General features: G+C 39.5%; 1 protein-coding gene across 2 annotated transcripts; it reads right to left on the bottom strand.

Moving 5' to 3' along the window:
- Window positions 1-16,146: 16,146 nt before the first annotated feature.
- PKP2 (plakophilin 2) lies at window positions 16,147-53,060 on the bottom strand. Of its 2 annotated transcripts, none has more exons than XM_056482593.1 (13): window positions 52,746-53,060; window positions 45,608-45,720; window positions 42,456-43,147; window positions 37,858-37,996; window positions 35,118-35,325; window positions 30,721-30,898; window positions 24,577-24,694; window positions 22,953-23,114; window positions 22,373-22,546; window positions 21,654-21,807; window positions 20,008-20,197; window positions 18,957-19,044; window positions 16,147-17,394 (listed from the first exon to the last, which is right to left on the bottom strand). In XM_056482593.1, exons 1-13 carry the CDS (start codon window positions 52,951-52,953, stop codon window positions 17,326-17,328), a joined length of 2,493 nt encoding a protein of 830 aa, XP_056338568.1. In that variant the 5' UTR covers window positions 52,954-53,060; the 3' UTR covers window positions 16,147-17,325. The 2 variants fall into 2 exon arrangements, with proteins under 2 accessions (XP_056338568.1, XP_056338567.1); XM_056482592.1 differs by having other exon boundaries at window positions 45,608-45,716; window positions 52,746-53,053.
- Between the last annotated feature and the right edge of the window lie 19,029 nt (window positions 53,061-72,089).

The raw sequence follows: 72,089 nt of genomic DNA, 5'->3' as shown, positions 1-72,089 counted from the left end.
TCCACCGCTGCCTGCCACCCTGGACGGTGGAAATATCCCGGACACGAGCCCCCAAATTGTAAGGAAAATTAATCCACAAACACCAGAGGTCGATGTCCAAAAAGGAGACAGAGGAGTCCTTTTTGCTTTATTTGAATAAAGGGAGAGGCCATGGGGCATTCCCCTGGGATCTCTCAAATTTTTGGAGGACGCAGCCTCCATTTTTATCCAAATTTCCCGCCCGCTTTTCCCTCTCTCTTTCCCCATTGGCTGAGGTACTTGAGAGGCACAGAGTTCCCGCAATGCCTGACACCTAAGATTCCCCTCTAATGTTGTCCTGGTTTAGGGCAAATTTGGGGATAACCTCCGGAAGGAGTCCCCAGAAAACAAACCCCCACGACTCCTCCCCCCACCACCGAGTTTGGGAAGAATTTCCTCAGAGAAAAGTGGAAAAAACTTGTTTATTTAACAAACAAAACACTCCCCAACACAAGAAAAAAAAAAAAAAAAAAAAAGAAAAAACCAGCCCCAGATGACAAAAAATCTCTTTCACCTCTCTGAGAGGATGACAAACTCAGAAAGTCTCTTCTTCGAGTGGTCGGCCAGTTATCGGTCTCCGGCACTGGGGATGACTGCTGCAGATCACAAAATGCAGACTCCTGGTGTTTCCTTGGTGTTTCACAGGACCCAGTCTGGAACAGGTTCAGATGGTATTCAGGAAAGGGAAAGAAAGAAAAAAAAAAAAACAGTCCAGGGAAAGAAATTGGACTGCCTAGCTAAACTAACTAATAAGCAAAAGCAAAAGCAAGCAAGCAAGCAAAGCAAAGCAAGCCTAGCCTCCCCTAAGCACAGACCATGGGGGAGGTGAGCCGGCTGATAACCAGACAAAACAAACCTTCACTTTCAGAGTCAGTCCTGAAAGCACAGAACATAATACCAGGCATAAACAGAACACACGATTGGGGATACAAGCACCATAACGTCAACCCGGGACAAAGGTGTAACCCTCCCTTTTAATTATTAATTCTTATAGAATTCATAGTTTTGCCCCCTGTTACTCCTTTCATCTTCTGGTACTCAATTTCATTTACCAGCAAACCTACAGTTTGTTTGTAAAGGCAAATCTCTTTTCCTATTCATCAATCAGTGGAATGCCTCCCATTGTTTCTTTTATCTCTAGGTGCTAACTTTATCTACCAAGAGATCTACAACTTGTTTGTAAAGACAAATGTAACATTCCTCTCATACCCAAGCAAAATGTGCAGGGGTGTCTGTAGGCAGAGCCTCTGCCTGTCCTTGGCTGTGTGTGCCTGCCCTGGTGAATGCCACACATACCTGATACCCAGGAAAATTGGCTGTAGAGCTATAGGCTCAAAGAAGTCTCAGCAAAGGTGAAAATGCAGAAGTCAAATAAATGCCAGAATTGATGCAAGGGTAGGCCATAGGGAAGGTATGGTCATGACGGTGGAAAAGCAACCATTTAACTTGGTTTAAACTAATACAAAACCACACTCTGGGCCAGCAATGACATCCAGATTGAACAATAGGATTTCTGTGTCCTGTATGATGCAGGCAGCTGTGATGGCTGCCTGCTTTTATGTTCCACAGTAAATATCTTCTAGCAAGATTTGAGTTTCTAAGTGCTCCACATGCTGAATGGTCGTGTGTTGATTAACCTCACTAGGGAAGCATTGCAAGTACTGGCCATTAGCAACAAGTTGAAAAGTAGTCATTTAGGATATCAGACTGGAAGATGTTCTTCACAAAGATATTATAAGTACAATTAGCTGGTGGTTCATAATACCTTGAGACTATCACTCTTTGGTTTCATCAATTTTTTTTCCTTTTTCAGTTCAGTTCAAAGTCAATTAAATCTCAGCTTAAATCACAGCCATCTTTCTGTTTGATGCCAGTCTTTTGTTGAGTTTTGTTTTGTTGTGAGAAGATGCAGTGGTGAGGGCGAACCAGAAAATCTACTCGTGTACCGTTGCTTAATTTCAATGGGAGAAATGTTTTTCAAATCTTGGTGATGCCTGGTAAATCTTTAGCAGGCAATGAATGCGGCACTTTCAGACTGTCCTTATTTATTGTCAGAATGGAGATTAGTATTAGTATCCCAGTGGTCAAGTTGGTTTGACTGATCTCTGATTACTGACCAGCTTTTTACCCTCTCTAATGATAAGTCCTGTGCTTACCATCCTGTGGCCCTTTGAAGCCTCACCACTTCTGCTGGAGATAACTAATTATTTCCAGAGATTATGACAGTTTACACATTCTAGAATGTGTTCTGCCAAATCCTAACAACTGCAAAATATATTTTGTTAGATTAGCAATTAACTTATTTTCCACCAGTCTGTCTTGTTTCATTCATCTCCTTTATCCCAGTGAGAAGATTAATGTAGGATTTTTCATCCTCTTAGAGCACTGAGCCTATGGGAGAAGTTGGAAATGGTCTCATGCTTTTGACTTGGCCAATTCTGATGCTGTACAAGATTAACAAGAAAGCACTTCAGTCACTGAAATTAGCACAGTTCAGACTTCTCTTAATGGTTTCTTAGCTGGACATGCTGCAGGCCTTGCTGGAATAATTTTTTCTGTTGGTCTTTGTAGTTTAGAAATGGAAGAGAATATACAACACAGGTGAAATAATGAGGAATAATTTTATTAGCATAAAAATGAGGTGAGCATTCCCTGTGAAAAGAAGCTTATTAACTTAAGGAGAAATCTGAGCAGATCTCAGCTTCTGCAAGGTAATTTCTGCAGAGCTATAAAGCCTCAGAGCTGAAATACCAAATGTTATGCTCTGTCTGAAAATGTGGTTGTTCTAATTAAGCTATCTTCTTCCATTCCAGCTACTCTAGAAATGTAGGATTTTCTATGCTTAGAAGATGGTTTTAGTAATGGCATTAAAGGAACTACATTTGCACAAGCCTTAATAAATTCTGAGTATGAACTGAGAGTTTACACTCAGGATCTTCAAGCAGTTCTTAAAAAGAGAAGTTGGATCCTGTCCTCCCTGACAGGCAGACCTTCCTGGGCCATGTGTGCATGTAGTTTCTTCTGATTCTGGCAGAAATGTTTTGGAAGACTGTACTTTTATTATTAGCATTATGAGAAGGGTACTCTGAAATACAAAGGGGTTATTCCTAGCAAGGGGTTCCTTGCCTAAACTGGGCTAGAAAAACCAGCTGTTCTAGTTTACCTGAACTATTTGCCCTTCTAACTCTCCTTTGCAATGTAAAGGAGAAACCCTTGCTTTTCTGCATTTTCTGTACTCTTTTAAGAGCAGAGTGAATTTGCAAAGACAGTTGACAGATAAATCACTGCTGCTCCTGTCCATGCAGACTGCATTTAAAATTAATATTGTAAATATGCTGCTTTCTCACTTTTCTATGGTTAGCTTTTGGCATGGGGCCTCACTTTGTGGTCCTAAATGCACTGCAGACGTGCTTTAATGGCAGTAGTCAGAATGTAGCAGAAGCTTCTGTCTAAACTTGGCACCTAAATCCTCCTTCCAGGATTGTGGGGGTGAGTTGCCAAATAAATTCTGCTCAGTGTTATCTCTGCATCTGGCTCTGTCTTGGCATAGGATGAGCCTGTGCAGTGGGAAACAAAACTACAGCTTCAGCAGAATGTTTAAAGGTAATAAATTAAAGCTCCCAGCCAAATGAAACTGGTAAATGATGTGTCACTTTCAAGTGAGAGAATGGCTCAGGCAGGTTTAGCATTCTGCCTGGTTTGCAGAACTGTTGTAATTATCCTGTGTGGTTTTTAATACTTCCGAGAAGAAAAAAAAAAAAAAAAAAAAAAGCTCTAATTTTTAGAACTACACTCTGCCAATGTGCAGCTGGCATCTGAGGGCATCTGAGCATTTCAGCCAGATGAAATCTTTGTGAGCAGTAAGGCTGGGTCAAAAATTGCTGTTGCCAACACAGGCTAAGTTACTTTTGAAATAATGTTACTTCTTCTGGACACAGACATTAGGCTGTCATTGAGACTGTAACTTAATTTCAAAATCAGACTCTTTCTCTCTGTTCCAATACAGACCATCTGCTGGAAACATGAGAGGACAGACTTAAAAATGTGATTTTACTGTTGCTCCTTCTTAATTTTCAATACTTGGCTTTTTTTTTCCCTCCTCATTCTCAAGTACATTCTTATTATAACCCTTGCACACAAATTGTTATAGATACACTCAAACGCACAGGTGTATTGAGAGACACATTGGAATTTGGTGTGCTTGAATAGATTCCACACCTTTCCAGAAACAACCTAGGTGATATGAAAGCTGTCTTGGCAAAAGAATGCCCTTGAGGTATGATATTTGCATGAGGAAGTTCCTAAAATAAATATGTGTGGGAGTTGCTGAATATATTTAATCTACATCTGTCTGTCAGAAACAATAAATTTCAAAAAAAGAAAAAAAATTCCAGATAAGTTGATAGCTAATCTTGAGGGTGAAATAACACTCAACCAATTCCTGAACCTGCAGTGCATATTGCAGTCTGAATCATTGTGAATGCTGCTAGTTCTGCTCAGAGCATTCATGCTTTTTAATATCAAAGTTTTTTCAACAGCTATGAAAAGCAATTTACCAGGAAGCAAGAAAATAAAGCGCTTTATCTAAGGAGGTACTTTCAATTCATGTCACTCTACATATATATGTATATAATCAATGTTTCCAAAAAACAAGCCAGGTTAGTGCTTGGTACATCTGCTGGTGCCACCTTTGAAGGGCAGCACATCATCATTTTACATACTTGTGGGCTCCTGGAAAACACAGAAATTTCCCCTTGGTGCAAAAATGGTCCTTTCAATAAGATTTTTCAAAGCATTAAAAAACAACATCATCAACAACAACACCAAATTCCCACATCAATACTTTGCTAGGAGGTGGCTTGGATTGTCCCTGGAAAATTATCTGAGTTGCTGGAAAATGATCTGAGGTGGGTATTTAAAGGAATGGAGCTATGTCCCTATGTGTTTGAGTTGGAAAAGGTGAGGTTAGCTCAGCCCTTGTAGGTGATGCCAGAGAAAACTTCTTGTTTTGAAGGGCACCCTGTTCATAGATTTCACTGATGCCCAGATGCTTTCATTGTTCTGACAGGTGAGCAACAATAAAAGAATACCTTTGGGTGTGGGAATCCAGTAAACTTCTCAAGAACAGGTAAAACATGTTGTTCTTTTCCTGCAGTACATTCTGAACCATAGCATTTACACAGAGAATGAAGTTTAAGCACAGTGCTCAGGCTGTTATTTCCTCTTACTTTTGGACTTTGTGAGCAGAGGCTTAGATGTGCAATATTAAAGGAGAGTTCTGTAGATAAGTGGCATTATATGCTTTTTTCTTAGAGTGCTTGCATGTTTTAGGAATAAAAATTCCAATTTTTATATGCAACTCATGATGGCAACTAGGCTTCTTAAGGCTTCAAACATTCTAAAATGAAGAATCCAGGCTAAAGTTTTCTCTTATGACAAGGCTTTTGATAGTTTCTTAACCTCTTAATTCAGTTTTCTCAGTGCCTGGTGCCTGGACTCAGTGCCTGGACTGTCAGGTTTGTAAGGACAGGACTAACTCCTCTATTAATAATTACTGCTGATTAGTTTATGTATTTTCAAAGAACTTCAGCTGAGACTGGTCAATACAGCACAGTTTCTGAGACCGTGGCTTTTAGCAGATGCTTCTTAAATTTCACATCAACTAAGGAGGAAGCACAGGATTTATCTTGAGAACAAACCATCTCCAACTTTATTGCTGCTGTTAGAATAGCAGATTGCTGCAGCATTCTGCCTTGGAGGCATCACTAGTAAATTATTTAGTATGAAGTTCTTTCTTTGCAATTTTGGGCTCTTCCTTCCTAAGTTATATGATGTTTTTTCTTTTCTCTTTGTTCAGCATTTACTAAATGACGGGTACTTTCCCCATCCATTAACTGCTATCCACTGGTGTGTCCCAGGTCTTCCTCCATTCTCCTTACTTAAGCAGGAACAAGGTTTAAAAATATGCTCTAAGTAGGTTTAAAAATATGCTCTCAGTCTCCCTGGGCACTTTAACACATTGCTTGTTTTTGTCTAGGTTCCCAGGTGAACTAGGACCTCTAACTCAGGCTGTTAAAAAAAAGTCAGTAGAATTAAACCAATTTCAAAGTTATCATATTCATTACAAAAGAAGTTCCAAAATTTCAAACACTACATTTTTATTCTTCTTCCCTTTACCACTAATTTTAGTCTCTCTTTAAGAAAAAAAAAGAATGTGGACCCATATACCAAAATGAATATCTAATTGGAGAGTTTAATTATAACTTCTAATATTGACTTTTTAAAGTGCTCAATTAAAACTAACATGGTAACTTTAATGAGAAAAAGGAGTTCCACATTATGCAAATATTTGCACAAGAGACCAAGATTTAAATTAATCTGATTATAGCTGGTGGAAACAGCTGAAAAACAAGGTCAGGTTTCCTCCTTGTGTCTGAAATCTTTTTCTCAGCTGACTGGGGTGTTCACTCATCAGCTGGGCAAGACCCAACATCCTTTTTGTTATCTCTTAAGGGATATGTGACTATGTGACTACTGCTTTATGTAGGGCTCACATATAAGCTCCTGATCAGGGAGCTGATTAAAGGAATTTCCAGAGCTGGCCTGGTCTTTCTGATGGTGACTATTGCATCTGTAATGTGAGAGCTCTACTGAAAGGAGAGCATAAAAAGATAAAAAGTATGGTGAAGGAAGCTGTCACCATTATGGAAAATCAAAGCTCAAGCAAAAGTACATTAGATTCTGAAAACAGATATGGGGGAAATCTTTTAGAGTGGTGATTTTAAGACCCACTTCAAGAAAGTCTGTAATGTAAGGAAAATTAATCCACAAACACCAGAGGTTTATGTCCAAAAAGGAGACAGAGGAGTCCTTTTTGCTTTATTTGAATAAAGGGAGAGGCCATGGGGCATTCCCCTGGGATCTCTCAAATTTTTGGAGGACGCAGCCTCCCTTTTTATCTCAATTTCCCGGTCGCTTTTCCCTCTCTCTTTCCCCATTGGCTGAGGTACTTGAGAGGCACAGACTTCCCGGAACGCCTGACACCTGACATTCCCCTCTAATGTATAACCCTCCCTTTTAATTTTTAATTCTTATAGAATTCATAGTTTCCGCACGCTCCCCCCCCCCCGCCTCCACACCATTGCTTCTTTCATCTTCTATTACCCAATTTCATTTACCAGCAAACCTACAGTTTGTTTGTAAAGGCAAATCTCTTTTCCATTCATCAATCAGTGTAATCCCTCCCAGTTTTTCTTTTATCTCTAGGTGCTAACTTTATCTACCAAGAGATCTACAACTTGTTTGTAAAGACAAATGTAACACTCTTCTCAATAAGCAACTGTTTTTTTCTCTCAAACTTATATATTTCCTTTCAGGTATGGGTTATATGAAATTTTTTGGAAGCAGAACTGTTGGCTTGGTTGGAACAACAACAACAACACAGAAGTACAGAAGCATTCAAAACGTGAAAAATCTATCTGCTTTTCTGTGAAACTAAGCTTTGTGCTGGGGAATGAGAAAGGAATCAAGCAAACATCTTGTTCTGGTGTCGCTGGCCACACCTAGTTAATGCTAATGTTAGTTGGAACTAATGTTGCTCTGTCTGCTTTGTGTAGCTAGGCAGGGCCACTTAGAGTTTGAATTCCCAACCAGGGGATGAGTTTGCTTTCAAGGGGAAAATATTTACCAGTCTCCAGTTGAAGTTACCTCAAAGATTTCTTTTTTCTATCCCCATAAGCCTAAACTGGTTTCACTTTATGACAAGAAATTTTAAAATCCTAAAGAAATTGTACTAAAGGGGAGTTGTAACCACTTGCACTGTGCACAGAATAGGAAATACTGAGTTGCCAGTCTGCTTTCATCTAGCCAGGTTTTCTGAAGTGGTAGGAATGGAGCATCTCTGACCTCTCTGGATAGATGTTTCTAGCATGGCATCACTGTGCTGGTGAAGAACTTTTTTCCTGATGCCCAACCTGAATCTCCCACACCTCAGCATTGTGGTATTGCCCTGTTGCCCCTTGCTTTACCCCCTTTCACTACTGGAACAAATTTGATTCTGGGATCTCTGGGGTTTAGTTGCAAGTATTTGTAGGTTGCTTTATATCCCTGCCAAGCACTTAAAAAGTAAAGTCCAATGAACATGAAGAATTTGGAATGCTATGCTGCTTTATTTCTGGGGAAGAATATGAGTTACAGCTTCAGTCCTGGAAATCCTTTAACAGAATTTGAAAATCCAAGGTGTGGTGATTTAATATTTTTTTTCCAACTTGAAATTTTACCACATCATTGTTTATACAAAACTACAAGCTCAGCTTTCACAGAAAATATCTATCTTCCTCATCATCAAATCATCCACCTCATCATTAAAAGCCCTTAGAGTAAAGAGCTGTTTATGGGGACAGATGTCTTGTATCAGCAGACTTTAGGAAGAAATACTCCAAACAGACTTCATAGTGCATGCAGTAACCAGACAAATACAAAGAATCTTGCAGCACAGGTGTGAGAAAATTTATCTGTCTTCTTACCTGGAAATTACAAGGGTCAGAGACACATGGGTTTGAAAAAGTCATAGCAAGAAGGAGCAGATGGCAAATGATGCAGCATGGGAATAGTCTGCTAAATTCAGCCATGGGTGAAAGCCAGTGGCAGGTGAGTGACCTCTTGTCAGGAGGAAATAGGAGCATGCAGGGCTGTCAAATACCAGTTTAGTCAGAAATGCTGGAGCTGGGCTCTTTCCACCAACCATTGGGGTACAGTTTCTGAGAAAAATGTTTGGGCAATTAGATGACTCCAACAACTGGAATAATATTACTGAAGATGCTTCTCATCAAGGCTCTTTAGGGAATAATGAATAATAAATAAGCACAAGACCTTAGCCATGGCTCTCTTGGCCCTTCAGAACTTACCCTCCACTTGAACAAAGTTTCAGAGAGCAAGGCTGAATCTCCTGAAGTATCCCTTCAGGAGACCCACCACTCTAGCAACACAGTGACTGTTGAAATGAAGAAACAGACATATCTCACTTGGTTTTGGCAAGAAGATCATCAAACCACAGGTGAAACATCTTTTGTTTTGAGATCCTCCTTTGCCTCAACCTCATGTCAAGTTTCTGTGTCTGAGGTTTTGGGTTTTATGGAGGTAAGCAATGTGTTACCCTGATTTCACTGCTCAATTTACAGGAGATGGAACTGACTTTGATGTGGGGGCAGAGATGGGACTGCTGGAATATTTCTGGTCTCAACTTTGTCACTTTCAGATTCTCTCCTAAGGCAGAGCAAAACCAGAATGCATGCACATTTCAGCAAGCCTGTTGTACACAGGGCATCCCAAAAAACGAGTAATTGATTTATCTTGGAAGAGGGTGGGGCAGAATCATATTTTTCTTAGTTTAGGAGAAGAGTTATTGTTACAGCCCAGAAAGAGAAAGAATGTTGGCAAGATCTTCACAGAAACTCTCCTTTTCCTCTTACCCTAAAAAAGCAATTGTTAAATGGTAGGCATGTAAAAATTAAACTGTTCCCTTCCAAAAAGGTGCCTCTGTTTAAAGGACAACAGCATAAGCCAGTGTAAACTATGGCCTATTTACTGTCCTTCGGGTGATGCTGCTGCCAGCAGTCAGGAGGGTGTCTTCTTGCCCAAACCACAGGGTCATGAGCATTTAACAAGAATTTAATCTTTTACTAGAATTGTGGTAAAATATTTTTCAGGCTTGAGGTGTCACACTGGTTCTTAATTTTATTTTTATTTTTATTTTATTTTTGCTTTGGATCTACTGAGAAAAAAAATTCTAGCCAAGGTCCTACTGCCTGACTGCAGAGTGGAAACAGTGACATTAAAATATGCATCTACCACAGGCAATTGGTATGAACACGTGAGAGATCAGGGACCACTGACCAGGGCAACACCTTCATTACCTTGGTTTTCTTTTCTGCTGGGAATCAGCTCACTGCTGTTTGCTGACTTTAGTGGCTTTTTTCTCTCTCATTTTTTTGAATGCCTATTTAACAAATCTGTATCTGTAGCTGCTACAGAGGATGTGAAGAACATGATGTTGCTTTGTAAAACAGAGGTCCATGCCTTTCAGGTGCACTAAATAGCTCTTCTATAAAGGTGAGCATATTATAGACTAGAATTCATTGTGACCTATTTATTAACCATAATAACCCTCACAATAAGTTAATTACAACCATGAGGTAATGATGAATTTGTCCACTTCTCTTCAAAAGAGCAAAAAATAACTAATGTGATCAGGAAACCTTGGAGAATGGGTAATTCATGCTGTGTACTCAGGAGGAATTCTTTCAAAGGCCTCTGCTCCAAACTTTCACACCAGAAGACAATCTTTTTTGTGTCATTTACACTGTGCTAAATCTTCTGTAATAACATTTTTGCAAGAATATTACTGCTATGCAAGGCACCACTTTTTAACTTCCAGGTTTTAAGTAATTTCAGGTCAAGTAGTAGTACCACTGAAGCAAAACAAAACAAAACAAAACAAAAACACAAAAACTCCCTACAATGCTGGTACAAATATTGATTTGTAGATTCTCCTTTTATCACCATGTATATATACCATCAGACCTGTGTATCTCATCCCAGCCTCCCTTTTATGTTAAAAACTCTTTCCTTTTATCCATATGCTTTCAATATAACAAATATTATCCTATTATTAAAATAATATTTCAAGGCTATGTGTATAATATGTTTAGAGTACTTATTTTTCCCAGCATCAGGAAAGAAAAAACTCCTTAAGAATCCCTATTTTAATTTTCAGAAAGACATAATACCTCCACTGCTCTCACTGCAGCATCTTTTCTGCTGCTGGGTTGTAATTGCAATGCAAAGGTTGATGAGTGTGTTGGTTTCACGTGCTAGGGGAATGGGGTGGATTCGCCTGAGTGAAGCATCATGAGGCTGCAGAGTAGGAGGGCTGTCCCGTCTCTGGGGGCTTCTCCTGTGAGCTGCTGGAACCAATTAGAGAGCTGATTTAGTGGTGGACAGCTCGGGAAACGAATTAAAAGTTATTTCGCTTTCACAAATCACATTGGATTAAGCTAACTCACTCTCTTTCGGCTTCCGGCTCCCAGGGAGGTGCAGTGCCCTCTGGCTGGGGCACTGGCCCCCCGCTCTGGCTCTGGGCTCGGCGGGGGTCCTGGCCCGGCACCCTGGCCCGGTACTGGCTCTGCGGGGCTCAGCCCTGTGAGGCTCAGCTCTGCTCGGCTTGGCTCGGCTCTCCACGTGGCGTGGCTGAGCGGGGGATCGGAGAGCCACCAAAGGCTCTCCACCAAAGCCTCCCCACACTGTTCTGAGAGAAGAGACCTCCAGCTCCCCACATGACTTCTTCACGATCTGGATACAATTTTAATTCTTTTTATGCCTGGATAAGATTCTCAATCTCCTGAGCTCCCCTGAATGAGGAGAAATAAAGCATGGAGTCACAGAAATCAGCAGAATGAAGATAAAGTTCCTGGTGGGAAGAGATAGAAAAGATGCATCTGATAAGTAGCTGAAAACCTTTTTTTTTGTGGGCTAAGGGGATGGTGACTACACTAAAATTCCTTTAAACTGTGAAATATACTTGGGGAGGTTTGGAGTGCTTGAGAAGAAAACTTTTTGCCTCAGGGAAATGGAGCTCTCTCTGTTTTGGGACTGGAATATGAACAGAGATATTTGATAGAGAAGGAGATGAAGAGAATTTTGTTTTTCAGCAATGTGCCTTTAAAAGTAGTACCCCAAGTGTGTAACATAACCCATAGCACAGCTCTGGAAGGACTGTAGAAACGAGAGGAGAGTCATAATCTGCAATATTTTTCTGGGCGGATGTAGATTGTGCAGGTGAAGACAACCCCTAAGCCTAAACCAAAAAAGGAACTTTTCTCTCTTAAGTAAACTGAAATGATTATTTGGGTGGATAACTGACTGAAGTGTTTTCTATATGATGTTGTTAATAAATATGGAATGAAGGGAGGAGGGAATAATCTAGGAATATTATTCTGAATTCTTTTTGTGTTATTAATAAATTTCTTCTTGTACCCTTTTAAGTTTTGAGCCTGCCTTGTCTGTGCTCCTAAATCCTATCTCTAAAAGAAATTAAATATATTAGAATTGGCAAAACCCAAGTCACACCGTGACAATGAGGTTCTCCAATCTTTAAGAATTGTGCAGGGTTTAAACTTAATACACAGTTTGTAATGGGGCTAAGCCCAGAGTTTTGAGTCAAAATTCAGGCATGCTCATGTATCCTAAGGCACAGTGTGCTTTCCAGGCAGAGTTCGACACTGATACTACAACATTACTGATTTATTTTGTTGTTATTTCAAGCCAAACACAGCTATTCTGGCCGGAACCTATTTTCTTATGGGCTTCAGAAAGTTTCTGAACTTTCTGAAAGATTTTACCTTCCTTGGCTTATCACTATTGTTTTTCTGTAGCTCAGAAATGGCTATTTCCCTCCTCTGGTGAAAATACAGCAAGGATGTATTTTTGAGGGTAAAAAAAGCCTTTACATTTCTCTATAAATGAGGAAGACCTTAAGTCTCCTACTGAAGTTGCAGGAGGACCCAGATGTTTAAGTACAGTTGAGGTAGTAGTGGTGTCCTTCTGAACCCCAGAAAAAAAGAGCAGGGTGGGGATTTTCGGGACCCAGCTCCTTTCAAGGTGAGAGTGGTGATAGTTTGACTCATAATCCTATAGGTGATCACCAATTAGAGCATGCAAAACACAAGCATAGGTAAGAGAGGGCCTTGCGCAGATTTCAAGGGAATATGTGGTCAGCACTGGAAAAAAAATGCCTGATGATGAGCACTGGATTTGCAGTGTGTGTCTGTTTCTGTGTTGCTCTGTGACCAGAGGCTTCTTCAGAAGCCTCTGATACCGTGGGGGTATTTGCAGGATTGGCTCTAAATTGCAGCTGCTAAGGACATGCCTGCTTTCACTTTTTTGTATCTGTGCATATTTAGGCTGTTCTGAGAGAGGACTAAGAATAACAAGATACAAATAAGAGAATGGGAGCTTTGGTTGAGTAATTGGAAAATTGTTAAAGAAATGTCAAGTTCCTAAACTTGAATTATTTTTAGTCACACTGGTTACGGCACTGGAAGATACAGCTGAAGGAAGGATGCAGGCAAATTCTAATTTCTAATCCTAACCCTAGAATGTCTCTAATGCATATTTTAGGATGTTTTAACTCTGAACATGTGAAATAAGACAAAATTAGTTTATTTCCCCTTCATATGCAAACTTATTAATATATCCAAAGTAAGCCTGTAAAGAAATACAAACCCCTGCTCTGTGTACAATGTCTGCACTAAAGCCCTTTTTTCTTTTGTATTTGTATTTGAGCAAATCTCCCTGCTGGGTTTCCAATGGGCTGTGCAACATCTAAACCAATATGCCAGGCATAACTCACATGTTTGCACCAATATCTGATGTTTCAGGGCTTGTCCTTAGTGTGCTGTGATGTTGAGGTCAAATATGCATTTCTTCCAGTCTGATTTCTGTTTCCAGATCTTAGTCTCATTTCAGATGATGCCTTAAGGTTGTGTTATCTTCCCCCTGGGATGGGTCTGGAGTATGAGTCAGGAATGTAAACTGAGGTTTTAATGAGCAGCAGTTTAAGGAAAGGCATGGAAGAGCAGCTGCTGAAGTTGGAATAGCTTGGGAAGCACAGAGTTTTCAACACTTTGCATAGCTTGTGCATGATTCACTGTGTGACTGCTCATCAGGCTAGCTCATGAAGCATCCCTCGAGGGCTGTGAAGTGACACTGTTGGGCTTTTTGGCTCTGAAAACTAAAGACAGGAAAATGTTGATGCTTCTGTCAGGCTGGAAACTAAGGGCTAAGCATGGTAGCATACAAAAAAACCAAATGAACAGACAGCCTGATTGCCCCTCAGCTTCCATAGGCTGCTTTTGCAGCATGGACTGCCAGGTTAAACAGGGGCCAGAGGAGGGCTGGGGTTCTTGTTTGTGGCCTTTGATGGTGCCAGCTCATTTCACCTGAAGTTCTTTATGAGCCCAGAAGGAAAGGTTGAACCTCTCTTAACAGAAAGCATGTTCTTTCTCAAAAGAAAAACCTCACAAAAAAGACAAATAACCCAAACCTCCTTTAGAAAAGGAGGGAGAAGAAAAAGCACTAATGTTTAGGAGCAGTAACAGTAGAAAATAAGGTAGGAAGATGAAATAAGGAAAGGAATTACCCTGGCAACGTCTTTAATCTACTAGAAAATTATCTGTACTTTTTTTAAGAGTTTCTACTAAAACAATTCCATGAAAGATGGTTGTGGTTAAGATACAAGACAATAGGACCTGGGGTAAGTTCCTTGTTCAGCCAAAAGTTCTTTGGGCACTGTTCAGCATGCTTAAATTCAAGGTTTCCAATCTCCTCTCAGGAGCAGAGCAAGTGGGAATGTTCTATCTCCCTAGTCCAAGACTATGGTGAAGATGATTCTAATTATTTTTGAGACCTCCAGTGGCCCATGGTGAAGGTTACTAGCAAATACCAATTAAAGAGAGGTGAAAACAGCAGATTCTGGGTGGTTTGGCAGGTCAGCAAAACCGGACAAAGAAATTATTTGCAGGAGGCTCTGATGCCAACAGGAGCATTTCACAGCTTGCCTTCAGTAACACTATGCTGTTGTAGGAAAGTCCAAGTCTCCATACCCAGATTTAATTTAAAAATTAGTTTGCCCTTCTGAAGGAAAGGCTAAGGCTTAAAAATACATTTGCTGCATCCCAGCCAAGTATGTTCCCTAATAACAAGAAGACCAAAGACAGATTTTTTGCATTAGAAAGAGCACTTTATTATTCTTCTGCTTTCTTTGGAGTCCTACTGAAAAGTTTTTGATTGCATACAAGTAGGAGATCAGTTGTAATAAGGCATATCTCATGTTTCTCATGTTGCTGCCAGGTCTGAGATATTTCTTTGCGACTTTTGAACACTGCTTTGATTTTAAAGGGGCACCATCATAGATTCATTTCGGATGAAACAGACCTTTAAAATCACTGCATCAATGGAGACAATCCAAAAACTCTGCATTTCCATTTAAGGACATCTTACTGAGAGGTACACATGTATTTCAAAGTACCTAGCACTGTTTTTTTTGTTTTGTTTCTTAAATAGCATGTGAGTTTAAGAAAACTAAATGCATGAGTATTTCTAAAAGCTCCCTTCCTGATATTTTAGACTGCAATTCTTCACTCCTATGCTACTCTGTACTCAGGTTTAATCTTTCTATATTAATTTTGCCTACTAGTTCTTTTGGGCAGTAAAAGCAGACTTGTCCAGGTTTCCTGGTATTCATTCTTTCATGGCACAAGCAGAGTAACTTGGGTTAACAAGTTAGAAGAGGAAGTTGGATTTTAATTGTCTGTTTTCTATCATATTTGAAAAAGTTATAAAAACAATTCCCTCAACATGTGGTGCTGTAAGTTCTCTTTCCCCTTGTTGTTTTTGGACCTGCAGTATTTTGAGTAAGACATCTTACAGAAAATAATAATATTTTTAAAACCTCCTCTTGGAGCGCACTTGATTTGAGTTATTCAAAGCAAATGTGGAGGACTTACAGCCCTCTGAAAATAATCAGTGACAGGACAGCAGCGTTGTTTGCTTCCCTCCCTGGGGCATGTTCTGTTCAGTGTGCACGTGTGGGACTTTCTGGGACTCCTTGGAGAACTATTTGCATCTGCCAGCAGAATTTTGCTCCCAGATATCCAGAAATATGTTTGGACATGGTGCAGAGGTACAACCTGCTGGTTCTAAATTTCTGGTAGGAGCCAGACCTTTAGCCAGGAGTGCTGAGATGAAGAGACCTGGGGATGTCCCCTGTGAGGTCTCTACTTCAAGGATTTTGGATCTCCTGGACAAGAACAGCTGTTCAGAAGTGAGGGTACAGGACGGCCTCTGTTGGAGCAGCAGGGCTTGTAAATAAATATGACAAAACATCCATTGCCATAAAGGTAGCTCACCTCCCCTGATTTCAGAAGAGTAATGCCAGACCCAGTATTTATATAAGAATTTCCTACTGGTTTAATGGACTATCTAACCCCTGGGTTTTTTTTTTTTTTTTTTTTTTTTTTTTTTTTTTTTTTTGTTTTGTTTTGTTTTGTTTTGTTGTTGTTGTTGTTGTTGTTGTTGTTTTTTTTTCTCAGAAAAATCTGACTTACTAAATGTAGCAGATGGGATTTTTTTTAACTGCTTCTTTACCATCTTGAGCATCATATCATGAAAACCTGAGCCTTCAGGTACTCTGGATTCTTCTCCCCTTCTGTTACCAATTCCCACATGTGCAGGCATAGTCTGAAAGTTATCACATTGCATGTAATAGCTGTAAGGATGATGATAATTTCAAGTAAGAGAATATGAAGCAGGATCAGATTAATTCCTTAATCAGCACAGAGCCCATCCTCTTGTGTGTATCTGTTACTTCAAAAATAAAGGCAAGAATCCACTCCCTTTATTATATATAGATTATCAACAGAATTATTTTGAAATTGCAATTTTCTTAAAACAGTCACTGAATGACCCACAAATAATTTCTCCACCAATGAATGAAGAATGATGAGCTTAAGTTCAGCCTAAAGTGTCTAAAACATAGTGCCTTAAACCTAGTGGTTCTAGTTAAAATCCTTTCTGGACACCATTATAAAATGCAACATCCACGTGAGGGAGGACGAGAGGAACAAGGGATGATAAGACCTATGTAAAATCAGTTTTGCTGCTGTTGCTGATGAAATCTCAAAGGAAAGAGGCTTAAGAACCAGTGAGCCCATGAAAACAAACAATACAAAAATAGTAATTTTAACTTCATTGGTGCTTTTATAATGCAGGTAGTGAAACAGTTTCTTGTGCATACTCATAGAGTTGGGAGATTCTTATTTAGCTGTGTGAAGAAACAAAAGAGTGAAAAACTACTAAATTTGAGCAGTGCACTTGACGCTTATCCACTTTAGAAAACTTTTGGTATAAAACAGTCTGAAAAAAATTTGCTGCCAACCAGTGTTTCAAACTCCTCTGTATAGAACAAAGGCAGTCATCTGGAGCTCTGACTAGTGGTAAATCTGGATGAAACTTCACCTCAGACATCCTGGAGAATGTGTCTTTGGTTATTCTTGTATTGATATATACAGTGACAACAAGGTGATTAGGATTAAAAACTCAAGAATAGCTACTCTCTGGCCACTTAACTCTTTATAGAAAATCAGCCCCCCTTTTTTCTGAGATACTTTGTGTTTCATGATGGCAACACCAACTGTGTGGAAACATCAGCTGCTGTATGATCTCTTGTCTTCCATGGTGTTGTGCTCTGATTCAATCCTTTAGTGAGTTATAGGCTTTTGTGGTCCGGCTGTTGATGAAATCCGTCTTCTTAAAGTCAGCCTTTGGAATGGGAGAAACAGAACAATTAATTATCTTCAGGCCTGATTCTGCAAGAGAAGAGTGGGTCTAGCTGCCTAAAAGCTAAATAAGGAGCCATGGTAGAGGTCTAGGCAGAGTCCTGGGCAGTCACAGAGACAGAACAGGCAGTGCTTGTTCAGTCCAGGACAGACGGAAGGATATTTGGAATTGCTGAACTCTCTCCGCTGACTGTACCAGGAGCCTGTTCTTCTAGCTCAGCTCTACAGACTTCTAACTTTTAGGTTACTAATAGTTGAGATTAACATAGCTGAGATTAACCTATCTGAGATTAACCCTGTCAGAACAAAGAACACAGGGCAATGCCAAAATGACTCAGGATTTTATCAATTTGATTTCATCAAGTGATTTCTGTGGCTTCACTGACTAAAATTTCAAAAATGTCAAGGCATTAGAAGGTTCTGAAGTTTTCAGTGCCATACCTGGTGTCTCTAAGAGATCTAATTTGCATAGGAAGAGCAACTAATCAGCATTTTCTAAAATCAGGTCTGACAGATATGTCTTGTAGGCTTTCCAAAACTACCAGTAAAATAATAAAATTCATGCCATCAGGGATATTGCTGTATGGGAAAGTCAGGAATGCAGTTGTAAAAAACCAGAGATAACAAAAGCTAGTTAAGAATTTATATGGCACAATAGCCTTATTCTTGAACACAAATTTCTGGTTTGTGGGGAAGTACCTCCTGAGTGTGATGCAACACTGTTAAAGTTTATGCTAAGGAACTTTTTTGGAGCAAATTTCAACCAAAAAAAAATCTACAAAGAGAAACAGCTGAAAAATAAATGCTAACAGCTTGCTTGAGAACTTGGAACAATTTTAGGTTGTAGGGAATTTGGAGTGGCAAATTCTGAACAGCAAACTTACAATGACTGAAAACAGTTTGAAATGCAATGTGAAGGTAGGGAGGTGGAAATTAACTCAGCTGTGTGTTGAAAAAGCAGGCATGGAGCTTCAAAAAAACCAAACTGGTTTGTGGCAGACTCATGCTGGTAATTTTTTGTTTGATCTGACTGTGGCAGTAAGTGTTTGCCAAGACCTTTCCCAGGCCCTAGGTTTTGTCTGACTATAGCTGACACCTGGGCTACCAGGCCGTGCAAACAACACGGAGAACAAAGCTGCTCTGGTTTTAAAGCAGGAAGCTGGCTCGCCCTGCCTTTGTTTTTGCTGGCACCGTAGTTCCTCTGTGCCAGGCTGGTTCAGCCAGTGTGGATGGTCACCTATCTGCATCACTCCTCACCACCTGACACTTCTGGCAGGCAGCAGCAACACTTTTCATAAACTCTACCAGCAAATATAAAACCACAGAGGGAGAGAACATAAACACAGATGAGCAAAAATTAAGGCCATGCATTACTCAGGCAGGCTTACGTAAAGTAAATAGGAAGTAAATTGGAAAACCAAATTCAGGCACCACTTGAATCCTATCATAGATTGATTCTTAAATGTACAGGAATGCTAAGGGCCCCAGAGGACAGATGAAAGGACTCTAGGTCTGAAAGAACAGATTATTTTTCTTTGTGCTTACCTTTTTGTAAGCACTGTGGAGATCAGTGTGTGACCACAGGGAGTAGAGGAGGACTGAAGCAGCCCTGCTGGCTTTGCTGAAGATATTGCTGCCATTTTGAAAAAAGAATGGTAAAACATATTTAAATTCCCACATCATAATCACAGTGCATGTACAGACTTCAGAAAAGGTAACCTCATAGCATTTGTTTTATCTCTCTTTATCCTAAGTGCTGCTTGGCCATCCTTTCAGTATTGTGGCATGTTTCAGGCTATCCTTATTACTGGAATAAATGAAACATGCTTCCCTGCCTCACCCATTCTTCAAATTTAGGGAGATATCAAGTGCTCTGTAGTCTACATCTTAGAGCAGCTATCATATTGTGCATTTTCAGCTGAGGAAAATAACCTCAGCACAACAAACATTTGAAAGAATTTTTCCAGCAGGTAAGATCTCTGGTTAGTTAGACAGGATTTAAACTATTAAGGTCCTCATGAGTCCTCCTTTACTGAGATTGGTTTCCTCTTTCATTTTGCAAAGAGAGAACAAGGCAAACGGAATAATTATTCATATTTATAAAGCATGAATTATCTTTTGAGTAAATACTGATTGTACATGTTTACATATTAAAGAATGATTAAATTTTGAATCTGTTCTCTAAAATGCCAATATATTATTTTTAAGTACAGATCTGTAAGTTCTATAAAATGTTAAACTTCATATAAACTTCAGCACTTTATTGCTAATGTTTATCAGGGCTGTGTTACAATAAACAGGACAGATATTTTGGATACAGATGAGATTTGAGATTAGACATACATATATATCAGAATACAGATAACGTGCAGTTATCTTTCGAAGAGTTATTTAAAATGCTGAAACCTGGTGAATTTATATAGATGGGAGAGCTGTTGTAAGAGATCTTTCTGCATTTCACAATCAGTGCAATTCTATTCACATCACTTGTTTGGGCTGTCCTGTACCTCGAGATAAAGCGTTTTTTCTCCCTGAGTGGCAGAGCCTGCAGTTTATTTTTTGCCTGGGGAAAGATGAGACTTGTGGAGCCCCTTACCTGTCATTCATGCTGATGGCAATGACCTTGGGCAGGCCGTGGGCACCAAGGAGCAGCCGGGCATTGTGTGAGCTGCTCTGGGTCAGGTTGAACAGGGTGTAGCAGATAGATGCTGTGGTTTCACAGGCAACATCACACCCTGGCACACATTCGGGCAGGACTGACACCAAATCAGGCAGAACTTCTCTGGCTGCAAGTTGGAAGAGAGACAAGAATAATGGTGCAGATTTACCTTATTCCTCCCATCCTCCCTCATCAGAGAGCTGAGTGCTCCTATCACACACTCATGGCTTTACATGCCCACAGCTCAGATGAAGCTGCATCCACACTACATTGGACAGCCTGTAATTTGCCTCATGCACAATCCATTAATAGCTCATTTGCTGGACTGAACTCACCAGGCATGTGCCAGCTTCAGGCTGCCACTTCCCTTTTAAGAGATGTTTTATATAAAATTTATCTCCATTTGATATGGAAGTTAATTTTGCTTGATAAATTTAGACCCTTATAATCTAGAAAACAGTGTGCCCTCTCAAATATTTTCCTTTGGCCAAGGTTTTTCTTTTTGGAATTTGACCCAAATTCACATATCCTTTCAATCAATCAGAGAGAACATCTTTTGATAGAGAAAAGGTTCACCTGAAATTCCTCCAGTCCTCTCTATTATGGGTAAAGCAAAGAAATAACTGTGAATGTGCAAGATGAAGTACCTGCCCCCAAAGCTTTGTGCTATTCTGTCTTTCCCACACTCTCATAAATTGTTTTTTCCTGATGAAATCCCAACTTCTTATCAGTTTAATTTCTTCTCTTTCAGGGGGATTCACCACCTGTAATTGTTAACACCATATGGATTATCCCTTTGAAATCACCATACCAACATGTCATAATATTTTCATTAATACAGAATGTTTTCTAAGGATCAAACAAGGCCCAGGAGACTATTCTACAGAATTCTGGAGGTTAATCTGCCCCATGAGCCATCTGTATACCTGGAATTTCCCCTTTCCCCATTGGTGGGAACACAAAAAAGGACAACAAATTATATGCATACATTTTATTCTGTCAGTAGGAAAAAGCCTGAAATACACAATAAATTGAAACGAGAACACTCAGAATAGAAATGATTTTTATTTAGAAATGAGATAATTTAAAAAGAATGAACTATTTTTTCTATAGCATCTTATAGCTTCCAATCTCAAAAAAAAATTTGCAGGAAAACGGTGTGGGCTGCAAACTTCTAAAGCTTTGTGTCTAATAAAAGAGATCTGATCTTTGCTAGAAGAATTAGAGATGTTCTGTGATTTCTTTCAAAGCATTATGCAGCTATGGCAGCACAGAACTTGGCACTCACCTTCCTTTACCCTATTTTAAGCAGAAGAAAAACTCCCTCTCCAAATCTGTGTAGACTTTGCTTCAACTGTGCATTTTTTAAAGTAACACTAAAAAAAGTATCTAGAGAGGAATACCCAATTAAAAACTTTGTTTAGGTGAAACTCTTTATTTTAAGCCCTGTACAGTGACTGCAAGTATCCAGTGAAAACCTATGACCCTCACAGATCAGGGTTTTTTTGCGCATTTCTTTTTTTTCAAAGCAGAAAACTTTAATGTGAAGAGAGCAGAGCAAGCTCTCTTTGGTCTTTGCTCACCTATGTCATTTTGCAGGGAGATGTTTCGAGACAGGTTCCTGAGCAGTGAGACTGCTGTTTTCTTCACTGCTGGGTGGCTGACGTGCAGCATAGCTCGGATGCTTGGGAGACCATTTGCCTTTTGAACAACAGTCCGGGCCACTGCAAATGGCATCTGTGGAAAGGCAGCTCTGTGTCATTACCACGAATGCAGAGCCTCAGAAAAGCCACACACAGCCAGTTCTATGCACCAGTTTAAGCATATTTACAATAGTTTTAAGCCAGAGCTACATATGAGATGCAACAGGAAAATTATATATAAGAAGTTTCAAGCCCTCTTTCTCCCAAGTGCTCTTTGGCTAGTTCCTCAGACAGGTATCATTAATTTCTTCAACACAAAAGTGATCTGCTGTTGTGCCAGAGCCCTCCTCTCTCCACAGGCTATCTTCCACAAATTTTTTAGTGCTTTTAACATCTGCACATCCCTCATTGTGCAATGAATTAGCAAAATCCACATATGGAGATGTACACGGAGAAGAAGCAGACCCCATGGTCTGCCAAGCAAGGAAAAGCTACACTGGTGGTTCTGACTTTCCCTTCAATGCTCTTCATTTTCCTTCACCATGTCACTGAGCCAGTGACTTGTCAGTGGTTATTTGAGCTCAGTTGCATTGCAACCCTGAACTCTATGCATTCACATCAAGAACTAAATGAGAAGAAAAGGAAAAAAGCTGACTTACTGGTCCAGTGCCAGCTGTGAGGTTCTGAAGAGCTCCCAGGGATGCTTCCTGGGTGTAGTTTCTGGTACTCTTTGCTATTAAGGAGAGGTATATCCTAATCAGTGTAGAATGCCAGAGTGATTCAACACCTTTGGGATTGCTCTTTTCCTCAGGTAGAGGGGTGTCCTGCTGCTTCTAAACATGCAAACAGATCAAGCCTTTAGAAACAGTGACCTCTATAGCTAAATGCATCACAAGCTGAACTAGTAATTTTGTAACTATGACCAGATTATTTGGAGACTGTCAAGTTCTGAGTTCAAATAAATATGTGCAAAAATTCAGTATTTAGTGATAGTGGCCAATCCATCCAGTGGAGTATTCCTCAACTAACAAAACATTTGCTATGTCATTGTCATCAGCAGCAGCTGAATGAGAGAATTGGTGTCCAGAAGGACTATCAATAAATTTGCACTTTTGGGGCAAGGAAGTGTCACCCTACCAGATAAATCAATAACAGACTTTTAATGAGTTTTCAGGCTTATTTTCTAGAGGTTGTTACAAGTTTTTAACCAAAAGAGATGTAACTACTCATGTACTTTACCTCTTTCACTTTTCTGCTCCGTGTTCCAAAACAGCCTGGTGTTTTATCATTGTTAGAAATATTTCTTCTTTGCATATATATGCTCTGGGCATAGCTCTCAGGGAGCTCTATCTCTAGCTGGTAAGAAAGATTGTGAAGAATGCACACACAGTTCTCTGTGGCCTAAAATAACAAAAGAATAGAAATTGAAAGCTTTGGCATGTGTTGAAGGGACATGTATAGACACGGGAGGAGATTTCATTTCTGGATCTTCAGTAACTGACTGCAGCCTTTCTAATGCCTCATGGAAGAGCCAGTAATAAATAAATGAAACATGCCCTGGGATGTTCCTGAGCACAGAGGCCAGCTGGCATACGGGGCTGCATTCAGAGGGGGGTGCGTGCTTGCTGGAAACGGTCCTGGGACATTATAATTCCTAAACTGTGCCTGGGAATTGTTTGGGCGAGTGCTACTTGACACAGGCCAGAAGTGTGCCAAGAAATGTTTAAGGCTTAGGAGTAAAGATGATCATGTACACACCTCACCATAGCACCAGTAAGTGGAAAGCTTTTTATCTTCCCAAAGGAGGAAGCATTTTTCTGCAGTATAATGCCTTTTAAAATAAGACATTCCTTCCTGAACATGGCTACGATAAGGTCTACAATTTCAGAGTGATTAGTCTAGTGACAGATAGCTTTGTTACCAGTTCCTCCTTTTCTGAAAGTCAAAAAGGAATGAGTGATTTTAAGACAAAATGCAGCAGGGAGCTACTGGCACATGTGTAATGTGCTGGATTCTCCCTGAAGCTAATGGCACTGTATACAGGAAGATGGGCCAGCTCAAGTAACTAATCCTAGAATAGAACCATAAATGTGCAGCAATTACCACTACACAGCACAAGTTATAGCAGGCCCACCAGAAGTGCCTCACAAGCTGCAGCTAACCTAAGTGACAGCTGCTTTGCTCATCCAGCTTCACCCAGCTGAAAGAAAAGCCTCTACTCCAAGAGTCTGTGTTCAGGGTTTACCTGCACTCAGTGGTGGGAGAAAGAGTGAGAGAAACTGGCATCTGGATGTGTCCATGTCCTTGTAGTTACTAGTTTAGGCTTAGGCAGCAAGGAAAAAAGTGGAGCTAGGAAAATTAGTTCTATCCTAAATGATGCGAGCTCCTTAATCACACTGCCACCCAGAGAGATAGAGGTTCTTCATTTCCTAAGGGGTATGTAGCATTAAATACACAGGAGAGTAACCAGATTAATTTTTTAGGCTGCTAGCTAGCTAGAACCTTGAGACAACCAAAAAGCAACATCTGGCTCTTCTGTGTTTCAGCATTTCTGAACACCATGATTTTATCTTACTTTAAAAAAAAAAAAAAAAAAAAAAGACAGAAGTTTCTACCTTTCTCTCTAGTGATTCTGAAATTGTTTTCCCAGTGCAAAGTTATACTATTCTTTTAGATTGCAAGATAAAAATACTTCAAAAAGCTTCTTACTGGACTTTCACCTTTGGTGGCAGTTTAAAAAGCCCTGGAAATAAATTTTGCAGTTATATCACAGCTGTTTCTTAACACTGGTTTCTAAACAACAACAGAAAAATGTTCACTTGGCAATTTCCCCTAGGAAAACACTTTTCATCTCAAAGAGTACCTTGTCATTGGGCTCATGGTCTGCAATAGCTCCTTGGATATAATACACAAGAGAATCAATCAAGCCCTCACATTCTCTCATCTTCTTCCTTCCTTCTGGGCCGGCAGAGCTCATGTTTCTGTGCAGGAAAGAACGTGTTGGGGAGAAGGGATTTAGTCAAAGGTATAATCTTGTACTCCTCTGACAAACTTTTCCAGCTAAATCTTAAAGATACTGAAGTTCAGATTGACTGCTTCTTTTCTTCAGAGGTGTAACACAGTCTGAGCCTCTTCTCGATAAAACTTTTATTCCCAGACAAAAAGAAATACTCCAGGGAAACAAACTGCTGTGTTTGGACAGATAAGGTGTCCAAATTTTCAAGTACAACTTACAAATTAATTACAAAACTGATTTAAAATTTCTGAAAAACCAAACACACACTTGCTGCTTGAACCTGCGTGACTCTAAACAAGCTACTGATTTCCACGGAAGAAACAACACTTATGATCTTGCGGTATAATTATTTTTACAACTCAACAAAGTCTGAATTATGGAATACTGGAATTAAATCCAGGCCTTACTTTTTTTGACTCCTGCAGCTCTGCTGGACGAAAGACTGTACATCCAAGCTTGTTTGTTTGAAATGACATTAAATATTTACCTAATCTTAGCATCCATCAAAACACAGAGGGACATGTTCCTTTTGATAGTTTCAGGTTGCTTATTTTGCGTGCTTACTTTGCCCACTAAAAATTACAGTTTACAATTTTATTAATAAGAAAGCCAGTAAGGTTTAAAATTTCCTGTGGCTTTTGACTGTAAAATGAATGTAGCATTTTATACACTGTCATTTCACTTCCACTATGTTTTTTTTGCTCTGGGAAGTACATATTCAGGTTAAATACTAAGCACTGTAATTACAATTTTATTTTAGGTCATAATGTTAATGATATCTCTGTTTATGAGTTCATTTATTCTCTCATGGAATTATATATCACAGAATCAATATTCAGATCCAACAACATGGCCTACTATAGAAATCCCTTTGGAATTTAATTTTACCTATATATGTCACATTCAAGGCATGTCACCCTTTCCTATGCTTATGCTGACAGAAGTGTACACATTACAGCCCTCCTGGTGCATAGCAAAAATAGTTTCTGGTGTTCACAGACTAAAAATACTGTCAAAGATAAGTGTGGAATTTCCCTCTCCAAAGGCACTTCAGCTGATGCAGTGTTTCGTTTTGTCCCAGCACATTTTCTAAAATCCCCTCAACTTTTTACAACTGATCCTGCTGAATGCTTGTGCAAGGAGAGTCCATGCCCTGGCTTTGCTGTCAGCATGAACAGAGTTGAGTAAAGAGCTTTTATAGCCCAGGAGGCAGAGAAGAGCCTGAATTAGGGGCACTGTCCTGTTCTGCAAAGGAAATTAATTGCTGGGCTCTGTTTCATTAAGATGTTGATGCTCATCCAGAGACAGATATTAGTGTGTGTCGATGTGCACACATGGTTACTCCTTTCTCCACCTTTCCCTGCTTCCTCTAGTGTGGCAACATGGACTGGGAAGAGCTCCTGCTCTCCTACTCATCCAAACACTGCTGTAACCACCTCACTCAAAACAGGGTCAGAGAAGAGTATTTCAGGCAAAACATCATCTGACTGCTTAAATTTGTTTGCTGATTGAAGCTTAAGAAATTCCAGGAGACAAAAATATTATTAGATAGGTAAAAAAAATATTTCTGAAGAAGCGTCATAGAAATGTAAATGCAAACATATATTTTTTTTAAAACAGTGGAGACATTTTGCTTAGAGAATTTCAAAACTGGCTTTATCTTGGCTTCCTATGATTTGACGTTCCTGACAACTGAAATGCCAGCCTCTGAGCTCAGGAGCTGGACTTTATTATAGTGGAGTCCAGGAGGCCCTGAAATACTCATGGCTTGCAACATGAGAAGAATGCAGCCTTAGGGAGATTGCTGCTGGTGGGGACGGTCTCCTCTAAATGACTCAGAACTTACAATTAGGCAGCACCTACCTATGAAAAATCCCTGGCTTCTGGCATGCTTAGCTGTGGTAATCCTGGTGACATGCTCAAACTGTGCCATTTGCTGATGTGGATGCACTGTATCTATATGTCTCATTTATCTCATCTTGCATTTGCTGCTTCTGTCCCCTCCTGCACACATGCATGGTGCAACTATATCTGTAATCAAAATAGCTCTTTGCCCACAGTCCTGTGGCATGTGGCGAGGATCAGCTAATTTCCTGTTGGGAAATACTATTTTGATCCAGAGTTGTGAAGTAAATACAAAGAAATTCGACACAGTAAAACCAAGTGTGACTCTGAAAGAAACAGAATGATGATAATAAATGTTCAATTAGCTGATAAATGGCACCCAATTAAAGGGATACTCCCTCTAAGCCAACACTGAGTCATGAAGTGACTGTTGGAAAAGGTTCTTGAACTGCTGTGAATGGTCCACGTAACCGATAAGAAGAAGGATTTTGCTCCTGGGACTCATTCTGCTAAAACTGGTAATGTGAATTTAATTCAATTACCAGACAACATTTTGGGAAATTCTCTTCCCTTCATGCCTTGCACAGTTCAAAAATTCACCAAGGAGGGAAAGGTATCTGAAATCTACTTAGTAACTAGATGTGCCAGGCTTCAAGCTGCTTCTTGGAAGTAACAGAACTCCCTTCAGGAATTAGGGGAGCAGATAAATGGAAGCAGAGGCAAAAGGAGATAAGAAGGATGGAAATAAACTTAAAAGAATGGCAATGCTGTGCAAGAGGCCTTGTTTCAAAGACTTATTATCATCAGTCATTTGTTTTACATTCTCTCTTAGAAGCTGCCATTACGAGTCCAACTTTTCCATACACAGGGAGAGCTTTGGCTTCACTTCTCTCCAGAGTAAATGGAAGCAGATGTTTATGCAGCCTCCTGGGCTGAAGTGCAATGATACAGTTTCCTCCAAATACAGCTTTCCCCTGTCCTTGTGGGTCACTGTGTGATTCACAAGAAGCTCAGACAGAAGCTGGGACAGACAAACTGTGAAAAATAATAATGAAAAAGGAAGGGTGATTTTTACTTTACTGAGTGAGAAGAGAGAGGTTAGCTGACTATCCTATCCTAGAAATAGTTGTCTAGAAAGTTTTGAAAAACTTTTTGAAAAACACAGGATGCTTCTTTTTTTGTGATAACTGTGTATAAATTTTGGAAAACCAGCATAGCATTGCAGAAGTTCTAGGAAAAGGTATTTAAAGATAAAAATGGAACCAGTTCATTATCAGCTTTCAAGTTGTGATAGAAACAGCCTTCCACTAAGCCTTCTTTTTCAGAGGAAAAGTCATGCCAGAGGTTCACATATATATAAATAATAGTCAAAACCATGCATTTACATGCTGCTGGGATCTTATCCTTTCAGACTCAGAGGACTATGGGGAAATTATCTCGAAGATTTTTATCCTTTTTATTGGAACTGGAAGCAGAACTTTTCTGTGTATGACTTTACCTTTTAAATCCTATAGGACTTGTCTACAAATATCTGTAACACTCCTCTCATAGTTTAATACACCAATTTCACTTTTTCAGCTATTGTCAGGCAGCCAGTGAAGTCTGTTGATTTGGCTTACTCTATAGGTCCAGGCAGAGTGCTTTTTATCATAATTCACAACTAAATAACACTATTACTTATTTTTTACTTTTTTACTCATTTACTTTTTTACTTATTTTAACTGCCAATTCCATGGTGCACTCAGCTTCTTTCTATTACATGTAGTTTGTGACCTGTGGTTTCTGTAAAGCTTTGCTTCTCACAGAGTTTTAAGACAAATACAGACCTAGAGAATGGGATTAACAAATCCTTGTAATGTCAGACTTCCTTATCAGTGACTGCATACACCAACACAGGCACTGAGATTCAGGACCCCACAATACTTCTGGAAATAACTGGGGACTGGTCTGGTCATGCACTCATTCCAGTGCTTGAAAGTACCTGCAATATTATCTGCTAGATGTGGATTCACTTCTCCTGCTGCTGTTTTCTCAAAGAGGATGAAGGAAGCTTTAATTTATAATTTGGTAATGGTGTGGTGCAGTGCATATGCTCTCATCAGATGTTAGTGTTGGATTTGGGGTGTGGTTGTCCCTTTCAGTCAACAGTTGTATGGAAATTTTTGAAAAGAAGTTCTGGCATTCTCCTGTAACTAAGTACAGTACTATGCATAATGTATTGCATTTCAAAGTACTATTTTTACCCTCTAATAGAGGCTGCAGGCTATAGATTTTATCAACTTGCCCAACAAACACGTTAGCATTACAAAAGGGAAGACTAATTACAGGTTTATATTCTGGCAAATAAGCAGACTCTTTAAACACATTCAAAAGTAACATCATTCCCTCAGTGCACGCTTTTATTGCTCCGTGGTATGCTCTTCTTTTTATTGATGCTGAGATTTTTTGACATTAATACATAAGGAAGGAATACTCCTAGTGACCTAATCTGGGAGGGGAGTCAATTTCCAGAGAAGAGATGTGAACTGATTTATCTTAAAAATCTCAGCTGTTTAGCCTGTACAAATAGGTAAGCCTCATTAAAATTTATTCTGTACTAGAAAGTATATGTCAATCCTACAGATCATCTGTACCTGGGAATTCTGAAGCCCTTCTTTTCCTATTTCTAATTTTTAGTGTTGAAGGTCTTAAAATTGAGAAGGACTAGAATATGGACTGAAAATATGGAATTATATTTTTAAAATAGGTAAAATATCCTTAAGCATCCACACAGGGCAGTTTTAGAGACTTTTAAGTAAGGGTGGAGAACTCACAGCAACTTGGGAACAGTCCCAAGCACTGCCTTTGTGTCGAAAGTAAGGTTAACCCAGGAATCTACTTCCATTTAAAAGAACTCAGGTACTGTTATACCTTATTTGTCACATTAAAAATTGTGTCAATCTGCTGAAACGAGCTCAGGAAAAGCAACACCAAGCTAAACCCAAGAATGATCTGTGCTCCCATTGGCTGCCTCATAGGGAAGAGACAATTCCACAGTCCAAACACCAAGACAGGAGCAGCCAAACTATTTTCTGTACAAATGCAGCTTGGGCTAATTAATATGAAAAAAGACAACCTCCTTCATTTCCTAGACAACAGCACTAAGTGTTAGCTAGACAGGTTTTTTTATGGGTAGTTAATGTTTCTTTGTATTTGTTTTTGAGTCATCAGAGTAAATAAAAGTTAATTATTACTTTGAGATGAAGTTAATTAGTAGCTAGTGGGCTGACAGGAGTTCCTGCAGAAAAAGGTGTATAATTGTTGAGTATTTTGTATAGCTTACAATTTATTTGTCTTCTGAAACCACACGAGTCAGATACAGAGCTGTCTGCACAGGAAATATCAATGCCATACACATACAACTACTCTGCTATAGGACATGTCAGCATAGCAGGTATGTGTGAGGCAAAATGGGCAGCTTTCCCAAAGACTCCAAATTCCAAACTCAATTCCTTCAACTCTACTAGAAAGAGTTTAAACCTCATGTTATGCCTTTGCAGTTGTACATTACTCCTCAGTAAGTTCAAACTATGTCCTTTTGTGCATTTTTAAATGTGTAAACTTACTTAATGTGCAATGACTTTGAACTCTCAAAGGGCCCACATTTTATAGACTGTTAAAGGCGTTTTTATTGAAGATGTGATTTTTATACTTCAGCCATTTAGGGGTGTGTTCACTGAGGCCTTTGGTGTTTGTCTATAACAACTACTACTGCGTCCATGAGTCAATTAGCAGACTGCAGTACTAAATACACAACTATACATCTATTCCTCCACCCCATGGCTGCAACTTGCTTGAACAGGTGCAAAAGCCTGGACAGGGCTTACTCTGGTTCAAAAAATGGGTTCTCCCTAATTTAAGTTGAATGACTTTCTAATCAGTTTAGGCACAGATTACTGTATGTTCAAATAAGCATCTTTGGTAGCAGCTGGAAACAGAACACTTTTCTGTGCTTGTAGGTACCATGTCCCCTTTCTAAGTCATCTATTGATAACTTAGAGAAGTGACTGCGGCTTGAGATGAACTCTGAGTATTTATCCAGAAATAACTGTGCAGACCTGTTTTGTCACCACTATTGCTTTGGGTATTTGTAAACGGAGTGCTCACCTCAGGCATCCTGTGGCATTGTAGAAGATATCAGGGTCGGGCAGAACACTTGATTTTGGGTAATCTCTGTCTGGCCAGCCTGAATAGGGGATGAGGACAGCTTCAGTCAGGGTCTGCAGGGCTTCTCTAACCAACAGGTGCTTCAGCTGGTCATTGGAGGACAGATTCCACAACAAACCTGTAATATCCACAATAAAATCAGAGAGGCAGAAAGACTCCTCTGTGCTTTGAAAGACTTTATCTCATAGCCCTTGATGTTAATGAGGTTAATGAAGAGCCTGCCTGGCACTGATAATCTGAAGAGAAGCAGAAGGGATTGGTAAGTGTTTGCCAGCCCTGATCTAGGGACATGGAAACAGGGCAGAAAGGGGGGCACAATTATCCATGTGAATAAAGTCAAATCTCTACATAGTCAGTCTAATGCCCAGCCAAGAAGTGCAATTTTCCATGGCTCTGCATCATCCATCTGCTACAAACACCTTCTCCATTACCAAAGCAGCACAAGCTAGGGGAAAACAAACTCACAAAAGGGATAGATGAGAGGTGCAGAGACTTTACAGGAAACCTGCTAGAAGACAGAAGATGCCCACGACCAAGTTTCTCTAACACCTCATAGCAAAATTTCTCATAAGAGGGAAAGCTGTTGGCTTCTACTGTCCAGACATTAATCGCTAAACAAATCATAAAGTAATGCGACAAACCTCATCTATTCACAATCTCCAAAACAAATTTCAAATAAAATCTTGTAGAACTTATCAGGTTTCATAATGTTCTATTCAAACAGACAACAATTCTTTTTAAAGTACCCTTCCCTTGGAAAACTATAAGTATTTCTGCTCTTCACTACAAAGACTTTCATTGTTCCTCCAGCTTGCTGCTCTAAGCCTCACAGAACTCCTCCTCTACACACTGGCAGAGTATTAGTGAATGTTCCTTTCATCAGCTCACAACAACAAAATGTTTCTTTTGTATCTGCTTACACTTTGAATTTAATTTCAGGTATTGTGAGAACAGTAAAACCAAAACAAAAGTCAGCCAGAAGCAGCCCATTCCTTCTTCTGGGATCAGCTCTTCAGCCTCTGAATCAGGGAATAAAAGGAAGAATGTACTCTTCTGAAGGAAAGGTAAGGCTTACAGGAAATGAGACAAGCAGTCCAAAGGGCATTGGTAAGCGAAGCAGGTTAAGACAGAAGGGCACAAATGCAAGAAATGGCACAAGGACAGAATATACTCTTAAAAAGAACAAATACATTCAGAATTACAGGCAGATACTTAGAATTGTCAGAAGAGAATTTGAGATATTGCTCTCACTGCAAATTTTCCAACAAAAACCCTACCTTTACCCCCCAGGCACTTTCTCTGGGCTCAGAATGATTCTCTCAGTGGTATTCTGGGTGTGGGTGAATTTGTGCACACTAGAAAATGTCTTTAGAAGTGGATTGTTTCCTTGCACATATGCTATATTCTTAGGAGCATAGTTTTCCCTTAGATGGTTATTTGGAAAAATGGGTGGGGTCTGCTTTTGAATTTACATTTCTTTTAATGACAGTTCTGCTTATGCTGTAATCTTCCCCGCAGGAAAAACTGTCTTTCATTTCTTATATTTATGCTGCATGATAAGAAGATCAGAAGGTTAGCTACTCCCTGGAGGCTCTTCTGGCTTACCTTCAAAAGCAAAAATCTTTTGGTTCTTTCATGCCACAGCCATTTTACTTTGTGTTCCTCGGTATGCTCTCCAAAACCTAAGGAACTCCAACCCTGTCTTAGGTCCTGCGCTGTCTCCAAATGACATCCTCTCCTACAATTTAGGAGAAACCTCACTCCTTTCCTAAGGGATTTCTTAGTAGCTTGTATGCCAAAGAAAGGACAAAGCTTCTGTTTACTTTATCTGTATCAATGCTTTTGTGAAACTAGCAAATTCAGTGAAATTCAGTGATCTTGGGGAGGCCTGATTCCCCCTGTGAAGAGATCATATGAGCACAGAAATTGCAGAGAAACGGAGCAGCTCTTTTCTGCGCAGGGGCATTAGGCAGCTTCCAAACCCCTGTATCAGCACAAAGCTGCTTTGCTGGGGGCAGTGGTTTGGTGTTTTTTGTGTGTTCACAGACTGTGAGGCAGTCATAGCATGTTCTGTAATCAGTATTTATCTCCACATACTTTGGCTGCTCTCAGTCTTTTCACAGCACAATACAAGCCACTGTGCATGACTGGGCTCAGTCTGTATTCCTAAGCCTGGGTCTTGAAGAAAATACAGGCCATCAAAGTATTCTTTGAGAACATAAGATAAAATATGGATTAATGTTAAGCAAGTGTTTGTCTGTATTAACATTGATGGTCCTAATAAACCAGTGACCTTTAAAGATAAGCTTCTAAGGCTGAGATTTACTTATCTCATGTGCACAAGTACTATATTTCAGACAGGTAATGAATTATCAGAAGATTTCTGACTCAGAGTTTTAACTTCCTTCTCTCCTAAAACTTTCTTATCGCCATATACTTTTGTCAGGTGGAGTGCTTTGGTGCCATGCTTCCCACACAGCAGTAGAAACAAAAAACTTCCCTCTGCTGAGCTTAGACATCTTTATGAATTAATATTGCAGGTTTTTAATCCTTGGCCAAGAATCTTTCACTTCAGTTCAATGAGGTATTATCAGGTACCAAGATGATTTACGAATCTCTTGTGGGGAAAGACATTTAGCTGAATATGATGCCATACATTTGGAAGTCTCTAATTTACAGTCAAAGTAGGCAAGTGATATGTACGATGTGGAAAGACAAATGGACTTCTGGTGCTGACTTCTGGTGTAATGGTGCTGATTTGGTGTAAGACCAAATCTTTCACATATAACCTTTTCCTGGAAGTGCACACTTCAGAGATTGCTTGCATGGATATGATATTCTACTAGTCCTGTATGAAGTTAAAGGCAATTCAAGAAGTGAAATTAATTTATCCAGACTGCCCTTTGCTCTTGTAGGCTCCTTGTAGCTTGCTAAGGAGCTGGAAGAATTGTTCAAGCGATCGCAAAAAGTATGCCCCAGTGGCATTTTCACTAAGGTACCCCGTGCATTTTCTCCTGGCTGCACATTTGGTATTGAACAAAGCAAGAAATACTTCTCTCTTGGTGTATTTTTAAAGCTATCCTTTGATAGGCATGAAAGCACATAATAATATTTTCCTTTACACAAACTACACCATCCTGCTTGGCATAAATATTTTTTGGTGTCTTCTTTGTTTTGTGAATTAATATTGATGCTCAGTGAGAGCAGTAATTGCTGAAAGATGTCCCTTTATCCATTTCCACATTGGTGACAGGGAAAACAGTAATATTCACAATATACATGTGAGTTATGAGGCACAGTCAACATCTTTGTCAGAAATCATGAAACTGCTAGCAAGGAAAGAGCATTGGCTTTCTGGCCACTCTAGCACCATTTTTAATGCTTCCCTCACTGGTCTGTAACAGCACTGACAATTAAGGCACTATACAGTAAATTACTTTGTGACCCAATTCTGCAACCGACGAGTGTGAAAAACTCTAAAATATTTTAATGTTGTAGAGCTGCAGAACTGAGTTAAAAAAGAGCCAACAATACAAAGCTTTGTTCTCCAGCTCAGGGAGCAGAGTATTTCAAATACTTTAAAGAATGCAAAATTACAGAAGGTCTCAACATCTCTTTGCTATAGGACAGGGCTGCTTGACAACTTTAGTATGTTTTCACACACTATTGTCTTCATAGATCTTGTTCCTGGTGTTGTTAAAGGACACGTGAAATAAATCCCCATAAATTTTTTCATGTTTTCCAGTTATAAAATATAAGCCTGCTCTTCCTTTGCATGTTAATTAGAAAGAATGTGGGTCACAAGCAGTGGAATTCAAAGAGACACACCATGGACACATGGGACTGCAGGAATGAAGTAGGAATCTGTGGCAGTGGAGTTTGTGGGGAATAGAACCACTTTCTGTCCAGGGCACATGACAGTTCTGGGTGACAGTCTTCACCAAGGAACTTCCAGTAGCCACTCTCAGCACAGAGTAAAAAAATGAAAGCTGAGCTTCTGTGTATGTAGCAGGCATTAACTATGGTCCCAGGCACCCCTAGGGAGCCTGACTTTCTCTTCTGGAATATCAAGGCCTTCAGGCTTCCTGCAAGCAGACTCACTTAAATTCTGAAGAAGCTTTAAGAGGAGAAGTTGCAGGTCCTAATTTCTTGTTATTGACTGAAAGACTGGTCTTGAGTAAGGACCTTGGAATTTTACCCTACTGGAACTGCTTGGATTTGGTGACAATGTTTTTGTATTTAGTCACTAAACACGGGCTTAAGTAAACATGAACCTCTCCCTGAAAGCTTTTGCACTACTTAAAGCACTTCATGCTTGACTGCAGAGAAAATGCTACCTGTGATTTGCTTCTTAGTCTCTATGTCCCTGGTGTGCCGCAGCAGGCGGAGCAGGAGTGGGATCCCTTTCTGCTCTGACACTTCCAGTTTGTTGTCATTGTCCTCAAACACCAAGTTTCTCAGAGCACCACATGCTGCCCGCTGAATGTCTTCATTCTGAACCTCAAGGAGCTGTAAAAGTCTGGGGATACCACCAAGTGAGAAAACCTGTGAGGAAAACAAAACACAGCAGAGAACTGTCAGATGCTGTAAATGACAAACTCCACTCTCCCCCTGCCCCAGCAAACATTTAAATAGTTATAGGAACTCCTTTCATCTGCTGCTATTTGAGAGACTTGAAGCACAAATCGTTAATCATTTGGACATGACTATTAACTTCTGGGCTTTTGTATGACTAATACTTAAAATCCACAACTAGAAAAACTATGTTTTCATAATTAATATGAGAGAACGATACTAAATCTCTTCCAGCTTTGCCACGGATTTGTACTCTCTGACAAGACATTTAATCACTCTGATTTTTAGCTTGCATGTTGGTGAAATGAATATTTGAGACTTAATTCTGGAACATTTATAATTTTTTTTTTTCCTCTGCAACCAGCCTGATGAAAAGACAGTGTTCTTCCCAATGCAGTGTATTAAAACCCAATACATTATACTTAATCCTTCTTAACTGTGCCACACAGAGGAAACAGTAAAAGTGAACATCATAATATAGAGCATTAACCATTGTTAGCCAGCTATCTTCCAAACTACTCACATTTAGCAAAGACCACTTTTCAGTGTTTAAATCTTCAGAAAATGAGTTGAAATGAATGAAGGATTTAAAAGACGTTATTTTACATTAGCTGCATGGAAACAAATAGTTTGTTGTGGTGAAAGAGGAATCCCACATCATGAAGTGGGATATGACACAGGCAAGCCTGAACTGACTCAGGAATAAATTTACTATGGAAAGTACCTTATGTTAATGTATGATTGTCAATGGTTTCCTCCAGCACCTCAAAATGCCATATGGTTTTGTGGACAAACTCACCCTTGTGCAGAACCAACAGCACAAGAAAGACTCAGAAATCTTATACAAGTGTCTTAAACAGTCTTGAGTTGAATGATAAAAAGAATTCAATACAACTGGCAGGTGTTGGCAGTACGAAGAAATGGAATGTTAACAAAGCCTTTTGTCCTTCATGGAGTAAACTACACAGCCTGGCAGCCTCTCCTCTGATCCACCTGCACAAAAGGCACAGTTTCTTTATCCTGCTTTGCTGACCTGATTCCACCTGAAATCACTCAGCAATCTCCTGAATGCAAGCAGAATGGAATACAGGAATATGTATCATTAGGGCAGTGGTGCATAGAGCATGCTGAAGGCACATCAACCTGTTTTACTGCACTAGATCAACCCTTTTGACACCAGTGTAGTTGTTTGGTTTTTAAAAAAAATATACACAAACTTTCTGGCAGTAATTTTAAGGCATTTATAGCTCTTGTAAAAGGAGTGCTATTTCAACATAATTTTTCAAGAATTTGCAGCAGCTATTCACTGGTCATTCTAAATTTTCATTAGTAGACAAAAGTCACCAAAATATGGAGAAGTTCACAGAAACAGAAAAACCACTAGACCCACAAACTCTCAAATATCAGGGAACAATAGACAAAGAATGTAGGCTGAAAGGCTAAAAAGGGGACACAAGACCATGCCGACACGAACAAGTCTGGCAGGCACCAAGCAGAAAAGCTCATTATAGGATACGCGGGATAGATGGGAAAAGAGAAGGTCGCTTCAGGCTGACTGCTCCAATATGAACACTATTCAGCCACTTGTTTTTCTGGGAAGCTGCCTGAGAGAGGTCTGGATAATAACCCACTTTCAAACATTCAATTCTGAAGCTCTGTCCTCAGTTTGAAGTTAAGGTCGCCACCCATAATGTTATTTTCTCCCAAAACTGACTCTGACATACACTAAAGCAAGTCAAAAGAACTGAGACATGTTTGGCTGTCACTGAACTGGACTGCATGCATATGATTATGGAGGTGAGACTGGGATTACTGAGCATATTACAAACCAAAGCAGGTGTAATAATGTTTTTTAATTGTTAAAATAAACAATCACCTTACACATTAATGTACAGAACTGTTCAGCAGGAGAGACATATTTGTGTTCAGTAGTGACATTTAAAGAAAAGGAAAAAAATATTTTTAATACATCATTTTGAAAAACTTGTAATAGACTTTAGAACTTTCTTGTAAGAGACCTGAAAATTTGGCTAATCTAAACAATGTACTAATGCATTTGCATCGTTCCAGCCAGCCCTTAACATTTTTGCTAATCCATGTACTTTTTAAAACATTTTTGCAGTTCTAACAAACCCTGAAGCTTAGATAAGTTTGCCCTGTACTCAGAGTTTTCTTTTTTGGGATATTTCTGCATGCAAGTAAAAAATGAGAGATAGAAGCATCTATATTGACAAAAAGTTCAGACTCCATGATTTATAAAGGCTGAAAGAATTTAAATTTGTTTGGTTTGAAAAAGAGCAAATGGAGTGGGTATACACTGAGTGGGTTCAAAAGAATCTACAACAAAACATATAAGTGCATTTTAGGGAAAATATCTAACATAAGTATCCTATAAGGTTACTTGGACTGCCTTCTTTCTTTTCAGGTTGGCATACAGTGCCATGAAGTATGGAATCTTATTTTCTCTACCTGATTGTAACTGGCAAGAAAATAATTACTTACTTTTCTCCTGGCATCTGCTTTTTGGAAGCACTCATGCTGTATGAAAGTCACTGCAGCAAGGACCCTGGGGGTGGACTGATTATTTTCACTCTTCAGTATGTTCACTGCACGCTCCAGTGTCATCTCTACTTCTGGGCTCCTTAAAAGTATAGACAGAGAGATCTAGTGAAGAGAGACTGCAGAAAAATTATGAGTCTTGTAAAACTAGGATTTTTGTGTTTTTCATGTAACTCTAGCTTTTCTTAGAGGTATGTTTTTTCCCTTTCCAATATCAGAAAATATCATAATGGCTTTAAGAGATACTGATATTTATGGAGAAGAGAAAGTCATAATAAGAAGTGTGGTTTTGGAGAAAGTAAGTCATGCTTTAAGTTATAACAACAAAATGGAAATATCAGTAGATGTTTCTATCAATGTTTCCATCCAGTGGATGAACGAAGAATGTGAAAGGAAGGATGAATACCATGAGGATGGGTGAGGATGATGAGGATGAAAAGGTCATAACCATGTCAGAGTGACTATTACTGACTGTGAAGATAACTTGGTGTTTACCTCAATAATGTGATGATTGATTTTTTGTATTTTATGCCTTTCATCATATCTTAGTTCCCACACTACATCTATGCAGGACTCAGAACCTCCTATTTTCAAAAAATGAAGTTGTTCTGGTTCAAAATAGATGGGCAAAGCCCTTTTTCATGTGGGAAAAATAAAAATTAAACTGAGTATATAGAGATCCTGTGGTAGAGAGCTAATGTAGAGAGTATCAGAAATATGTGCCACTGCTTCCCTTCCAACTTCCAGTATGTTTGCTTAAATGATGATTGTGTTAGACAACCATATAAAAAAATGGAAAGAGAGGTCACCAAACACATTTTTTTCCCCTAGTACATGGAATATAAAACATTTACTGGCACAATCAGGTGCATTAGCTCTGGGACAGGTGGTTATGCTCCCCAGACTTTTTATTTACTTTTGGTTTCAAATATGCAACACCCAGATAAAAAAAAAAAAAATGGAGAGAGGAAAACTGACAAGAATGTCAGTTGAATGAGCATTCGAATTATTTTTTAATCTTAAATCCAGATAGTTTTGTAGTAGCAGATGTGCCACTGGCCTGAAAGGGATGAGAGGGCAGTCTGTGACCCACAGTGAAACAAGCAGTAATTGGCAATAACTCCCTACTGCACAGCTACTGCACTCAGAATGATTTACTTGATAATTATCTCAGTAAATGAAAATGCAGTTAGATTGCAGATTAACTGAAATTAACTGAAATTAAAATGAGTACCTGGGAAATACATTAACTAAAGTTGAAACTTTAATTTTCTTCTTTAAGCAGAAATATGAAACAATAACAATTCACAGAAAAGTGGAATATGGAAAATTAGCCGGATCATATTTCTTCTTTTTACTCTGCAGAGGTACTGAAAACCAGGCTTTCCAAACTTTGGTCGTAATTACATTTCTTAAATCAGCAAAGGTTTTGAGACCATGTTATAAACGTGCACAGGTAACTATGTCTACCCGTTGGACATAGCAATAATTTTGGAGCATTTTGGCCAAATTCAGTCACCTTCTGTGAGCAGCAGACATCTCTGATGTATTAAATTGTGGCATTTCACTGACCAGCAGCTGAAGAGGGCTATAACCACGGGCTTCCTGAGGTCAAGGCTGATGCATGAGCTGATCCCTCAGGACACACCACAGAATTTATGTGGGAACTCAACCTCAGGATGCCAAGGGTATCCCAGAGGAGTTAAAGTCCATCAGGAGCCACTGCCAGGCTGAGATGGACACACTGACAGGCAGACAGTGCATTTCTAGGTGTTGGGGCATAGCTGTTCCCTGAGACTGACAGCAGTTCCCCAGTCACTGTTATCCCTCCATGCAGAAGGCAGAGGATTTCCCTCCTGGTGCGCACTGCCATACTTTGATTGCTCTCTATTGGATAAAAACAACATTGCCTAATGTTTTATCTGGCTCCAATAAGGGATGCAATATCATCTGTGACCCTCAATGGCATTCATAAAGCTGCAGCACACTAACTGTTGTCAAAATAGAATTTGATGCAAAGATTCCATTCCCACCTTCAAAGTATTTACAGGCAAGCTTAATTATCTCTGAGGCTGACTGGAACATGAGGTGACACCAAACAAATGGCCAGCTAGGCAAAGGTTGATAAACAGAACAATGACTTGACAGATTCTGACATCATCTTAACTGCCAAAATATACCAGTTTTGAGACAAATACATACATAATAATTTTGTGGCAGCTCTCAGCACATTCAGAGGTCAGATTCTGCAAGCAGCTATTTCTCACACAGCTTCAGGTTGAGTCTCTCTCTTTTCTAAGCTCTTAATCATAAGGATGCTCTTAACTGTTTCACTTTGCCAAAAGATACAGCATCTCTGTACTCTGATTTTTTTCTACTTTGCTTTCACAGCATGAGCTAATTCTTTTACAGGAAGTTGGAAAATGCTTTTAGATGCATTTCGAATTCTGTACACAGCTGGTCCACTGGTCCACTTCTTCTTTTTGACCTTACACAACTATTTTACATTCTCTTAATTCACTTGGAAAGACAAATTGTGACCTGCATTTAAAAAAAAAAACCAACAAAAAAAAAACTGCACAGATTTCTGGAAAAATTAAATTACTCCAAAAACAAGCTTATCTTTCTTTTTTCCCCTTTACTAAGGGAGCAACAAGCAAGGTAGCAATATGTCAGATAAATGCAACCCTAAATGAAGAGAATGAGAAATAACAAGACAACTGAGACTGTCTACAAACTCCTTAAACTGAGAAAACTTTCAGCATTGAAAACACTGAACTTAAAACCTGGCACTTAAAAAATTATGCCATCCACAAAGATTTCCAATTGATCACAAATCTTCCATCTGAGTTAACATGGTCACAATCAAGGCACTTGCACAATGATTCAAGACTGATTTTTACATCTGCAGGTATTAAAATACTTAGGCTGATGCCTGTACAGACAGACAACCAGACTTCAGCATCTGCACCTGCAAAAGAAAAGCTAAAATTGCTCCTACATGTAATTCAAGATAAAAATTGTTGGTTGGGGCTCAGAAATGCAATCAAGAATGTGTCAAAACTTAAGCAGATTATTAAATCAATGGGATAGATGTTTGTAAATTGTCTTACTGAAAAACAAAGTCCTCCCTACTGAAAAACAAAACCAGGTACCAATTTTCAGTATTAATACTCCACAGTCTTTAGCTGTTGTGAACTTTCAGCTGGTCGTTTTGGATTACCAGCTGCAAAGGCTGAATACTTAAAAGCCAACATAATTAATATCAGATCTCTTAAGTCCTGCCTCACCCAGAGATGAACATTTCAAAGCACACCAGAAGTGAGCATAATACCATATATATTTGCAAATATAATCATAATACACAACATGTAGTTGACAACAAAAAATACCTAATCTGTACATAGCAGTGATATCAGGCAATGCCTTTTCTCACACAGTAAGAACCTCTGAAAAAGAAGAAAGATAGGTCTTTGGAAAAATGAACTTAACAGCTACACAGTTATGGGGGAAAAAAGCCATTTCTTAATAACACTGTTGTAAATTACACTATGATTAACTTAAACAGAAATTTTAGGATCCTAATTGAATTATGAAACAACAAAAACCAGAATAAACATGCAAGTAACTACCTCCTGGATACAAAGTGGCTGGAAACCTAATAACTCTGGAAACATTCAGAATTGTCCTAAAATGAAAAGATATTCACTCCTGAGGGGGAATTCAGAAATAATAAAATTTCTCATTTGAAAATGGAACAGATTTTAAACATTCTGAAATCTTCTCTGGGAAGGAATTTTTGGTGGGGGAAGTAATTTTGGGAAAAATCCCAAACAACCTTTTCCAGTACTTTAAACAATTTTCATGAAGTTGGGGGGCAGATTTGAGAATTTTTGGCATGGAGCTAGCAGAGTTTCAAATTAAAATAACTCCCTCAGAGCATGTAGGACCTCATGGTAGTGAGAAGCTCTGGGGCTTGGGATTCAGAGCAGTTAGTATTTGTTCCAGGGATTGATGGTGCTACAGAACTAAGAGAAATTTCTGCCTTTTACCTGAACTTTATAAAAACTAAGAGTTGTCCTTGAAACCATGAAGGATTTTTTAATTGGAAATTGTCAATCTGCCAAAAGCTATTCTGCTGGTACATTTCTGGCCTGTTCTTGTGAGAACCAGTGCTGGTATCGTATGGGCTCTTGTGGGCACAAAATTTGCCAGTACAGTTTTGTGTATTATGACTTAGGTTGCAAATTACTCAGTGACTACATGTCTCCTGATAAAATTAACTCTTGGCAAAAGGGGGTGCCAAATTTCAGCAGGAGATGTAGACCCTGCACTGTACGTACATACACATTTTTTCTTCCCTCTCCTCTGTTGCACTGGATGTGGATTTTTGAAAGCCAATCTACTTTCTACCTCCTCCGCACTGATATTTCATACTTGGTGCTGGCTAATGAACCACAAGCCATTAGTTTATTTCTAACAAATATGTTCCTGTCAGCTGAGACAGCCCAGAAACAAAGCAGGTCCTGCACTGTGCTTACCCGAGCTGAGATCCATTGAGGGTCACTTGCTCGCTCTGCAGGAAACCATTTCTCCCTGCTGCGGCCACAGCAGCTGTCACTGGCATCCTCTTCCCATCCATTTCTGCAGTGACACTGGCTGTGGAAGCTGGCTGGGAAACTTCCCTCCTGCTCTGTGTGTTTCTGAAGGTGGTTTGGTAGAAGCTGGACCTCATGGATTGCCTATTCTGAGACAAATGGGATGCAGTCGGAGACCTCACTTGTCCCATCGCGCTCTCCGACGCCAGGTAGTTTTCCTTCTCCAGAAGGTTGGTCATGCTGCGGCTGTTGCCAGGCTGGTGGTACAGAGGGACGGTGGGGCTGGGGTAGGCACCATCAAAGACAGCATCACTGACAGTCCCCACACGGGATTGTCTCTTGAAGGAGCGTCCCCTGTGCACCGAGTCGCGAAGGCTGTAACCAACAATCTCGGAGCGAGCGTATCTCGGTGGCACAGTCCCACTGGATCGCAGGCTATCTCCGTGCCTCATGGAGAAGCCAGCGGAAATCCCTCCGCCATAGTGAAAGTCGTTGGAAACGTACGCCAATCTTTCCGGATTTCGTTGGGGCGAAACCTCCAGTCTCTTCAGAGGCTGCCTTTGAGCTCTCTCTTCCATCGTCCTGTAAGCAATCCTTGTCCCCCAGCCATTTGTGTAAGAAGATGGGGAGGCAACCTGCTCCAGGGGGCACGAAACAACAGGAGCCACAGTAAGGTCACAGCACTTAAGATTAGCAGCAAAGGAACCAAACCAAACAAAGTAAAGACAAAAATTCTACAGTCTGCTCTCAGAATTCCAAAAAAACCTATGAACATCATCAAAGTTGTGCAAGTGGGACTCTGCCACACTTCTTTGTACTTCCCTCATGAAGGCAGGAAGAACAACAGTCTAAATATCAGGAGAAAAAGTCTAAGCATCCAGTCTTCTGTCATGAACTCAAAATAGTTGCATAAGTCAATTATGCCAGGTAATGAACAGATTGATTATTAATGGGGATTTTTTGGTTGAAACTCCTTGGGGATTTACACCAACATCTGCTACTAAAACCAAATTCAAGGCTGTTTAATAGACATAAGAAAATTAATCAATCAGACATAAAAAATATTGTACTGAAGTGTCTACATATTGATAAAAACCTTATTAATATAAAGTTATTTAGCATTATATTTAGCATAGCGCTCATTTGTGGTAGGAGCTAGTAAAAAGAGATAGTCCCTGTTTGTCTAGCCTCTTAAAAATTAAGGAGATTATATAACATTCCAAGAAAATTAAAATGACCATTTCTCCATCTCAATGACTCCCCTAATTTTACAGTTGCAATTTTAGATTATTTGTTCTTCCTTTACCTAATGGTGACTGCACTGGATCACCATCATGCTTTACAATTTTCTCTTTCCTAAACAAAACAAATCCACTGCTGTCAACCTTTCTTTGTAGAATGTACCTTCAAGAGTCTTACTTTTAGGTACCATTGAGTTCTCTTGATTCTCATACTTTTTTCTTGTACTCTGTATTGGACTGCATATTCCATTCAAAGCCTTCCAGAACTAAATCAGCTTGGGACACTATCAAGGACACTGGCCTTGAAATAGAGGAGTCATGGACCAATTTTTAAAAAAATCAGTAAGCACAGGGGCATACAACCATAAACAAAAGCTCTGTATTTTCCATTTCCACATTGTGTTAAAATTTAGAAATATTAAAGGCATTTTTTAAGGTAAATTGAGACGTTTACACAAGCTTTTAATTGAAGAAACAGGGCTTAGCAGATGGATGCCAGACTGAATTCCCTTAATTTCACTGTTGAGGAAATCCTGAGTGTGACAGTTGACTCACAAAGGGAGTAAAGGTTATAGAAACTAGCAGGCTCAGGCAAAGATCACTGGATATATCTCTTTGCTCTACAGAAGTTATGCAAGGATATCTTTATCTGTTGTTTGGGAATAATTAATGTTTTCTTGAAGTACTAGACCTTGTGGCTTTTCCCAGGTTTAACACTTTTTTCACTTTTCTCCCCACCACCTGCCAGTAAACTGTTTTAAATGTTTTCTTGTGATTCCTATGTCACCTCCAATTTTCCTCTTGCTGCTCTCTTCTGGAAGGAACAAATTCAGGTCAAATATTATGCACTGCAGGACAGGTGAGAATAGAGGATGGGAGGACAGAGAAAGAAATGTGGTTAGGTAAATGTTTTGTCTGTCCCTATACAGAGTCAGAGCTGCTTCACTGACTGTTTAAAAGCTGGCCTGTTACTTTCAAGACAAAAAGCCATTCTTGAGTAATCTAAAATTAGGAAGGAATTGCCCCCTTCATACACAGTCATTTAGTAAATAAATGTTTCTGTTCTCAAGCCAAAATGCTTTCAGTGTAACTAAATTGATCATGCAGGAGCATTGCTATCGAACTGTGTTGATTTCCCAGTCACTCCTTCAAATAGGTTCAAAACCAGTTATGAGCTGTGTCAAAAACCCTGCAGAAAACCAATTATTTATCTCAGCATTCAGGCCATGACCCCAAGAAAAGCTGGTCAAAATAACAAGACAATTTATGATTAGATGGTTTAGAAACATCATTGTACTGCAAGGACTGTACTGCTGGAATTCTTGTTATGATAAAACAGGTTACAACAGGAGTATTTTAAATGACAAGGAACCATTCTACCTTGTGTAAATGAGAGTATTTGTGAAACTAAAGCAATCTGTTTTTCTTTGGTTTTGGATGCTTAATTCTGTTTGCCTGGGCAGCATGGCCTCTGGCCACCCTGAGGTACAGATGTGCTGACTGAGCTGCTATCTGGTGGGAGGGATGAAGATGTGATTTGTCACAGCCTTTGCATTAGTGGAGTGTAATATGATTTTTCATTTTCTACCCTGATGCCAATTCTCACAAACCCTTTTAGGACTGCAAACAGCCCATCTGTACGACTGACTAGAATTTGGCTACTGGGCCCTGAAGTCATTGCAAGGGAGAACATCAAGAGATTTCATTGTAAAACCCTCACTTTCTAAAAATCAGGTTTTAAGAGGAAAACAAACAAGTAAACACCATCTAAATGCTATTATTTGTAGCAACAAAATGAATAAACTATGTGTGTGATACTATATTTATTTCTACTCATTGTCTTCCTTTCCTCACCTGGTTTGCCTGGTAATATGAGAAACTGTAGGGAGACCTTGGTGCAAAATCATTCTCAGTGATCCCCATATTATAGACACGCTCTGGTACACTGGATGCACGGTGCAGGCTGCCTGGAACCAAAGACTGATATTAGTAAGATCTTAACAAAACATGGCATTGTTATAGAGGATGATACACAGTACTAGTGAAAGGCAGCAATCAGCACTGACATTTTTATAAGCTGAAAATTGAACAGGAAAATGATGGAGGAAATATTTGCATCTTCCTGAGGATACAAGCTATTTTTTTTCGGTTCCCGAAATACTTTTCTTAAGAGTTATTTTAGGAGTCCAGTGACTCATGCAGCTATGAAAAATGTTTTAGCAAAGAAAGTTGATATTTTAAATATGCCAGATAATGAGCTGATTAAGTGCTGAGAAACAGTATCACTGAACTAAGAACACTGTAATCACTGAATGTACATGCAAATATATAAATGCATGGTTTACACCGGCTGACTATGACATGCAAAGTACACAAGAGATAAAAATATTGCAGCTGTAGACTGGAGCTGAGTTGATGTCTGTATCTGATGCTGTGCACCCCAGAGATGAAGATTTCACCATGTGTAGCTGTAAACAAACAGCACACACAGAGTGTAGACTCTTCATTTCACAGCTGTCTACCTCAACTGCTGCTGTTTCTTCTCCCTCAGGTGCTAATTTAATGACAATGTACTGGAACAAAAAATACTTCAGTAATCTCAATGGTCCACCCAAACAGCCCAAAGAGTCTGTGAACAAACTCTAGGGCTCATGGTGCTGCAAAGTTGAGTTGTCCAGTGACACTTCAAATCTGCACACCTGAAAGGTTCACTAAGCCTACCAATAATGTCAAAGATCCACAGTTTATCTGCTCTGGTTCTTTTTTTCCATGACCCAGCTCTGAAAATAGAATGGCATTGTGATTATTTCTTCCATTAAATGCCCAAACAGGCCAACAAAACCTTCAGGCTCTTCCTTTTTTGCACTGACAGAATGCATCTTCAAAGTGAGTGCTTCTATTAATGAAACTTTTAAAAGCAACAGATATTAATGAAATAATTATTTATGAGACTCCCATGTCACTATGAGAATCTGCACATTGGAATATAATTAACACAGGTTTAAAGAGGTGAAATAGAAGTTGAAAGCAAGACTTCAAATCAGTCATAAATGGGCCTACTAGGCTGAACAGAAAAGAGTGGTCAATAAAGAAGTTAACTAGCCATCAATTTTCAAAATAGCAAATATTACCTGAGATACTAAAGAAAAGAAATCTAGAGAACCCATCACTGACTTGCCCAAACTACTGGAGGCCAGATTTGTGTATCTGATAATACAGTAAAATACAAAACAATATAATGGCAGACTGTGATAATTTGAGGCCTAATTCAACAATAAAATGCAATTATTTTGCTTGTATAATCATACTTTCAATTCTCTCATTTTGGCAGACTTAAACATGTATGAGGTGATTTGTCAGGACACATTTACAGTAACTTCATGTCATGAGAGTGGAATGGTGCAGCTTGGTCAAACTCATGATTTGGATTGTAATAATTCTTTCCTGACATTACAAGGTTACTACAGCCCAAGAGTTACCTGAGTGCATGAGAACAAGGGGCAAGAGGAAATTGTTCTCTTAATCTGCAAAAAATTCCTGGAAATGTGCACCAACATCCCAAATCGACAAATTTATATGGATGTCTCATTTTTGTCATGTAATTCACATAGCAACATACTATTTCAGGTTCCCAGTAAGAGTCCATCTCAGCTAAGTACTGGCTTTTTAAATATTCACTTTCTTCATTGTTGCATATTAAAGGACTATAATACAATAAATCTTGAAATGTAAATACCCATAAATTTCTGTTTCTTTACAGTTTATAATTTTTTCCTGTTTAGTTAGAAAGTGAGAAAGTGGAAAGTATTCTCAGTTATCTACTTAGGGCATAAAGGCCTTTTCAGCAAGTAATTTTTGTATATTTTAGGTAATTCTAAGGTTGCTTTTATTAAAAATAAAAATACAAAAAAGAAGATAAGTTAAAAATAACAAGGCCATCCATTAACTGGTTGAGGATAAAATATATGTCTAACAGTTCTCTCCTTGCAAAAAGAAAATATAATCAAAAATTGTACCATGAAGTTATCTTTCAAGCAGTTCCCTATTTTCACCTTCAGTCTCCCTGTGAAATTATCCATTAATAAATTTTTTTCCCTTTCAGAGACAAACACAGTATATGCCAACCTATGGAATTCCACTTTGCAGTTATCTCTTCCTTGCTCTTATCACATCGGTAAATTATTTTGCTGGCCTTTTACCTGTAGATTTATTGGGCAGACATAAAAGGCATGCCTTTTTACTGTGTGCTGGTTACTTGTGCCAAAAGTCAGTGTAGTAAAGGAAAAAGTGGGAACTGAAATGCTGTGCCTTTCCAGCAGTTATGAGATGCAGGATAGGTGACCTGATCAGAACATGCCTATGCCAGTGAGGCTTCCTTCAGTTTATTTTCACTGTACTACAAAAACCTTACACACCCACTGCACTGTTTTGTTGTTTGATTTTAAAAAGTCATGAATTATAATTTTTAAAATTTATATTGCGTTCTCCTTTATTGCTAGGATTAATGCTGTTAGGACTAATATTTACTGTTGGACTAATATTAATTGTTAGGACTAATACTATTAGGGGAATCACACTGTGATTCTCAGTGTTTAAAGTCTCACAAAAACTCTTCGGGCAACAAGCATGATTCAGTTACTCATCCACAGGGGACAAACACCATTTGAGAGGCCATAGGACACCACACTTGATTTTCAGCAGCCAGTCAGGAAAAAATGGGTTTGCTGCAGGCCCTGCATCATGTCTGTCATCCCATAAGGGTATTCTGGACAACTCAGGCATCTCAGACAGCACCAGACACCCATGTGTGGGCAATTGAGTGGAGCTGCTTATCAGTTGCCTCTCCCCTGTCAATATGAACTAAACCAGCTGAGGAACACTTTGGATGTGGTCACTGGAGGAGGCAAACCGAACCCCTCCGCTCTTCTCCATGCCTAAAATAAAAGCTGTGCACAAGTCACTTAATACTGCAACAGTTACAAGAAAATTCTGAGACCAGAAAAAATAATTACAGTATCAGGAGGCAGCAGGCTGTATAGATGACTGAGCGGAAATCCCATCGGTCTCCACAGATGCTCTTCTCAGAGCCCCTTTGTTCTCTGGAGGTGACAAGCCCATCCCCTCCCAAGGCTTGGAAATTTCTCCCAGCAATCACTGCTTATGGCTGCAGACAGACCAACCTAATGTTTGCTTTGCTTTCAAAAACAACAATGACAAGAGGCATCTCCAAGATATCTGGTAGATGAAAAAGACTATTATCTCCACTAGGAAGCTGAGTGTATCAAATCCCCCTTCAATAACATGTACAGTTGTAACTCTCCATTCTGAGTCTTCTTCAGCACTTTTGTATTTGAATAGATACCATGAAAGCCAAATTTTGGCTTTGAACCTCTCAGCGCAGTCGTCAGTGCAGCTGTACCTGCACACACCAGTGTAACAGGAACTGAGGGACTGTCACACACTCGGAGTGCCCCCCTGCCTAGTGCTCACTGTCCACTCCTGCTCAGGGCACCTGGGTGGTCACCGCCCCACGGGACTCCTCAGCACTCCTGAGGCACCCTTTCATCTTTTTCTGTACTTGAGATGGACTGAGATGATGACATTTAATAGTGGCACATCAAAACCATCACTGAATCCCTTCATCTTGACATTAAAGAGCCTTCCTTTTGACTGTGCTCCTTCATCACTCTGCCAGCACATGCCTGGTCCCAGAGGAGCTTTTCTAACATTTTGTGTTGGTTAGGACATTTACACAAGGGTTCAAATTTAAGAAAAAGATTTCTTCTGGCTCAGGAAGTAAAGGCAAGGAAAGTAACAAAACCAACATAAATTGAAAGTCAACAAGGATATTTTTTCTACTTCCTTATCCCAGAAAGATAGAAACAGAAAATTACTATGTAAGAGTTAACATGCCAGCATTCCGCAAAATAGAAAGCTAAGGACAGAAAAGTGCCCTGAGTCCCTAAAAGCAATTGTAAAAAAAAAAAAATACTAAGAATTTTAGAAATTAATAAATATGATTTCCACCCTCTTATATCTGATGCTGTTTATTTGGAAATCACGTAAGATTGAATTCTGCTTTTGTTTTTTTGTTGTTTGTTTGTTTGGTTTTTTTTGTTAAACACACTGTGTTTACATAACTTATTAGAAAAAGAATCAGTACACAGCCAGAAGTTCACTTTACTCAATTCTGTCCCTGATTTTACAGTGAGGATCTGATAAGGATGCCTTGACAAGCCAATCAAAATCCAAAAGGAACAAGATCAGAGGCAAGTGGACTTATACACAGAATTAAGTTTAAAAGATTCCTAAAATGTACATAAAATTAAAACAGCATGTGTGACAAAACACCAGTAATTAAAGTCTGTGATTCCAAATGCCACTTTTACTTTGATAAGGTGGAACTATTTACCATTGTATTTCCATCCTTAAATAGCATTCAGAAATTTAATATGACTGCTTTGGTTGTTCAAAACTTTCAGAGGGAAGCCCAGTCTTTAATTTATAAAGGCTCAGCAATGAATAAACTGGACAAGTTGTAGCTGTTGTTGAACTTCTTGAAAAGCTATTAACAATGCTTACCAACATCTTGAGAAGAGCTGAGGATATATGTAACTTCAATCTTTTGGCAGCAGGTGGAATCCTCAAATCTGAAGATTACTGTATTTCTATTATCTATTATCTACCTTCCAAAACGGGGAAAAGGGCATGAAACAAGAAACAGTATGGAGGTAGGAGGAAAAAAATAAGTTTTTCCATATGAAAGTAGTGCTGAAGGCTAAGTAGACACCTCTAATTTGAAACTCTAAGGAGAAATTATGCTGGCTGACAAACTGCTTCTTGTGGCTTCAAAGTTTCCAGCAGCCAGTAGAAAATGGGTGTGCATCGATGACACTGGGCAAGACCTTTCCTAGCACTGATTTTTCATACCCAGTGGTTATGTGCTTGACTAATTTTAGGCATGCATGTGAACACTGTGGTTAGGTATGCACTAAGTACCTTGCTGAGCAGAGTCTGAAATACTCCTATAGACAAGACAATTATATCACAGGGACTGCTCCTGCTCCCCCTAAATCTTGTAATCCTCCCCTGCTACTGCAAACAATACCTTGATGAACATAGTCAGAAAAAGGCTATACTACACAGAAAGGGCTGCTTTTGCATGTAAAAGAGGGCATATTTTTTAAAAGTTCCCTACACATCAGAATTCAAATGTTTCTTAAAGCATGGTCCAGTTTTGAGCAAGTCTATATAGAAAGCACATTGGGACACACATGCAGATATGTGTATAGTTTTCCGGAAAGTGAACATGGTAAGTGCAAGATTGGTATGATTCACATTATATATATTTAAGATACAGACAGATATACACGTATTATAATTATGTATAAATTCAGGGAATGCATTTCAGGTTTAATTATTTTTTTCTGAGTTTTGCAGTGGGACTAAAAATTGTACAGCAACTTAGCCATAAAAAATATGTTTGACAGAAGAAAAGTTCATTTTTTGCATGAACAAGATGTTATAGACATGTCATTTTCTACCCCTCATCCTGAAGTTTAGAAGTTTTGGTGTCTCAGAAATGCAAGGGCATCAAATACCTGACCTTTAGAAAAACAAAGCAAACCAAGATAACTCTCCCCAAATACATGGGATCAGTTAATGTATCCCAGAGAAGCCAGGACATCTTGACAGCATGGGAACTGAGTTTTCATAGTGTTTTATGCATGGTTTAGAGACATGAGCTCAGGTTCATAATACCATATCATTTATAAGGCACTGCTTAAAAAGCTTTTTGCAGGCTCCCTGCTGAGAGAAGAAGAAATTACACTAATCTAAAGGAGTTTAGAAACCGTATTTAAATGACAGCAGCCAAACTAAGGATTTGCATGTTTTTCTGCACGTTGTACACCCATTTATGTGATTTGTACAAGCAGAATATGTCCATTTTTGCCACGAGCTGTTTTTTTTTAAATAGAGGCCAGACAAAGAACAAGAAAATATTCGTTGCCTGATTGTTAAGATAGATAAGTGAAGCATGGTTATAAAGACTTGTCTCACAGCTTTTAGCAAATGAAAGGTGACAGCTTCAAGGACAAAGGAGCAACAGGGCATGTAGCCTGAAAGTCAGTCCTATCTTCCCATTAAAAAACAAAATTAAAGTTTATGGTATATAAAGTTTTCATGAATAGTTAAGACTAAACCCCTCGAGCATCTTGCCTTTAACCCTCAGCACCTGGCAGTCACCCTGTGAGTGCCTGATGTGGCTGGGCTCTGCCTGAGGCACAAGGTGTGGCTGCAGATTTCCTGACGGGTCTGCCCTCCTGGCTACAAGATCTTACAAGCGAAGGATGATAGACGTCAATTTGTATCACTAATTTAAAAGAACTGGTTAATAATACCTGATAGCATTATTCTGTGTTTCCCATTCATGCCTGTCTTAGAGTTACTTTTCCAAACGTTCAGTTTGTTTTTTTGTTGGTTTTTTTTTTTTTTTTTTTTTTGGGGGGGGTGGGGGGGTTGGGTTTTTTTGTTTGTTTGGGTTTTTCTGGGTTTTTAAATTTTATTTTTTTTATTTTTTTATTTCACGGTTAACCAAGGCAAAACTTTTCCTACGAATCTTCCCATTTCATTTCGCAAACAGAAGAAGTGGGTAAAGTTAAAGGCATTAAAATAAGCACACGAAGCAGTTGCTGGATTAGGAGAATTTCGGCTCGGTTCCCCTCTCGGGCAGCGGAGAGCCCGGAGCAGCCCCGCCACACACCGAGCTACGGCGGAGGCTGCAAGGGAGAAACTTCTGACTCGCGGCGGTGGGAAAAGAGTAAAAGCAGAGGCGACAGAGGCACGATTTTCTGCCCGAGCAGTCCGCACGGCGCAGGGCCGGGAAGCCGCGGACACGGGGCCAGCTGCGCTTCCACCCCGGAGCCGTGTCCCGGCTCCCTTCCCGTGCTCCCGGCACCGCAGAACATCGCGGGGCGGGGCGGGCACTCACCATTGTACAGCGAGCCTCGGTTCTTCCTGGCCAGCGTCTGCTGGACCTGCCGGTGGATCCGCAGCGCCTTCTCCTCCCCTGCGCGATCTCCCGAGAGCTTGAGCCGGTCCTCGGAGGGCAGCGCTAGGCTGGAGCTGTCCAGCTCGCCCAGGATCTGCTGGCCCAGCACGGTGCGGATGTAGCCCTGCTCGGGCCCGCGGACGGCCATGGGCACAACCGGGCTGAGCTCGGCTCCGCAGACCTGTTGCGCCTCCGCCGCTTCCCCAGCGCCGGGGCCGCGCCCCGCCCGCCGCACAGGTGCCAGGCACGGCCCCGTCCCCGCCCCGGCACGGCCCACGGACCGGCCCTGCCCTCCCCTGCTCGGGCCCTCGCCGCTACTCCGCTCCCCTGCCCTGCCCGCCAGGGGGAAGGGTCCGGCTGGGCTGCCCGGCCCGGCCCGGCCCGGCCCAGCCCAGCACGGCGCAGCCTAGCCCGGCCCAGCCCAGCCCAGCCCAGCACGGCGCAGCCCAGCCCAGCCCGGCCCTCTCCAGCGGGGAGCGGTCGCCGCCTCCGGGAGCCGCCGCCTGTCCCCGTCCTCCGGCGGTGCAGTCCCGGAGCGGCCGGGGCTGGGCTCCCGGGGCCGCGATAGTGCGTTTGTGTTTGTGTTTCTGTTTGTGTGTGTTTGTGTGTGTGGGGGTTTGTGTCGCACCCGCCGGGACACCGGGTTCCCCTGGTACGCCTACTCCCCCGTGAGCAAACACACGGACCCATTTTAAACATACGAATATGGCCTGTCCTCATGTGCCGTCCCTCATAGGTGCTTTGCATCACGGTAGATACAAGATAATTCTGTATTCTTACACGTTTACACATTTTGTATGTAAGTTTCAGCCTGAAAATAGAAGATGCTCTAAGCGCGGTGGTCCGTGCTGTGAAGACCAACCTTTCAGGCGGGAGTGGTTATAGGGCTGCTGGTTTAGGAGGTTTCCCTGCTGTTTTTTTTTTTTCTCAGGCTGCCCTAAGAGATTGCAGAGAGATGAGGTGCAGCCGCCTTCTCTCCGTTTAGTTGTAAAGAGATGATGAGGGAATTGCGCAACTAAAGATTGGAAAATCCCCGACTGGCTCTGCCCCTGCCGTCGTGAGCGGGTTTTGCCCCTGAAGTACAGCTGGGAGAAGGCTGAAGATCTCACACGATCTCAGGACACAGCTTGGAGTCAAACACTCGGCTCACGGTGGGTTGAAAGGAGGAGGAACAAGGGAACATACAGTGTGTTGGGGAAAGGAAAATGCAGGCTTTAGAAAAGGAACTAGGCGATCAAGTGTTCCACAATTAAAAAAAAAAAGACCCAAATTTCACCAAACTACACGTAGGTATTTAAACAGAAAACCCGCTGATACTTAAATGCAAATGAAAATTAATGTGGCTTTCGATTTTACATATTGCTATTTCAGAGATATGCTGGGACTCAAAATGAGCCATTGAAACTTTTTTTAAAGCCAAATTTCAGACAGCAGTGAGGGTACAGATGGCTGGGGAGGAACTGGGTTGATACTTTTGACTTAGGGTGCACTGAAACATAAGAAACTGGGCACCTTCTCACAAAACTCCGGGTGGGGAGGAAGAACTGGCTCCACATGAGTTCAGAATCCTCCTACCCGTGATTTTTTTACTCTTTGCCTCTCCCCCGTTTTTTCACTAAAAGGGGGAGGGAGCTCTGCCCTTCTCATCACTTAGACCAAAGTCTCTCCCCTTTGTTCTAATGTGGCAACCACGAGAGAGTGATACATGAGAATAGTTTCGCTGGTTGAGGGAAAATGAGTGGCACACTTCTTCTGTCCTTATAAATGGGAAAAAGTTATATATTGGAGCAGAAAGATTGGAGATTGTGGGGCGGAGGGGGGAACCAGCTGGGAAAGAGGAGCAGGAATTTGTGGAGAGGAGGAAATTGAAAGTATGTGGCAGAACTGTAGATAACAGTGGTTCCTCAGGCATACAGCTTTTTTTTTTGTTGTTGTTGTTGTGCAGTAGGACAGGATTAATTTGCACCCTGATCTGTTAATAAAGCTGTGTTCATGTCATCAGCCAATCACATGCTCTTGATGAATACTGGCAGAATTGGGAAGGGCAGAAAATTATTGTAACAGAAAAGTACAAGGGTAAAAAAAAAGAATTGACAGGATAGGGTAGGAAAAACAATGGGGAATACACATCACAGCTCGAAAGGAATGTAAACTATGTCAGAAGCTATGTTAGACCCTTTTGCTGACATGCAGACAGTCTCAAAAGCATTTCCAGTAAACAATAGATACTTCATTCTCAAGCAGTATGAGTGAGGAGATTAGAAATAGTCTAAAAAATGTGAAATATTTCCTCCCCGCCTCCTTTTCCCTGCCCTCTTCTCCATTTCCTAACTCCAGCACAAACACAAATTCTGGATAGTTTTTATAGTCAAAACAAATTTGATTTAACACAACAAATGCACCTGAAATGGATTTAATATTTAGAAAATGCTTTTGTATAGGGTGTTCTTCGATGCCACAGACACCACATAGAGGTTTACAAGTTCTTGGCACATTGGCATTGCCTCTGTTGGAAGAACTGTTGAATTGTTATTAACTTTTTTTAGCAAGCATGTACACTTACTTGTGCTTGTGAGATATGTGGCAAAAAAAATAGCAGTTTTCTCTGAGCTTTAAAAATTTAATTGGATTTCTGAGATGGATTTCTCTGCTTGTAACTAGGAGTGCTGACTGGAAAGTTGGGGTTGGGGGGAGAGAGGAGAAAGAAAGAATTTTGCCTGCACAGCAATTCAGAAAATGCTTAGCCAAGATCTGGAATAGAAATGAATGAAAGTTTTTTCTTAGCTGAAGAAAATAAACAAGTATCATGTAACTGATTGCCCCATCAACAGCAATTCCTTGAAGATGATTTATTTTGGATTAATATCCCATCTCAACTGAATTAAAAAAAAATGCCCAAAGTCTTTTGAGAGTGAAATACTTTAGCAGTGTCATTTGCAGATGGAAAGCAACGTAGCTGGGGTTATCTGTAAAAGACTGCAACTTGTGATGAATGTTTGCTCATTAGGTTTTTGAAAAAGAGAATTAATTATGAAGCATATACTGATTAAGAGATGTGGAATCATGTATGAAAACATTTGCTTTCAGCCCAGTGTCTGATGCAGTCAGGCAGACCAGGAAACCAAATTTTTTTTTAAATAATGTGTATTTCTTATTCTTACCAGATGTGCTTGGCCTAAACCACAAAGCCTTTCTCCATCAGAAGTCTCCCACAAATGATATGAAAGTTGTGGTGATTTGTTCTTTCACTCTTTTTTTCCTTCCCAGTCCCCCTCCCTCTCTGTTAGGACTTTCGGAACCAGCTGGGTTTGTACCCTGGAAACAGATGATTTTCAGCTGCAGGAGGAACTGGTGTAAATATGAACACTGATGTGTTCAGTTTAAACGTGAAGCAGCATCTTAAATACACCCAGAAATAATGTGTGTAAATCTCTAGGAACCCCACAGAAAACTAAGTGTCATTCACTCAGGGTTTGGTTTCTCTCCCTTTTTGTTTTGGATCCCCTGGCTGAAGGTGTTATATGCAGAGCTTTTTTCTCCTCCACGTGCCCTCTTCGGGATCCCTTTCCCGTGAGTAAAGGGAAGCAGCTCCTCCCCGGCAGGAAAAGCCCTTGCGGAGCGAGAGACCGCACTGCCACCGCGTGTCGCCTTGCTGGAGCGGCACGGCCGAGCCGACCGCCAAAGCACACTTGGAGGGTGCAGTTAACTGCGTGCTTTAAAATCTGAGATCCGTTTTGGTGGTGTTTTTTTTTTTTTTTTTTTTTTTTTTTTGTTTTGTTTTGTTTTCACTCTAGCATCATTATTTTTGGAAACAGAAAAGCATAAGATTCTCTATTTGGTCCTGTAGGATGATTTAAAATAAGTACTTTTTTTCTGAGACAGCTAAAGGAATAGTGCTGTTTTTACATTGGTAAAATGAGTGGGATATCAGGTCTCTGCCCATAAGAGATATTGCAATAAAAAAAGTAAGGGCTGTGGTTGAGACTCTCTCCCTTACCTAGACAGAGTTCAAGGGAGCAGCAAATTGCCTGAGGAAAGGAAAGCCACAGTTACACACACACATACATACACACTATGAAAATTATTCTCATTGAGACATCAAACCTTCACTCACTTTGATGAGGTGGGTGTGGAACGGCTGGTTTTGAAAATTCAGGCCATAGCCTAGAGCTGACTAGATGACTTGAGCAATGTCATAGCAAAACTGCTGTATGGCCATGAGCTTGGCTTCATGTCCCGAGAGAGTCAAGGTCTGCAGATAATGCTGGCTCCTCAGGCTTTTTATTGTATTGCTTAGTAGGACAAGACTTGCCTGCATCCTGACCTTGTTACCAAAGCCCTGTTTATTTAATTAGTTTGTTTCTCCCTGCAGCTGGAGGTGTTGGTGTCTATCCCACCTAGAGCAGGGTGGCAGCTATTGCTGGGCACTGTTGTAGCCCTCAGGTAAAATCTCTGCCTGAGCCACAGTCTGAGGAGCAGTTTTGCATGGTGTCACTACCACATAGTGCTTGATATGATGGGAATGGGGTGATCCTGCCAGAGATCTGTTAGACACCTTTGCTGGGGTGCATTCAGCCAAGGGATAGTCTTGAGAGCTATACAGCAACACAAGCTGTGGGGTTAGATTTTACTCTGCTGCAATAGAGCAGTGTCCAAGAGAAAGGGGGATGTGTTGGTGTGGCTGCTGTCATATGCAATGATATCTGTCTTCTGTGATGCTGTAAAAGGATTTTGTCACAGTGAAGGAGACAGCAGAAACAGAGGGAACTGAGATAAAATTTTTAACACACCTAACTGTGAGTAATTTCTGTGGAGGATCCCCAGATAGATCCTGAGCAATGTTTTACTTGGTAGTAGGCTCCTCTACACTGTGAGTAGGGGACAGTCTGGTTGCACAGCCCCATTGGGAAAATATTTTTCAGAGATTAAGAATGGAGGGAGACAGAATTAATTTTAATTTTCCATCTCCCAGCTGATCCTTTGTGTTTGGCAGGACCACCTGCACGCTGTGAACTGGAGATGGGGTGGTCAGCAAGTTCTGGGGGAAGGTGGCAAAGCCCCTTCTGTCCCAGCCACTCAATATCTTGTGGATAACATTCCCCTGACTGCGCTCTTCCTACCCAGTTTATCACAGCGGGCTCAAGGCTTGCTAGCAAAGCAGACAAAACTGAGCAGCAGGGAAATATGGACAAAGCTGGTAATGCTGCAGTTAAGCATCAATAAAGTAACAGCATAGCCCTGTCCATGTGTTGGACTGTTTTTCTGCTGACTCAAACAATCGCCTGAGCCTGACTTCTTTTCTTGTTCTCATTTCTTTTCTTTTCAAATCTCTGTGCTCTGCTTTATCCTATAATTTTTAGACTCTCACTTTGACAATCAAGTGTAATACTTTAAAAGTGTGTGTTTTCTTTTTCTTTCTCCTTTTCTAGTCTCAGAGATGCACAAAAGCACTTTTTGGAACAAAGGTTATGCTCTGCATGTGACAGTTCTTGAGTCATCTGGGTGCAGGGAAGACAGCCAGGAAAGATCTAGGAAGACATATACAAATGCTCTTACCAGATACAGTGCTATAAAGAGCAGCAATGTCATGTGACTTGTCTGCAAGGTTTGGAATGAAAGGAATGAAGTGGGGCTAATTTCAGGAAGCTGCAATCATTGCTTTGGGTAACACACTTATTCTGTTGTCTCATGTGTGGATGCTTTGCCAGGCATTAACATTTTGGTCACTATAGTAAAAGAGTGTGCTGTATATGTAGGTGGAGATACTAATATTCTGAAAGTGAGGACATTGGAGTTTATTTGTGTTTATTTGAGCTGTTATTCCATGCACTAGCACCTAGAGGCTCTGAATTTTATTAAGGCCCTCTTTCATTGGGGGCTGCATGTGTAAAAGTTTTTTGACTTCACCTTGTGCTACAAGGAAACAATACCATCCAAATGACTGTTGTACCATCTTTATATACAAGTCAGGGATGGAGAAACAAAATGTTTTTCCTGAAGAAATGTGGTATCCCAGCAATTGAAAACCATCTCTTATTTTTTGGATCCTAATTTTGAAATGTATGAGATATGGTTATTGAGGAAAATATTAGAGCAACATTTTAAAACACTTTTTTCCCCTAGTGTTATCAGAAGAGTTTCTATTGGTCGTATTTCCCCCATCAATAAGATGATAAAACTTTGAGATAAAACTATATTTTTGTGTTTTGTGGTTTTTTTTTTAATAAAAACTGTCAGCACCTGTCTTTCAGACAAAATGAAAATTCCTATCTTCATTAAAATATCCTAATTCATTTTCCTATTATATTTAGTGAAGTTGTAGAAATCAGTGATAAGGAAGCTTGAGGAGTATACCTACCAATTTTCTGCTGTAAAACAGGATTAACTGTATCTAAAACAACACAGATATCTTCCTAATCTGCTTTTAATATATTTAATGCATGACGGGCGACTATTTCTGTATCAATCTGTTTATCCACAACCTGAGGATGCGTACATGGAAGATCTGTTAGACATTCATCTGTATAATGCCAGTAATGCATCCTACCCAGTCACCATAAGAGAATGACAGAATGCACTAAAACTTACAGGAGATGAAGCTAGAAGGAAACTGGAGTGTACATGCATGTTCATTTTGGAATTTTTAGCTGCACAAAGCAGTCACAAAGCTGGCTGGCCTCTTTCCATGGGGAAGGAAAATCTCAGTTAGACTCCACTTGCCAGAAGAGTTTATGAGCAATGTGTGTAAGCCCAGCAGGTCAGCTGGCCAGCTAGGACTGCTGTTGAGGGCTGCTCTATGAGCCCTATGATTTCCCAATAGTTTAGGGAGTTTTTTGGAGGATGGGTTTTTCTTTTGGGTCAATCAGGTTGATTCCCATTTTATGGGTACATTTTTTGTTGAGGTCAGGAAAAGTACAGTCCAGTCTGATCCTGGCTGAAAATAAATGCAAACAGGTTTGCAGTGTTAAAAGCTGCCTGGTTTCCTCAACTATTTTAAGGTTTATAACTCTTTTTAGGTTTTGCTGTTAGCACAAAGAGTGGTGGGTATGTATAATACAATGAAAAAGTTAATATCCTAGCATTTCCAGTACAGTTTAGGGATTGCACAAGAAACATGGCTACCCTAAGGTAGCCTACCATGACTGTAATGGTGGCCAGCAGTGGATGTCTGGTATAAAAACAGTGCCAAGGTGAACTGTAATCCCTGAGCATCCTTCTGCAGTTTACAGCAATGTGCAGCTCAGGGATATCTCCAGCCAGAGGCAGAACCTTTGTGTTTAATTGTCTTTAATGATTTTCCCCCTTTCGTTTGAATGATGCCTTTTTACATGATTATTGCCCCTCTGTCATAGGTTCTACAGCTTAATTACAGGGTATGAGAAGATACATTCACTTTTGTGTTGTTCCAAAATGCTGGGAGATAATTTCATTTGATGCAATCTATTTTTGGTATTATGAAGAAAAATAAAAATGAATAAGAGTTTCTTATTCATCCTCTCTGTGCTACTGATTATACATTTCACTATTATGTTTCTCTGAAATTGGTTTTCCAGGCTGAAAAGTCCCAACCTTTTCATCTCCCTTTCTATGCAAATTGGTTCAGACTGTAGGTCACCTTTATTAGCTTTCATTTTGCTTGCTCAATGCTGCAGTTTTTAAGATGGGATGCCAGAAATGCACATGGTATTTAAGGTGCCGAGGCACCTTGGACTTCCACAGTGGTACAGTCATAATTTTCTTTCTTTTCTTGTCTATTCTGCACTTAATAATTCCTTTTTGTTCAGTTAGCATTTTTGGCTGCTTCTAAACTGACATCTGAAGTCAAACACTAGTGCAGAGGATTTTTTTTTTTTTTTATCTTCACATTCCTTGAAGAATGTTGAATAAAAACACATTTTAGTGGTTATTACAGAGGTAGTCCTTGATAGTAACTTTGTGACACAAGCCAAAAATGCCACTGGAAAGAGAGTCAAAACCAGATGCTCCCCATTGAGTTGCCTGACTAGCTTATCCATGAAACTATCCTGTAGAGGTTCTAAAAATACCACAATGACATTTGAATCTACATAGCAGTAATTAAATTCTACTGTTATTATGGTATTTCCAGTCCTGGCAGACTCTGAAAGGGATTTTTCCCCTGGTTTGATGTTGTGGTTAACTGTCCTGATCTTGACCTGGATTAGTGCTAATGTAGACTTTGCATTGAGATTGCTTTTAAATATTTTGCCTGACACATCTGTATGAGATTTGAGATTTGCAGTTGGACATCAAACCACTGCTGTAGTTTTGGTGGTCTTGCAAGATGTCCATGGGGTTTTAGAATATGCATCAGCTTTAATGATGAAGGTCAGGTGTGTAAACACACAGTTTAAAATTGTGAAGATCTAAAGGAGTAAACCAATATATTTGTTAGAAACACATTTCTAACCTGTAGAGAGTAAGCAATGGACAAAATCCAAGTTTAAATTGCTTTCTTTGTTCCAAAGACTGCAAAATGTTTCTCGTGTATTCATGAACCAAACTTGACAGCATCTCCCGAACAGTTTGGCACCTAGGGTTCTCCAGCCATCTGCAAAATGAGATAAAACCTTGGAGGGGTTCTTACAAACATTCCCTAGCTGTGGCTTGATCAATATACTCACTCTCATGCCTACCCTTTTCTCTCTTGTTGCATAATGAATTTATGTATACTTATCCATATCACAGCACCTGCCATCTGTTAATCCAGATGTTAAATCTGGACAATGGATGCTCTCTGTGCCAGTCTATTGTTCCTTGCTATGTGCTACGTCTCCTGAAGTCAACTGTCATTTTAACATTAGCAGGAGATTTGGATGCTGCTGCTGCTATTTTTGCCAGTTTATGGAGTCTTTTAGATAAATTATTGAGATATGTGCAGACACTTGTGGTCTCTGTAGTATCTTGTTTCATTTTTAGATTTATGAAGACTGTAACTAGGAATTTCCTTCTCTGTGCCAGCAGAAACTGTGTTTCACTCCTCTTCGACAACTCCAGACAATAATTCCAAATGGGAGAACAGGAAAAAGTGCTTCCGGAAAATCTGAAATAATGCTTCTAAATACATCCCTGATGTAAAGCCACTGTCAGTAATGCAGATACAGCATGGACTAATATTGTCTTGGCCTCCACTGAATCTGTTTCATTTGGTTTTGGCAACTCACTTGAGATTTTTTTAGATTAATCTGTCAGTCTCTCCACAATCTGAATCCAGTCTGGCTGATCTTGTTCTAGTTATACTTTTTTTGATATTGATGAAAATTTATTGATCCCTAGACATGCTATTGATGTTAATTTATTTTTCGAAGCTGCAAAAACCTCAAGTCTCAACAGGTAATTTAAACTGGAGTATTCAACCCAAAAGCAGTCTAAGCTGACCAGAACATTTCTGTTTTGTCTAGATCTTATTTGGAAGAAGGGACTACACAATGTGCAGTGGCTAGTAATTTAACTGGAAAATCACTGTGGACATCTTCATTACTGACAGGCTCCTTTCCAGCCTCTCTGAAAGCCTGCTGAAAGTTTTCCCCATTAGATCTATAATTATGTGCAGAGAAAGATTGGAATTTCTTCCCCAAACTCTGTTTTTTAACCATGGAAAGAACACCAAAGGCTTTCAGTTGTTAAATCACTGTTTCATTTAAAATATAAATCAGTCAATTAGGGCATCACAGTTTTTAAAGACATTTTTACAGTTAAAATGGATTAACTATAATAGATCTCCTTCCTCACCGCCTGATCCTTGCAGGTCTGTTTGTTTCTCCTAGCCCATCAAGAGGACATTGCAGAAACCATTCCAGCCTCTTCTGGTTTGCTAAGGTGCCAACTTTCACATAGTTTGCTGCCAAAATGATAGGTTTCACTTCTTCCTTTGCACTTTCAATTAAGTGCTTTTGTTCTTTCCTTTGTGGTGTGTGTAGCAGCAGCTTGGCCACAGGGTAAGGTTCCACACTTGCCTTGCTGCAGCTGCTGAAAAATTAGAAATTTCTGTTTTATTGGGTTGGCTTTCTGTGAGATTGGCAGGTGAAGGAGCAGCACCAAATCTTCTGGCAGCAGCTGGCAGGTGAGTCGAGTTGAGCAGGTCTGTTCTCTCTTTCAGGCTGCCCCTTGCTTCTCCTGAGGGTCTCTCCTGTCACTGCTTTATGCCTTTTTCTCCTTTCTCCCTCTCTCTGAAGAGTTCAGTATAATTCAGAGTGCAGTGGCCCAGATGAGACAGACTTTGCTCTCTTGCAAGAGGCCAATTATAAAAAATCCACTGTATGGAAAGGAAATTAAGTGGTTTCATCAAAGATATAAAGGCAACATACATGTAAAATGCATAACATCCAATTTTATGCATTTTAGATGGAAAAGAAGATAAAAATTTGTGTGTAGGAATTGCAGTCAGTTGGAAAACGTGCATGAGCTACTTTCCATTAGCTTTCCTCTCAATATCAGGATCCATCAGTAACAGTTTGCTTATTCCCTCCTGGGCTGAGTAATTTAGTTCCTTTTTTCTCAATCATAGGCACGTGGTTGAAAAAAGGCTCTGTCTTGTATGCTTCCACAGCTCTGAAACAACATCTTGGCAGTATTTCAAATCAAGAAAATTGAATACTGTCAGTATAGATCTCCTCGTGTTGTATCAGCTTTCTAGGATTGTTTTTTTCCTCAGCTCCCTCTCCTACCCCATTGTGAAAGCTGCTCTGAGCTTTTTGAACTCCTATTCAGTGCTGGGCTGTGTTCTGCTCTGAGGTTTGGCAGTCTATTAGTAACGGGTGATGTGGCTCTTCATTTTTTGTGTATGAGCACACAGAGGAATGCACAGACAAGCACAGACTAATGCTCTCATATCCAGGGGAGTTCACTGGAGAGGAAGAAACTCTGGATTTCTTGTCAACTCATAGCTATGAAATAGGACTGCAAATTGTTTTCTGGGGATGTCAAGGTTTTAATCAGTTATAATTCCACATGGGCAAAACCCCAAAGAACAAATAACATGAAGAGCATAGATCTGTGCATTCAGTGGTTGTATGTGGGACCAAGGAATGCATGTTTCATCCAAACCAGAGTAGAAATTTGACCCTTTTTCATCAGCATATTCCTCAAGCTGTATCAGTACAGAGCTCATTGTATCTTTTCATGGGTTGCTGTCTGCAATAGAAGTGGGAGACAACAATGCCTTGGGCTTCTGCCTTGTGTCCTGATCATATTCATGGGAATTTTGCCATAGAATAACATGTCAGCACTATATAATGTTTGGCTTGGTGTAGCCACACTTCTTTCCTTTGAAAGCCAAAGTGTGACAAGGGAGAGTAAAAAGGTGAGGTTATTGTGCCTTGCATCCTTGTATGAGCTGGGATTTGTCTGTGGCACAGCCTGTGCCCACTTCAAGAACACTCTGAATCTATCTTTTAAAAATGACAGTAAGTCAGGCTAACAGACAGGGCAGCAAAAAGCTGCATGACAATTCCGAGCTTGCCAGCTGGGAAATGGAGACAATAGAAAACTCCAGGAGATCTCCTACTTCACTTTGCCTAAAGTCATATAGGTCTTGAATCCTGAGATCCAGTCCAGGACTTTGACCCTTCTGCTGACAATTTGTTTGTTCTAATTATGAATTTAATGGTTCTTTGAGCCATTTCTCTTGAATTAATCATCAGATGATAATAATGCTATTCAGGTAGTTAAGAGTCTTCTATCCCTGTTTTTAACTCTTCCAGAAGGAAAAGTACTAAAAAAGACAAATTTTATATTTGTATTTCATTTTAAGAAGGATTATATTATTATGGGCTTCAGTGTGAAATAAAAGTGATTAAGAAAAAATCTGTGTAGCAAACATAGGCTGTTTTGCTTAAACTAAACTATATCTGTCAAATTGAAGGTCTTGTCTGTGTTCTTTTTCAAAAGCTGGTTTTTAATTGCTGATATTGTTTCTTGGTTATTGTACATAGAAGAAGAGTGTGACTGCACTTGTCTGCCACTTTTCCTACACAGTGTTATTCCTTTTCAGAAATTATATAATCTTGTAGCCTACTGATAAATAAATTACAAAGAACAGAGATTAGTCCTCGAATTAAATCTCCAATTAAAGTTGCGATTGCTCAAAATGTTGTTTATTTTTCTCTTTCAAACTAAGTAAAATGTTACTTAGAATATAGCTAAAGACAATTTTGATGGAGTTATAAGAAAATGTGCTTATATAATACTTGACTTCAAAGTCATGTAAAAACATTGCAATTAAGTTCTGTGAGACTCACTGAACTCTTTGGTTTCTTTATGTGCAGATTAAGGACTTTGCAGGAAGTGTTTGCCAGGCAGGAGCAAAGATGGGGAGGTAAAGACAGGATCTATGGCTTACCTTGAGCAAGGTGAAATCTGCTTCCAGCACAGAAATGGGAGAATAGCAACATTTTCTGTTTTCATCAAGAGCAAAGAAGTAGGAAATGATGAAAAAAGAATAATAAAAAGAGATGGGAAATGTGTTAGATTTATTCACACTGAAAATAGAGCCTTCATGAATTGAGTAATAGCAAGAAAATATTTGAACTTGGGGTTGAATCAATCTGCTCTAAACTTTAATGAACTTTGAATTGTGACTCTGTATTGTTAGTGTCTGTTTAATAGAAAATAATAAAAGATTGGAAATATAGGCGAGTTACATGTTACAATAAGCATAGTAATGAGACTATAAAGATACTAAATTGTTGTAATAAACATAAATCTAAAAATGTAAAATTATTTTCTGAAAGCAGAATATGTTGGAATATCATAAAATGTCTCATTAAAAATTTGGGTAATTTATTTTCTAATTTATACTTCTAAACTTTTTACTGAGAAAAATGATAAAGAAAAATTACTGTTTCTATTTGGCCACAGGCCAGTAAAAGTTTTAAGAAAGTTACTTTATGTAAGAGAGAAGGAAAAGGATTGAATTTATTACACTGTAAACCGAAATGGGAATTCATAAAGTACTAATGAGCATACCCATCATATTACATTCTGTAGAAAGTGAAGATTCCATTGTGGGACATTCTCTCCTGCTGGGACCAAACTGACATGATGTCCATAGGGAATTGCAAGTTTACCTGTTGATACACTATGGCTTGAGGCCTGAAGAGTAGATGGAATGTAGTATCCTTTTGAAATGACATGGAAGTACAAAAAGACAATTACACTCAAGGATATTATAATCCATCCAGAACCTCAGAGCTCTAGAAAGTGATAATTGCACAAGCACAACACTTTAGGAAAAACAATGATAAAGTATGATGGCTGGTAGTACAACCTAGAGGCCACTGAAGTTGGAAAGACTTATTTTGAGAAACAGTATAATTTTTGTTGTTTTATTTTGGTGGTTTTTTTTTTATTTTTAATTTTACATTGAAATAGCGGTGATAAGCCATGCCTGAAATAAAGATATTTCTTGCATGTCAAACAAAATGATATATTGAAAGATATGAACTTTAACTGTGACCATCAGGAGAGCTTTTAGCTTTAAATTTAGCCTTCATGAGATGGATTCAAGATGTGATAATCATTGACAGTTAAAAAATCTCCTACAGAGAAAAATGAAAGGATCACTTTGGGCATTCATCTGTCAGAGATGCTTCAGTTCACATAAATAACCTATTCTGTGCCACAGGCAACCTAAATTAAGCTAAGTCAGTGATATCTTTCAAGTTTGGAAGGTACTGCCTTTTGTGAGATATTGATGGGAAATATGGAAGACCCCATTTCAGATAATTGAATGAATCCTGAAAAATAATTATAGAATAATTTATGCTGGAAATGACCTTTAAAGACCACCTAGTCCAACCTCCCTGCAATGAACTGCCATGAACTGAGCATCTTCACCTTGATCTGGCTGCTCAGAGTCCTGCCTTGGAAACCAGAGGAACTACTGCATTATTGTCAGGCACATTTAAGAAGAAACAGGCGAAACCATCATGCAAAAATTTAAAATCTGGGATAGTAGTGTTGTATACACAGATGTCCCCCAGGACTTTCTGCTCTGCTGCGCTTTGTTCTTCCTGTGCTGCTGCACAGTGCCTGAGCGATTTTCTCCACTCTCTTGGATCTTCATGAAAAACGAAATTTCTTCCCTGAGAGTTGTTGACCAGCTATCTTTTGTCAGATTTTACCCTTCCCCAGTCAACAGGAGGATGACATTCCCCTGAACTTCCCAGAAAAGCAATGCAGGAAAGCAAGTTCTTACAGGCTATTTAATATTTTCTTCTTTGTGTGTTCAGTGCATTTCAAAAGAATATTGCATAGCTTGCATGCAACTCTTCTATCTTTGAAGGTCTGTATCAAACCACAAGGCCAGGATGCAGTGATTTCAGTGGCTTTATTTTGTTGGAGGAAGACTAGCAAGGATGAGAAGCCTCAGAGCAAGTAGCAGAGTGATGGGGACTGTGAGGAATGGCTGGTTAGGTACATGTGTCAGTGTTTATTAGCCATGTACATACCATCTGCTGAAGGTAAAGAAGCAACAAAAGAATAATCACATTGAAGGGATTTTGCTTCTCCCTCTGTAGAGACTTCCTCGGAAATAAGTAACTGGCATAAAAGTTCTCAAACCACTGACACACAATATAAATTAAAGATTGTAGCTTTAATTAACAGAACTTCAAGAAGAGAACACCAAAGTGATGAATTCAAGGATTTTGAGTTCAGGAAATGTGAGAATTAAGATACACTTAGAATATGTACAGTTCTAGCCTGGCCAACACAAATCTGGCAATAAATAACTTACCGTAAATTTTGCAGTGGAAAGGGTCAGAGTAAACAAATGGAAAATGAGTCATCTGTTATTTAAATGCCTTTTGATATGATAAGAACATTAGATTTTGATCAGTAAATGCACTGAAGGAACTTTATATGAACCTGGCTGCATTAAACTGAATTTTCAATATGACTCAAATAAAGGATTGGCCAATTTTAGCAATAAACTCCAGCTTCTTTTGGAAATAAGATTTTAATGCTCTGAATTAATCTTGCATGCTTATTTTTATTCCCCAAATAAAACTAGAAAGAAGGAAAAGAAAATGCAATATGAAAAAATTGAAATTGAAGAATTAAATGACTTTGCCAAAAAATGCTGAGAATGAACATTCTGTGTATATTTTCCATGTCATCTGGAGATAACAGTCTGCTCAAGGGACTTTCTCAGTATCTGCCTTGGCCATCAACTAGAAAGAATAAAACACAAAATTATTCCTATGGGTAAAAACTGACCTGTAGTGGTTCTTTGTAATCTCACAGCACTGTTTTGGGAATTAAATATAAAATGGAGACACAATTCTGTATTCCCACATGTGTGAAATCTTAAAGAAGCCTTTTCTATAGTGTGTGCACAAAAATTTCAATACTGCATGTAACATTTACTAGGAGCAGTGTTAAAAGGAGGTCATTTCACTATATTCTTTCTTTCTCAATACCTGCAAGCAGCATTCTTAGTACAACTCTTTCATTTTTCTGTTTGGTTGAATAGTAATATTAGCTGAAATAAGACTTCTCATCTCCAGTCACTCTTCTATTGTCAGCTATGCCTTTATATTCTGATTTGCATCAGAAAAACATTCAGGTTTATTTAATTTCAGAGATTCATAGTGTTTAAAACATTGATAATTTAGGGCATTATTTTGATATCCAACAAATTATTGTTCTCTCCTTCTTCCAGTAGTATGCTCCATAGTTTTGAAGGATATTGAATCCTTTGGTCTTTTAAAGCAAGGGAAATACATTATCTCTCTTTCAGATTAATTTTGATAAGAATCATTGTGGGGATGAATTATAAAATTAAGCGACTGCTGCAGCCATATATTTTTTCTCTTTTTCCTTTTTTTTCCCCTCTTTTTCTTTCCTTCTCCTTCCTTCCTTCCTTCCTTCCTTCCTTCCTTCCTTCCTTCCTTCCTTCCTTCCTTCCTTCCTTCCTTCCTTCCTTCCTTCCTTCCTTCCTTCCTTCCTTCCTTCCTTCCTTCCTTCCTTCCTTCCTTCCTTCCTTCCTTCCTTCCTTCCTTCCTTCCTTCCTTCCTTCCTTCCTCCCTCCCTCCCTCCCTCCCTCCCTCCCTCCTTCTCTCCCTCCCTCCTTCTCTCCTTATTCCTTTTCATTTCCCTTTTCCTTTTCCACAACTGCCCTGAATATGAGCAGTGGTGTGTACTCTGCCAAAGCTTTTATTATTGTAAAGCTGGGAATATTTTTTGTGCCAGAGCTGAAGCACATACTTAAGTGATAAACATAACGAAACTTGAGAAGGCAGAAAACCAGGCATCTTTTAAAAATAGGCTTTTCCTACCATATATTATTTGTGTATATGCATGCAATTAACTCTAAAGTCCTAGATTAAAGTAGGTCTTTCTGAAGCCATCTTTGTACTATTTTTAAAAATTTATTTGTGTTTCAAACAAACACAGGAAATTTTTTGTTGAGAAAGATAAATGGTGCTGTATTAAAAAACCAAACCAAAATATGACTGATTTAAACAGCAATTTTTCTCATGCTCAAAGTTTATTAAACTATCATCTGACAAACAAATTACGCTAACTTCCCTGCAGCTGACAAATAAATAGGTATTTTACAAATATTATGTGGGATGTATAAGCTGATATCAGTTAATAGGTTGCCAAGTTAGAATTTTTAATTGCATTCAAAGTTATTTAATTAACTTCATAAATTTCAAGTGAAAAAGAACTGAAACATACAATCCAAAAAATAAAAAATGTCAGTTAGCTGTCACAGAGTTTGGTTAACACATGTAGTGCTGTGGTTGTCAACAAAACTGTAGTAAAAAAACCCCAATAAACAGTGCACTCCTGAGCAAAGGAAAACAAGTTTTTTAGTCAATACTTGTCTATATGGTGAACATGACATAAAAGGTACTCTGAAGGAAGGGGTATATGGTTGTCAAGATTCCTCTGTGCAACCCTTTTAAATCTTTCTTTTTCCATGGAAAGTTTAAGACCAGTTAAATAATTGCTATTTGCTGTCCAACGGTAGAGTGAAAAAAAGGTGACATAGATACTTTTGAGGCTCAACAGTCAATCACAGCCCTACTACCACAGACTTTCCAAAAAGGACACCCCAGATGTCTGAGGTAAAGCAAGGAGATTGCCAAGATGGCCTGAGGAAAGGATTTTAATTTTTGCTGTTATAGATGCTGAGTCAGAGATATTTCATGTGCCCTCCAAGCTGTGGTGGCTTTCATGAGGCAAAAGAAGGGGAAAATCAAAGCTGTCTAGGGCCAATTATTTAAGGAATTTATAGCCCCTGTTAAAATCCCACTGCTGGATGACTCCCAGGGACTGGAATTTATCACTCCGTTGTATTGGGCTGTTTGTGTGAGATAAGGTGAGGCCAAGAGGCCAATTTTTAATTAACAATGATTTTCACAAATCGTTCCAAGTGACCTTTGCTTTCAGCCTCAGCAGACATGGAAAATACAATGAACCATTGCAGTTCTATTTACACTTTTTTATTTGAAACCAAACTTCTCTTCATTGCCATGAATCACTGGAAAAATGAATACCACAAAATTTCAATGATCAGATAAACCCAGCTTCACATTGACTCGAAGCTGATACCAGGATTGATACTTTTCTCAAATGCATTTATCCTCACCTGAGGATAAAAGCAGAGCTCCCTAGGGCTCAAAAATGCAACTTCCAAATTGGATTAGCATTCTTTTGTAAGTAAATGAGTACAGTCTGGACAGACACTTTCCTTCCATTGTATCAAGCCTGCCTTTGTGCCAACCCAGTTGAATATGGTCTTTCATCATATTTGTGAGCTACTCCTGTCCCTTATTTCACTATGAATTGTATTTTTCAATAGTGACCTACTGTTTGAGCACAAATAAGCATCTTCTCCATGAATAAAACATAGGCTAATTTAAGGGAAAAGGTGATCATCCACTGGAACAGGTTTCCCAGAGGTCTTGTGGGGCATCCATCCTTGGAGATACACAAAACCTGGCTTGACACACCCCTGAGCAACCTGCTCTGGCTGACCTCGATCTGAGCAAGATCCCTTCCCATCTCAACTATTCTGTGAGACTGTCCAGGTCAAACTCCAAAATGTAATTGAAATAATATTGTCTAATTTCTAGATGTAACCAGATGTAATTTAATTTCTGATCCACCTGTTTAAGGCATGGGAAAATTCATATTGCAATTGTAATTGAAATTGAATTGTATTGTAATTGAAAAAAGTTAGGTCTGTAACACAAATTGTGTTTTACAAGCACTTATTCTTGCAGAAACTCAATTAAATATATGTACTTTAAGAAAAATAAATGAATGTAAGTACCTAGCAGAAAAGAAAGTGCTATCAGGAGGTTTTGATGCAATGCCATTCTTGATTATGTTTATTAAGATTTGTTTACTAAACTGATCTACCTATTTTCTTCTCATCTAATTAAGATTAATTACAAGAGCAGTAATTATGCTTGCAGTCAGATCTGCTACACTAAGCAGATTATTTACTTGAGTTCTAATTTTACAGCTGAATCTGATTCCGCAGTATTGGATTTTAATATGTGGATGCTCATATTTTTACAGTTTCTAAAATGAAATTATTTATGTTGTGTGTGATTACTGAGACTTTCAAGAATCGTTTTGGTCAAGAGTGAGATAATTTGCCACTTTACCATGGAAAGATGGAATTTAAACTGAGGAAATTGCTGTGTTAGAAATATATATTTAGTTAAGTTACTGTCCTTTGTCTGAATAGTATTAGAATAGTCATTTTAGGAATATATATGTGTGCCACTGGCTTATGCTGGGCAAATAGAGAAATACCTGTTCATTTTTAAAAAAGGACATTTAGCAATTGCAAGAAGATGGAAATCAGTGGGGATGAGTTCATTATGTTTCACGTAAGGAAATGGTGTGCTTGTACTAATGCAACAGTTTGTTTATGTCTATTTATAAATGCATTGCATATATTTAATTAAAAGTCTTAATGGTTTAAAAATAAGATGTGGCTTGCCAAAATAAAACAGGTTCAGCCCTTTATCTGGAAGACAAAAATAGATTTTTCTATATCAAAAAAATATAAATTTCTTACAATCAAAGGCAATAAATAGAAATTAAAAGCTCTGAAAAGTTGCAAAAAAGGCTTCTAATTTACTCATCAACTTCAAAGTGCAGAGCGAGACTGACATCCCAGCGGATGGAGATGTGTTTTGATAAAATTGTTGTGGTGGAAAGGAAAAGAATGAAGGAAATGTTGGATAAGCTCCATTCTCCCCCCTTGCACGTTTCCCACTCATCCTGGTTGAGAAA

This window comes from Oenanthe melanoleuca, chromosome 1A (assembly GCF_029582105.1).
Source record: "Oenanthe melanoleuca isolate GR-GAL-2019-014 chromosome 1A, OMel1.0, whole genome shotgun sequence".
Classification (NCBI taxonomy): domain Eukaryota; kingdom Metazoa; phylum Chordata; class Aves; order Passeriformes; family Muscicapidae; genus Oenanthe; species Oenanthe melanoleuca.
The sequence above is the reverse complement of the archived record's forward strand: the minus strand, read 5'-3'. Positions and strand labels throughout refer to the sequence as shown.

What these genes read in the sequence shown, in the direction of transcription:
- PKP2 (XM_056482593.1), bottom strand. Translation starts at nt 52,953, where the DNA reads ATGGCCGTCCGCGGGCCCGAGCAGGGCTACATCCGCACCGTGCTGGGC. An exon ending in CCGAGGCTCGCTGTACAATG is followed by an intron (nt 45,721 to 52,745) that starts GTGAGTGCCCGC and finishes CTTTGGTTCCAG; the next exon opens with GCAGCCTGCACCGTGCATCC. An exon ending in TCCACAGTGCTTACAAAAAG is followed by an intron (nt 17,395 to 18,956) that starts GTAAGCACAAAG and finishes CCCATTCCAAAG; the next exon opens with GCTGACTTTAAGAAGACGGA.